Source organism: Protopterus annectens, chromosome 8.part0, assembly GCF_019279795.1.
Source record: "Protopterus annectens isolate FY-2018-M chromosome 8.part0, PAN1.0, whole genome shotgun sequence".
Taxonomy (NCBI): Eukaryota; Metazoa; Chordata; order Ceratodontiformes; family Protopteridae; genus Protopterus; species Protopterus annectens.
In genome coordinates, this window is record NC_056741.1 from 835,472,885 (window position 1) to 835,544,973 (window position 72,089).

The window sequence follows — 72,089 nt, forward strand, 5'->3', positions numbered from 1 at the left end:
AGGGTATTTTCTTATTTATGCTTTGGATGTTAAGGTGTCCTATGAGGAAGTTATTATTGAGGTTAGGTGAGCAGTTTTGGGGAGGTGGTGAGATAGGGCCAGGGTTGGGGTGGATGTCACCATCTTGTAGGGTAGGATTAACTAGTTTAGTTAAGTAGTTGCTCTTTTGAATTGTTAGGGTATATCCTACATTGATTAATTACATTACAGTGTCATGACAAAGGGCATATTATTATCCCAGTAATAAAAACTCAAAGGGGGAGGGGTATTCCAGGCTGATTCTTTGTTACTGCTGTTGTTTTGTTTTGCACTTAATCCATTAAGCTGTTTATTTAACAGATTAGGTCTTAGATGGCTACCGGAAAGCAAACTTGGCTAAAGATTTCTCCTCTACTTTTTTGTAGATGATTTAAAAATGTATAGTTCATCAGATGAGGAGTTGAAATCACAACTGCAAATGGTTAAAATGTTATCAGATGATATAGGAATGACATTTGGTCATGATAAATGTGTGAAAGTAACATTTAAATCAGAAGAAAACTGCTGTACCAAGAAAATACCAGTAGGTCAGGGATGTGATATAAAAGAACTTGAGCAGGAAGAAGTGTATAGATATTTGGGAAATGAGGAAGGCTCACCAATAAAATATGAACAAATGTAAATAAAACTCAGTAAGGAATATGTCAGAAGACTAAAACTAATATTGAAAACAGCCCTGACATCGTGATTTACTGGCCCTAAAAAACATTGGATCAGTTGGAGAGAAAAAGATAAAAGATGCTACAGTCTTATCAAATGATATATAGAAGTCAGTGTATACCAAGATGTTATATCCCTCTCTCTGAAGGAGTTATGGACCTCTGAAATTGATTATATGTATAGATCTGCGATCGTGGGACTGCATACGTATATATACTGAGCTTGTCAGATCCAAACATAGTGAATGTTTTACAACATGAGGATAAGAAGATTAAGCTGACCTCTCTGCTTGGTTTAGCAGAAACATCAGTTGACAAGCATGAAATATAAATCAAACCAGAAGTAGATAAAAATCAGACAGCAACTAAAAAAACAAAGAAAGAATATAAGGAGAGGGATCAGATGAGAAAGAAAGGAATATGGAAAAGCCATAGATATTGTGCCGAGTGTAGAAATATCCTGGACAACCTCATGTAGATAATATTATGTGCAGTGAATTCCCATCCTTCTGTCATAGACTTAAAGCTCTGACCCCCAACACTGCCTCACTGGGACATCTTTATAGCATGGCACAGACTGTCACTGACAACCAGCTGCCTTCAGTCATATTAGGTCACATAACGTTACGAGGTTGGGCCTGCTCCTCTACAATAGCTACTATCTCTTTAAGCACATGTTATGGTCGAACCCACTATATGTACTTACTTTGTGCCTGCTACAGTGCATAGAGCTTGAGCTTACCCTCTTTGATGAACTACTGCAAAATAATAGCAATAGTTTACCTGACAAGATTGAGTTACTCGAGACATTCTGACTGCACTGCATTTATATAGCCTTCCCACAGTCTTTGTAGTTCTTCACCCTGCATTACTTCCTATCAAGCTTCTGACATCCACCAGACCCACAATTCTTTAATATTTTCACTGCCACTAGTAATTTAAAAGGGAAACCTCCCTGCTGTGTTCATTTCCTTATAGCACATCGACTGGAGGGCTGCATTACTTAGAATACATAGTCTCTTACAGGGAACGAATTTACTTTGTTGGCACTTGCATGGTGGTAACAAAATCTGTGGGCATTGCTTGCACCAATATAGAATATAATAAAACAACAAACGTTTGCAGGTCAGCACAAACTAATATTTTTGAGTCATTCTTCATGGTAGAAGTGAAGTCATCACATTTCCATAACTTTTGAAGAGCTTCAGCCTTCTGTCTGTTATCACATGGTTTTTGTCTCTTGGCTCCTACTTCTTTCTGCTTTTCACTACCACATAACACTGTTTGGGTAGTATGCAGGTAGTGACCAGTGGTCATTCTAACTACCTCTAAAGCTGACAAGTTTCTGGCATAATAATGTGTGTGGCATTGTGAAATGTCTAGCAGCTTTTAAATATATTTATTCATCAATCACTGCTTCTGCCCACTGGTTGTGCAGTTCTGCTAATTGTTTTACAAGTTTCAAAACTGTGGAACAATTTGCAGCCCTGCGCTAGAAAGAATTGTGATCTGGTCTGTATGTTTAAAACTACTTGTTATGGGTTTATGACATGGATATCAACATTCACCTCTTGAAGCTTCTCTTTGCACCATTCTTGAGGTGAATTTCTTGACATGTATGTCTTGAACCTGTAATATGTTTGCTATTATTGGAGACACAGTCATAATCCTGTATATTACGAAGTGAAGTCAACAGTAATTGAACTACTCATGCTTGAAATTAAATTTGCCTAAGTCACTTCACTGTCAGCAACTCAAAAGCCTTTACTTGAGTTATTTACATCAGGGAAACCAAATAAGTCAAAAATACAGGTCTGACTAAAGAAAATATACTGTCTGCTTCAATACATATTAATTTAATTTATAAATCAGTTTTTCTCAAGTAGCACGCCATCCTGAAGTGAAGGTTATAGCAGTAGCAGCATAAAACAAACAGATCTGTCCTGCTTGGAGTAGATACAGTGTTGCCAGAATAAACTTCTATCAATGTCAGGCACCCACACCGTGGCAAAAAGAACCACATCTTTAATGGACTGGACTTTGTAGTGGTTGACTTTTTCTGTCGGTATAATAAAATCTGTGTGTCTGACTAAAACAGTAAATACTGGAGATGTACAGTGGTTCTTTAAGTGTAAGGAGTTTGTACTAACTCTGAAGAATGCACTGATAAAGCAATATAAATTGCTATACCTGCCTATAAAGGAAACGCCTCCCTCATACCTCTCAAGTATCCAGATTTTTTCAGAATGCCCAGATTTTTGCTTCATATTTTTGGTCTGTTCCTCATTCAGTTTGCTGTTATCTGGCAAATCATTGAGATCTGAATTGCTAAATAATACTAAATAATGTCAGATATTTGAGTTTCAGACTTCATGTTCTTCAGAAAATGCATAATAATACAATACATGTTATTCTAGCAACTTTCTGAGATTACAGGAGCAATATTTAAAATCTGTCCCTAATTTTGGCCCTTTGTAGCCCACCATTATTTCTGTCTTTGTCCATATTTCTTATGCTGAAAGGTTGTGAGGTATGGCCTACCTACGTCTGTGTCACACACAACAGAAAAAAAGGAGCCACAACTTTTAATGGACTAGTCTGTGGTGGATTCTTTTGAGGGGTAAAATTAAATGTCTGTGTTTGACCAACAATAAATGTCCCTAGTACTGCTGCAAATGCCCAGAAAATTCATTCACAACTCAGTAATTCATGAGGTAAGGCTGATTAAAACAAGCAAAATAAAAACAGTTCAGTTACATCCAAATAGTTTATTTTAAAACAGATAAAACGATAAGTAGCAGCAACATTACAAACCACAAAACTTTGTGAGATCACACAAAGAAGAAGGAGTAATCTGAAAGCTTTGTGGTTTGTAATGTTGCTGCTACTTATCGTTTTATCTGTTTTAAAATAAACTATTTGGACGTAACCAAGATGTTTTATTTTGCTTGTATTGGACTGATTTTGAACGGCAAGTGCATTGCAAGCTTCGTTTTCTTTTTGACTTGGTAAGGCTGACTAAAACTAGGCCTGAAGGACATTGTCACAGCAGTAGCAGAATGGCATAGATCATTAGTTTTTAACCACATGCAAAAACATACAATTATAATACTGCTGCAGCCTGTGCAATGTATATTTTCATTCTTTTTTATCAGTAGCAAGTAACTGTTTCATCATTGTGACCACCTAGTAGCAAACTGGATGAAGCTCAACCACATATATACCCCTAAATTTCTTAACACAGGAATTCTCGGCAACATGAAAAATAATGGCGGGACAAAGTCTCCAAAATAGAGGCAATTTTTAAATATTGCTGTTTTAAACTTATAAAGCTTCTAGAATAACAGGTTTTGCATTAGCATACATTTTTCCAAAGGGTATGAAGTCTGAAACTCAAATATCTGTCATTGTTTAGTGAATTTAATTCTGATTTACCAGAAAACCAAAAATGGCATGAGGAACAGACAAAAATATGAGGCAAAAATCTGGACAGTCTGCAAAAATTTGGACAGTTGAGAGCTAAGACCACATATGATGAATCTCTGCTGAAAATGAATATGAATTGCAGTGCATCTTGGGCAGTTGGCACCGGCCTTGCTGTACCACAAGCATAACATTCACATGCCAGCAATCTTACAATAAAGATAATCAATGAATGGCAGATCTGAATTTTTTTTCTCTGGGAATTCCCTCTGCAGATCCTTCCTTGTAGTTAGCCATCTCAGTTGGCTGCACTGCCTATAGTACATACAGCAAATCAACCCCCCTGCAGCAACTTGACCCCCCACAAAAAAAAAAAAAATGTTTCACAGTACTTGTTCTCTTTTTCAGCTTCTGAATCTCTACCACAAGTGACCTTAATACCACTGTAGGTGACAGTGATGTTCAACAGTGGCACAGCAGTATGGTTATGACTAGATTTTGGTACCACAGTATTTTACACTTGCTACCATGGCATAGTTGTATTTCGGTGCAAGTGAGGGACATTTCTAATGCACCCAGCATTTTCAGATTTGCATAGAGCAGGCTGGACATATTAAATCTGATCCTTGGTCCCTTAGCTTCATAACTACAACCACTTCCTTTCTTATCGCACACTCCCTTCTCATCCCAGCATCCTTTTACCCCTCCCTTTTAAATGATTGAACCATCACTACAGATGCTACCTTTATTTAAAAAATATATATACATAAGGCAGATGAGGTATAGTGTAATTCACAGGAAGATTTAAGTATCATTCTATTAGAACTAATGCCTGTGAAGCCTTTCTCCTAATAATTTTAATATCTACTTAACTCCTCACTTGCCATTTAAGTCAGAAATAGTCTAAAACAAGACTTGTTTATGCACGGGGCATACAGAACAAATCTTCTGCTCTAGAAATGTTGCACATTCTCATCAATTTACACATTTTTTGCATAATCAAATAGTGCTCAAACCCATCTCATTTATATCAAGTAGCATTTCAATCTTTCAGTCCAGCATCCTAGACTTTTTTTTTAGTTGTGGGTTTGACACATAAATTGGGGGTAAGTAATTTTACCGTAATTGTTATTAGTATGGCAGGAAAATCTGTGGTAGCATTGTCACCTTATAGTAAGATGTTGTCCTGTTCGATTCTCAGCTAAAGCGTCTTCTGTGTGGAGACATGCATGAATGTTGTGCATCAGGGCTGGCAACTCGCACGAAAAATCTACTGCCAATCATTAAAAAGATACAACAACAACAACATGGTAGGAAAATCAGTTGCAATTTACTAGCCACCTAGCTCAGCAAAACTTCTAATAAACCCAAACTGGTTACAGCTGAAGCCCTACAAAAAAAAAGAATTAAAAAAATCACACAGTTATGGCCTTTTTACCTCTTTTACCCCATTCAGTCCTCACATATCTAACCTTTCTCTGTTTTTAATTCAGCCAAACCTTCAAAACCTGAGTGACTGAGTGACGAAAAACACTTGTGAGTGTTTGTCAGCATTTTATGGTCTTATTTTACTGTGTTGCCTGCTATTAAACGTATTTTGAACTGTCCGGAATCTCCTGGCCTGGGCATTTTCTTTGGATTAAACCATCAAAACCCCAACAATGGCAAAAATGCATTGCTGGACCATGTCATCTGTAAACACCCCCAGCATTTCATGACATGAATCTGGGTGTGCACTGTACTGCACTGCTGTATGACTATTGCCCTGGATCCACTAATTTAACTTTCAAAAGTGCTAGAAGTCAGAGATCACTCACCTCACCTCATTTGGATCCTTTGTCCCTAATTACCAGTATTCCATTCTGCAAACATTGGCCTTAATAAATTGGTAGCAACAGTCCTTAAGCTAACCTTGATTATGTACAAGGGCACCAGTCATATATTTTGTTCCATTTGAAATATAGACACGCCCACCTGTGATCCATGTGGACTCTTCATTCTTCTAGCTCACTCTGCAGTTATGAAAGTAGTTAAAGCAATGGAACCATGTTTGGCATTTTGTTAAATAAGCATGTTCCAGAAAAAAATGACTAATATTTGTGAAACCTTATTAATAAATATAAAGAATAGTCAGAACTCTTACTTTAAAACAGACAGTCCTTTCCGCTCAGCAGTCTCAGGTCTTTATTAGAGAACTGAATGACTTTGTTAGTCACACTTAAGAGGCCATTACTTCTTACATCTTCATTTTGAATGCCCGGCCTTTCCTATTATTACAAAATCATTCATCTCTCACTTTGTATCATGAATCCAGCCCAAAGCAGCCCTCAAACTACTTTCTCTAATGGTAGAGAAAGCTTAGCTCTGTACTTCTAAATTCAAATTAAAGAAAAAAAAATTTACTTCACCAAAGTTGGCAAACTCATAAGGAAAATCCTGACCCATGGTCATCCTATAGTTAATTACTACTTCCAAAAATTATTGAAGAGCTGAAACATATTTATTGTTAATCTTTCAGAAATGTAGTTAATCTTTTTCCATCCTTAATGACTATTTGCAACCATCTGGAAACCAGGATTTATAATCCCACTGTTAAAAACTAGACCAGACATACTGGCAGCTTGTCTCCCTTCTTCCTTGACTCTTGTATCTTCACAGTTACAAAGCCATGTCATGCCATCTGGACTTGTACATGGTAAATAAATGGCTGTATGGCTGGACATAATACTACCGCTGTCTTATTCAGAAGGACTGGTTAAGGAAAACTTACTAGTCATGTTAATTTGTCTTTCCAAGGCTTTTGACATAATAGGCCACATTTGCATATTTAAGAAATAGATAAGTATGCGATAAATGCAGCCACAGTGCTGTGGCTTACAGCGTTTACCTACTGATAAGAAATCTGAATAAAAATCCACTCTGCATTCTCCTGTATATGCAAGCTGCTATATGAAGTACCACAGGGGATTAGTGTTCAGTCACCCATTTTAACTGTGTTACCACAGGGATTAGTGTTAAGCCACCTGTTTTTAACCTTGTTCATTAACTACTTAACCTTCAACAGCCGTGGCTTTCAACTCTACTTTTATGCAGATGACCTACTGATAATCAAGGCAGATTACACAAGTATACTGCTTCAGTCATTAACTGTTAATAGTATGCTCACCCACTGTAGAATGAACACATTTCCTATTCTAACCAAGAACTGTAAACCAGCTGATTTGTTTTTCATGTACCAAGGGTGGAAAAATCAGTTTATGTCCTTAGTCAAAATAATTTGACCGACAATAGCTGAGGGGGCTAATGACATGCTTCTAATTCTTTAAGTTACTCAGTCTTGAACATTTCTATGGGCTGACCTTCTTGCACTCTTTCTCTGCTGCCATCAGCACCTTGAACTCTGTCCCTTGACCTCTCTGTCTAACTCTTGTCTTCACCCACCATTTGTATTGTGAATGCAGAGGATTTTGTTATAAATGGGCCAAAAACTTAACTGTAGCTGAACTGTAGTCATAATGCTCTTTGTTGAAATAAAAAGCACAGGGTAAACTTGGTTTGAGCAAAGAGTCGTAACTAATTCATCTTGGGTAAGTCCAGTTTCTGGAATTTGTACCATTTAGAGGATATCACACAATAAGAAAAATGGAACTGAAACATCTAACATAACTAATTGATTGTAAGGATTTGTGATTTATGACGACAGGGAGAAAACATTCTGTTAACTCAAGACAAGTAAGACATGTCAGTGTGTGTGTGTGTGTGTGTGTGTGTGAGTGGGACAGTGAATGGGTGGGTGCATGTGCCAATGAGATGCATGGGATGGCAGGCTTAACTACCTATGGAAATTGCAGATTTGAACATATGGTAGTTAAGGGCATTTCAGAAGCATGCAAATTAGCTGATAATGAGGTTTTTATCTTTGTGACTTATGTGCCTCTGAAGCAAAAAATACGGCATTGTGTAAACAGTTCATTTTTACTGCAGCCCTTATTGTGAAGGCTGGAAGTTCTTTCTTAATCTTCTAGTCTGTCTTGCTTCTTTCTTCTTCTTCTTTTGCCTTTTTCTGTTTTTTTCCTAATAAGATGTTTAATAAGGCAACAGAGTAAAAGGGTATTGTTTTGATATGCTGACCATACAAAAAGTACATTTCAATAGAAAATTGATTTAATTCACAAAAAGACAGGCAAAAAATATTTGAAGAGCCAGAATGTTCTAAAATGCAGTTTATTCTAAACCCAAACATAACAGTAAAATGTTTCAAGTTTAATTTTTTATAATTGAAAAGTTGATGTATTTTCATTGAACATGTTACAGAGCTGAAGAAATTAAACTGTAACAGGATTTTTTTAGCAGAGTGATGTATGGAAAAAATCATGGTATTTGATGAAGAGTGTTGAATAATTTAATACTGGAACTGGTTCAGTCAAGGAAAGCATTTCTCAAATATATAAATGATTTGGACATGCAAACACACATGCATACATGTACACGTGCAAATGAAGAAATGCAGAAGTATTGTATAATAATGTATAAACTATGTAGTAGAAGCTAGTTACAATTAAAATATATTATAAATGTAAAACAAATAAACAAACAAAAATCATATAAATGTCCAGTAAATCATCAACATCAGGAATGCAAATTCATTTAAAAATTAAAAAAAATTTAACTACATCATATGGTTATATTAAAAAAATTTTAGAAGAAAAGTTTTCAAAAACAGATTATTAAAAAGCATGTCAAATTGACTGGTCTAGTAGTTTGAACATCCCCATTCCTAGAAATCATGCTGTGTGCCATATGCTGAGTAGCACAAGGGTGAGACCAGTGAAAAATGTTGTATTCACTTCATAGTCCGGATAAAATGGACATTCATAAAGTCATGTTTTATCATGCATATAGTGAAAATAAAATGAATAATGAACATGTTATTTGATGAATAATGCAGAATATGTGAAGTTAGGGAAAGAACCAATTTATGTATAGCATGTTGTTGGATTGTTGGAAGAAACCAGAGCAGATGGATAAAAACACACAGAGAGAAGAGGGATATGTTGACTCCACACAGAAGGAACTACACCCAAGACCTCAACCAAAGAACCAAAAGCTGCGAGATGGGAATGTCAATAATCAGTTGTTTTTGCATATATCCTCCTTAGTCTGTCAAACATAGCCACTTATAGTACATAATACTGATGTTAGACTATAATTGGGAAGCAAAAGACAATATGGCCAATTTGTTGCTCTTAGATTCACTGTAAAAACTCTGCCCTATACACATAAGTCATAGCAATTATTGTTTTATACTGCTTTCAATAAATGCAGTACATTGTATGGCACTACTCATGTTATGTCAGCTCAGTGACTGTTTTTTTAACTGTGTTATAGATATGTTGTATGTTATAGATATGTTACTGTTATCCACAGGCAATCTCCATAGTCATCAATTATAGCTACTTTATTTGCTGTGTACACTTTAGACAACTGTGATTTAAAAATTGGCCACATTAAAGTATTCCAATGTCCTTCACACAAATACACATTGGCCTTAAAAAGTCAAATTAATAACTGTTCAATGTGATCTGAATGATAGAGTCAGTCACTTTCATCCATATAGACATTCCCTGTATCCAGTAGTTATTGCCACTTTTTGACTGTGTAGATCTCAAATGTCAGATTGTGATAAGAAGAATGATACAGTAATGTATTTCAACTGTGTTTCACTCAAGCATACCGTAGTCCTGCCAAGCTCTAGCACCACAACCTAATAATATTCACTCTATAGTCCGGCACACTGATGTCCCTCTCACCAGGCTGAACAAGGAGAAAATTACAGTCAGCTGCCTGTCGGGTGCCAGGATCCGCCACATAACGCATGCACTCAAGTCACTCCACAACAAGTACAACTATGACTCTGTCATTGTCCATGTTGGAGTGAATGACTTGAGGCGTACCTCCCTGGACTACATGAAAAGAGACATGGAAGAGCTCTTGGATCATGTGGCCCAGGCAGGTATGACCCTAGCCCTGAGTAGCATCCTGCCTTTGCCCAGAATGATACCACAATATAAGGACAAAATGATTGACTTCAACAATTGGCTTCTGGTGTCATTCAAAGGGGATCCAGTATCCGTCTGCCTGGGACGACATGATTGACAGACCATGCTGCTTTGCCAGAGATGGTCTGCACCTGTCGCCTCTGGGATTCAGGTTACTGGCTAAGGCTCTTGCCACCCCTATAGTGCCTTTTTTAGGCAAAGTTCAAAGAACAAAACCACCACCGTAACAGGTACAAGCATGCAAAATCTGAAGGTAATGCTACTCAATGCTAGAAGTCTAAACCTCAAAATGCACTCTCTCGAGGCACTCCTAAAAATGGAGAACATCAATATCTGTGCAGTAACTGAGACCTGGTTCAAGGCTCCAGAGAGCAGCCCTGCAATACCAGGCTACAACTCTTACCACACTTTTCGGCCACCAAAGCAGGACCGAAACACTAAAGGTGGAGGCGTGTCAATATTCACCAAGGATATTCACACCACCAGGCTAGTTGCCCAACACAATGCATCTGAAATTCTCCAGGTGCAACTAACACTAGGTAAGACTGCAATCAAAATTGTAGCTTGCTACAGCTCCCCCACCATACCCCAAGATTCTCACTACACCTTTCTAAACATACTGGAAAATATTAAGATAGAACCAAACACCCTAATACTGGTGATTTTAACTACCCTGCCATTAACTGGGAAAGCTACTCATGTACCAACACCTTTGCCCAACGGTTCTTGGAAGTCATAAATTCCAATGCCCTGGATCAACTAATCCATAGTCCCACCAGAGGCTCCAATATCCTAGACCTGGTCATTACCAATATGGGAAATCGATGCTCCACACCTATGGTCACCCCCTCGTTAGTCACGTCTGACCATAAGCTAATCACCCTTAACATCCACATCCCACCCCCACCTCCCAGTAAGGAAACCTCCATAAAAAACTTCTCCAAAGCCAACTTCATGCTACTCAAGTCAGAAGTGACAAACTTCATGACACCCATGCAGACGGGAGCTGAAAGTTCAACTGCTGAATCCTACACAAAGGCAATGTACGAGCACATCCACTCATGCATAAATTGTGCCATCCCAAATAGAACCAAGATGCTCTCATCCAAAAAAAAAGAAGCCAATCTGGTGGTCCCCTGCCATAAACAAACTTTACAACAAATGGAAGAAACTGTTGCAGAAAAGAGGAAAATCCCAGGATGCAAAAAACTTCCTTACCAGCCTCAGTAAGAAACTGAGATCCCTCATAAAATCCTCCAAAGCTAGTTACGAAAATAAAATTGCCAAAGATTCCAAAGACAACAACAAGGCCTTCTATAACTATGTCAATAATCTAAATGGCAATGCTCAGATCTGCTCTGAGCTAAAACAGAGTGGCATTAAATATACTGATCCCAAGGATATTGCCAATATCCTGGCAGATTGATTCAGTGCCAACTTCACCCCCCTCTCACCCCCTAAATGGCCCATCTCAATACCAGAAGATTGCCAAATTCTGGTAATAACGGCCACACAGGTAAAAACTGGCTCTCCAAAGCTAAGAATACAGCATCCATGGGACCAGATGACATCCCGGGCTGTGTACTACATGAACTACAATATGAACTGGCACCTCACCTAAGTGTCATGTTTAATCATAGCCTCACCTCAGGTTTCGTGCCCACTGAGTGGCGCACAGCTACAGTTATCCTACTCCACAAGGGGGGATCCACCTTGCATCCCGGAATCTACCGTCCCATCAGTCTGACAAGCCTTATCTGCAAGGCCATGGAGCGTATTATCATGGAACTTATAAACAAAGACATTGGCAACCTTCAAACACTGGACCCCACCCAGTTTGGGTTCGTGAAGGGCCGATCTTGTCTCCTGAACTTGACTGACTTCTTCAAATTAGTCTCCAGAGCCATGGACAAGGGTAAGGTGGGCCACACAGCCTATCTAGACCTTGCCAAGGCCTTTGACACCATCCCCCACTCTGGAATCATAGATAAACTTACTAAGCTGGGCATTAATCCCTACGTCACTCAATGGGTTGCTAACTGGCTTACTGATAGAACCCACACTGTAAAAGTAGCCGACTCCAAATCCAGCTCCAGACAAGTGACAAGTGGAGTACCTCAGGGTTCAGTCCTGGGACCGCTCTTGTTTGGCATCTACTTCTCTGAAGTACAGGCCAACACTAAGGGACTCTGGATAACAAAGTTTGCAGAGGACTGCAAACTGGGAGCCATTATTGAATCCTCAAATGATGTGGGTACTCTACAAAAGGGCCTTACAGAAACAGATGCTTGGTGCCAGAGCCATGGGCTCAAGCTCAATGCCAAGAAATGTATAGTTATCCCCTTTGGGAAAAAACATGTATCCGTGAATTACCATATAGGTGGCAGTACACTAAACACTGAAAGTTTGATAAGAGACTTAGGGACACAGGTGGACAGTGGTCTCACCTTCGATAACCACATCGCCACAACAGTCAGGAAATCCTTCTATGTGGCACACCTCATCACTAAGGGCTTTTCATCTAGAAAAAAGGAGGTCATTGTCCCACTGTACTCATCCCTCATTAGACCCATTATAGAATACAATGCCCGTTTGGTATGTACCTCTCAAGACATCTACAACAACTGGAAAGGCCACAGAAATACCTCACTAAAAGAATCACAGGCCTAAAGCAGATGCCCTACGCTGACTGCCTTAAAAAACTCCAGCTATACTCTGTCGCATATCGTCTACTCAGAGGCGATCTTTGCTTAACATACAAGGCCATATCAAACCCAGAGCTGTTGGACATGCTACACTTAAAGAAATCCCAATCCCTCAGAGCCACACGCTCCAGGGATCTAAACCTTGTCATCACAATAAATAAAACATGCTGGAGGGATAGGTTCCTGACCCAGAGACTCCCCAGAGTCTGAAATAGATTGCCCATACTTGTCAAGCAGAGTGCCTCTTTGTCCCTCTTCAAAAGGAACCTTGACGATTGGATGGGAGAAAGGAAATTCACCCGGGGATCATGTCAGTCACCCTACTAGACAGGGATCCAGGGAAGTAAATAGTGTGGGAAGAAATAGCCAGGGAATTGTTATGGCTAGGCTTGTATAGGCCCTAGGGCTGATAGCCTAGTACCAATCTATGAACCTATGAATGTATTTTGACTTTAACATATACAGTGGCCATTCTAAGCCTAACACTGCCTAGAGGCAGACATGGTATATTACCAAGTTACAAAATATTTACCTAATTATAATTTTCTTTCTTTGTTCATGTATTCTCCCGTTCCTGCTTTTTCCTTTGTATGATCACAAAAGTGCAAACTTTATCTCAGTACTTTATCCCAAAAATGAAACAAAAGGGAAACCTGTTCAAACTTCAGAACATTTGCATTGCTGTTTCTGAAGGAATTGCAGACTCAAGTGTTTGGAAAAAAGTAGCTTTAGTGTAACTAACCTTTTAACTTTTCTGTCTGTCAATAATTTGTCTCACTGTTGTTTATTGGGAAATAGTGGGACAAATAACTGAGGCTCCAAAGAGGGTCAGGGCTGTGGGAAATTGTCCAGTTTGCCCTCTTAAAACGATCTCCGACATGATGCTTTCCAAAAGCATGCTGGAATATCTGATGAGAGGTGGGCTTGGTGAAAGGAACTGTTACAAAGTTACATGGGAATGGCAATGTGCTTTCAAGGTGCTACAAACCAAGATCTGTCTTTTATATTTTGAAAAGATTTAAACAACAAAATCTAATTAAAAATTCAAAGATGTGCTTGCTGTTTGGACAGTGATACGCATGGCAACTGTAAATTCAACATTACTCACAGACAAAAGTCTGATTTGCAAAAAAATCAAAAAACACTGATTTACACTAAACCTACCAAAGTTTCTACTCTGCTAAATATGGAAATACAACTTAAAAAAATTCTACCTTTCCCAAATACACACAAGAGCAGAAACAAAGCAAAATGGTACCATAAAAAAGTATTTAAATTCAACTGCATGACAGAGCTCCACAAACATCCTCACGTAGGTAGGGAGTATACACTCCTTTGAGTCCTTAAAAAAAAAAGCTTGAAGAAAGTGAAGGTCTACACAGCAGATTACTGGCAGTGAACATGATGAAATGAACAAAACCTTTACATAAAGTGTCCTTTCCTTCAGTCTCATCACACACAGAATATATATACACCAGTGGAATTTTTGCATAAGATAGATTTTACATTAAAACTACAGACCTTTAATCTAGTTCACAGCTAAACAAATTAACAAAACTTTAATGACATTAAACCAGTGATCCTAATGTATTGTGAAAGCATAACCATGTTCATGTCCCATGTATGCAGTGTATATTATAGCAATAACCCACGCCTGGGTGTGGGTAATGCTGGATTTACCCACAGTTGGTGTGGTTTGGTCACAAGGGCGAAGCCTGAGTCGCCAAACAAAGCCAACTATGGGTAAATCCAGCATTACCCACACCCAGAAGTGGTTATTGTACATATACAATGACATTATTTAAGAAAAAAAAAAATACTTTTCTTAAATAATGGCATTGTATAATGCCTCCTTGCTGCCCTTCCGCAGCTGTCTGGTATTCTGCGGCAGTTCTGATGTACTGCGCATGCCGCAGTACATCAGAGCTGTGGGCAAAAGCAACGGAGAAAGCAAGATCGCTGTTGCTTTTTACAAACTGTTTCGCTATGTTAAATGGGTTTAACATAGTGAGACAGCTTTAAAAAAAGCAACAGAGAATCTCCATTGCTTATTTTAAAGCTGTCAAACCCATTTAACATAGCAAGACAGTTTTGAAAAAAGCAACAGAGAAAGCAAGATCTCCGTTGCTTTTTACAAACTGTTTCGCTATGTTAAATGGGTTTAACATAGCGAGACAGTGTTGTAGAGTTATAGTAATGGAAAAAGTCTGCGACGGACCTTTTCCATTACTATAACTCGATTTATTAACGCGCTGACCAATCAGCGTGCATGTTTTTGAATATTAATGGGGGGGGGGGTTGTTGTATATTAGGAAGGTGTTCCCAGTCACTCAAGCCAGAGGGAAGATGCTACAGAAAACAGAGGTTACAATACAAAGCAAATATTTAATAAAGTTAGTGGTTTCTTTTCCTGTTTTTAATAAAGACATTGTATAATAGCAGTAATTTACATCTGGGTGTAGATAATGCTTGCTACTCACACCCAGTCATGGATTATGACTAAAATCTAAAACAAAATTAATTCATGTTTGGGATTCAGAGAAATGGTCCTGCAGTGGCACCAGGTGCCTACTTCAGGTAGGTCAGCTTGCACAATCATGGAAATGAAATTCAGAAGCAAATTTAGTCACTATGAGGAAGAAATCATTATTGACCAGTGTGTATGTCTCTGAATCATTCATTATTACTACTGGTGAAAAAATCACTTTTCTGCAGTACTTAACCTCTAGTGGCCCCATGTATTGTATTGGCACAGGTACTCCCTCCATACACTCTAACACAGATATTCAGGCACACACACACACACACACACACACACACACACACACACACACACATGCACACACACATCGCACATGTAGACATCCATGCACAGACACACACACACACACACACCCGTACACACACACACACACACACACACACACACACACACATACATAGCCCATCAGAAAGAAACTGCTAGCAATTCAGCAATAGAACTGAAGGCTTTTTGGGGGATTGATAAATTATTATAACATGTTGCCAAAACTGCCAACTCTATTAACAACATTGCATATATTGTTGGGTAAAGCTATGGGATTACAGTGGGTCCAAATTAAGACATATTTTTTTTATGTTTTCAAGAAAATTCTTCATTCTTCTGAACTGTGTTATGACCACAAATCATTGGTACTGCTGTATGAAAAATATCTATATTATATTGATATACTGCTTTCACATAACATGACATATTAATTAGGTAAACCTATAGCTTTTGTGTTTAGAATGCTGATAGTGGCAAGAAAAAATACTACTTGCAGTATGGCATGGAAGATCAAGCAGTGATCTGGAGGAATAAGTTTAGCATTTAAACTGGTCATACACCACTCATTTTGTTGTTTAAGAAAATGAAATCTGACAAAAATTCCATGGTGGTTACTGCTGAAAGCATATGAGAATGAAATAATTCACAGTCTCATCAGAAATAGTGATAATGCGTTTTCTTAAAGAGATTTACTACTTTCTGTGTTAGAGTAATAATGTTGTTCCTGCAGAAGAAAAAGTGGTGATGTTGGAGATTTTGGATATTATTCCATTAACAGTTGTATAAATTAAATCATTGACAGCTAGAATATGGGAATATATTATGTCTGGTTTTGCAAACAATAGGCACTAGAATTTTCATCTTTTTATCAGGAAAAGATGAACTCGGTGAACAAGATTGTTATATTTTGTGGGTAGTTAGTGATCCCACTGCAGGCTAGACAAATGATGTTCATAGGTTCGCAGGTCCATGGATATATACCAGGCTAGTGACCATCAGGGCCTTTACAAGTCAAGCTGTGTAACCAAACCGAATTGTGTCTCTTTTTATCATGGGTGTTTATTAGGAGGGGGTATGTTAAGAATTTTCTAGAGATTGTTCGGGGGCTTGTTAGGTTGGGCATTACTGTAATAATTATACAAGTGTCATCTTGGTATTACTCACATGAAATGTTTAAAAATACTTTACATATGGTAGCCAGATATGAGTAGTGATGTCCTGGTTGTCCCCAGTAATACTACATATCCAAACTTAGAAAGCGCCATGTTGCTGCTCTGTCATACCTATGGAAATATATAGAGAAACCACTGAAAAGACTAAACACTGAATGTGCTGGTTGATTTATCAGTAAATTGTTTCTGGTCACTATGAATTCTTATTTGAAGTTGATGGCGCTGACTTTGGGTGCAACATTTTAAACTGTAAAAAACAAGTTTCAGTAATTATGGGACAATAAAAGTCAATGCAGCATCATTAGCAAGTCAGAGGTTCACAGAATTTGTAAGAAAGAATGGAATTATTCACGTACTTTGTTCCATACAACCCTTCTTTGAAAGAACTACCAGAATGAGCAGTACTCATGTTAACAAATAAATGAAAAATCGACAAATGGTTTCACTGGACAAAGAGCAGCTGGAGTCTTATTTACAGAATAATGCCATATTCATCTGCTAGACTGACACTGAGGTGACAATGGGCAGAAAACTTAAAAATTGCTCTCTCTATTTGCTTTGTCTTTATTTCACAAGGAAAGTGCATATAAAACAAGTCATGGAAAATAAATACCACAATAACACAATGAAACTATGTGCTTTTGGAATCTGTGACTTAGCTTATTTGAGAAATTTTGGGAAAATGGATTTCTGGAAGAATAATGGAGATGATTTGTCCTGTGCCCTATACTGAACTAGGTAACTGGAGAGGTGTAAGTAGACATGTTGATCAAATTTTGGAAAGGAATCTAAGACTGGTTACCTCTATGGAAGCATAGTGAGATTCAATAGATAGTGAAGTCAAAATTCCAGATAAAGTGATTTTTCTGCCTGTGGCTGATTGTTGTCCCCATTCCAGGGGAGTAGGATGATGATGGTAAGATTTTTGGTCTGGGCTGTATCCATTGTTCTATTTATGAAACCTGATTGCTCTGTCTAGGCTGGTAGTGACTATATGGTTAAAGCGAACAAAGTATCAACCTTTGGACAATAACTCACCCCAAGGTGGAAAATTTCCTTGCTGTATTAGTTGGTGGTAAGCAGATTTCCAAACTGAACATGTGCCCTACAGACAAAACTGAACAGAAATTTGATGGGAACCAAACTAGCTGTCCCAGCCCTAGCTTGTCATCATTGAGTAAAGATGGTCACCTGTACTAGGCCTTGCTTTTCAACATGAAGTGAAGATGTCTACTTGAATAAGTAGATAATCTACTTTGTCTATCAAAGTGTGAACAAGTTGGTTTAGCTAAGGGAATGATTTTTTGAGCTGTGATACAGAAACAGTATTGCATAGACATAGTAAGGTGTTGCTGAGTTTAATTCTAGTGGCTGCCAAAAAAAAAATTACTACAAAATGGAAATCAAAGTCTAAACCAACCATACTAGAAGTAGTGAATATTTTAACAGGGATAAAAGAGCTGTAAGTGGGATCTTTAGAAAAGGGTAGGAGCAAATTGCATAAAAGTGGGAATTTAACAATACATGCAGAGTAATGTTTTGGAGGGGGGAATAGGGTTTAAAGGAAGGCAGGAACTGAATGAGCTATGCAATGTTTGACTGACAATGACTGTATAGAAGATTATATGTGTTGTATAATATCAATATGGTTTGTTTTTATTCATATAAATGTATGATTGCCCATGTCATAAGTGATAATTCAATTAAGATGTTTCTTATTAAAAAATGAGTATTACAAAAGTTTAGTATTAGCTGAGTCTTACTTAAAGGGGGTTGAATGCAGCAAAGTGTAGTATAAAATCATTATGTCCATTTAAGCCAGTGTTCCTTCCTCTTTTCATCCTGTTCTCTTTCAGGATATGTACTAATGAGAACCAGTTAATGGTCAGAGTCTGTGTTTGTTATATGGGTAAAGGCTGGACTATTTTTATGAAGAGTAAACTATGTACATGTTGCAAATGGTCGCAGTAAATAATCTTAACTTTTGTTAAACTTGTTTATCTCCTTTTTCTGGAACTTGTTCACCAGGGATATTAAACATCTCATCGGTTTTATTGATACATTTTGTTAGAAGTGCTTACTTAATTCAAAGACGGTTACATGCAGTACCATTACTTTCATTATAATGGGATAAGATCACATCTGAATGTAAGGGTCTTCCATCTTTGTACTGTGAAAACAGTCACATCTGTGATGTTCATTTACTATTAATTCTATGCTATGTATTCCATGCCTAAGTATCATCTTATGTAATTTTAAGATGGCAGGAGAAACCATCAACATTACTGTATGTAATGTGGGAACAACTAAAGGAAAGATACGTGAAAACTAAATATTCCTAAACAGAAAAGAACCGAATTCCCATCCATTTGCAATGAATACATAAATGAACAAACAAACACATGAATAAGTAAATAAATAAAATATTTATTGACAAAATTTACATGACTGAAGGCATCTCCAAAATGTACCCGTGGTATTGTGGATGGCTGATTACAGTTCTTGTCAGGTTTGTTTGCTGCCACGTTTGTACCTGCAAGACCCAAACACTGTTTCCAGGGCCATCTTCACAATGGTTTGAAAATTACTGCTTCTCTCCCTTTGGCTGTCCTGCATTTTAAGAAGAAAAGGATGTTTTATTTTATGGACATTATGTTACACCTGTGCACATACTGTGAAATGTTCAGGGTGACATCAACAGAGTCTTCATTTTACTGAGTAAGATACAAAAACATGACATATTCATACTGATGTAAAAGAAAAAAGATATTAATTTGTAAGCACTTATGTCAGAATTATGATGTGTGAACCATTTCTTTAATTATCACTAAGTCAATCTGCCAATGTTAGGTTAGATCACTCATGAGATGTTAAGTTAGATCATTTATCGAGTCTTGATGAAATGTAAGAATATAACTTCAGTACAAATAGACTACATGTATTATTGGAGCAGGCCAGAAGCAGATTGTTGAACAGATGGTGCCACAACTGGACTTCATAAACTTTTGATTGCAGCCTGCCAATATACATATAGTAAAGTCTAAGGAAACTAATGTTATGTTGCTTGCACCCAACAAAACTACAAAAGCACACAAGCAATGCAATCACAGGTCATAAGCACAGGTTCTGGCAACTGTTTCAATATATAAATACCTGGAAATATATGTATACCCATAATTTCTTTCAGCTAACCGTTAGATGCTTCAATCAAGTTGATCTTAAACAAAATGGAGGTCTGATGTACAGTGAGTTTTTTATCTCTTCATTTCTTATGAAACTTCTACAGCCATTGATAAGAACTTAATAATTCCACAGATATGATCCCTCACTTATTACAGCCTCTTTAAGACACTCCAGTACATTACTAACTAACCTGAATAGGATTTCTAGGTTCACAACAATGTCTAGCTATTCTGAACAGTACTGTCAATGAAGAAGTTCACTTTCTGTTTGTGAGCCTCTGTTTCACAAACGATTCCATCTTGCTAACTGCACATTAGCTCAGAATATACAGTCTGAAGATAACAAGTTATTTGGTAAGGCCTCAGTCATACTCCAGGAGAAATGGCATTTTTTTCAGGGTTAAATGCTGTCTCATTAACTGCTCAGTGAAATGAGATGCAACCAAGATAACTGGTTACTTAAAAGCAGCTAGATAAGTTGTTTTAGGAGTGTGCAAAATGTGACTACATTATTATATGATGGTACAGTATTTTAGTATTAGTATATACATATGTTTGCTTTTGAAGTTTTATTTTACTGCACAAGAAATAAAACCTGAATGTATAATTGAGGCTACTTCACAGGAGTGACCCACTTACACATTTGACAGAAAATAAAATAGGTTACTGTTATCAAATATTTGTTCAAAATAATCTGTAAGAGAAAATATGATTAAAGAGTTTGTATAAATGTATATTTTATGGTAAAAATGTGTCTGTTACCAGCCTAATTAGCAATTACAAAATCCTGTCACATCCTTTACAATATGAGAAGTATACATAAAGAAAAGTCTACCATGCCATTAAATTTTATCTCAAAGTCTATCTTCTTAATTGAAACAATTCAGAATCTAAACCGGGGTTGCAGAGGCTTTGCTCTCCATAAAAACAGTTTCTTTATTTTTTTTCATGCTTTTGTGACTCACAGGCTCTCCATCTGGCAATCTGAAATAAAACTCTTCATAACCCTTCATAAAACTATGTAGCTGTTCAGAACTGCTAACTCTTTTAATAAAAATTGAGCCTCCAAGCACTATGATTAGAAATGTGATGCTTATAGATTACGTGTATTGTAAAATGCTTCAGTATTTCAGTGATACATTTAACAAACAAGTTTAAGAAACAGCTTCACAAAACTGTAGTTATGCCCAACTTATGGATTTTTATGATGTATAAATGACTTACTATATGAGGACATATATGAAGTTTATGGTAACCATATATTTAAAAAAAATCTGTTTACATTTTATTTTAGAAAATGCTTAAAAAGAAAAAGTGTGGCTCTACCATACAGCTGAGGACAACTCCTCTAATAAGAGATTAAGTATTCTGAAGACAGAAAGTCACATTTTAACTGCTTTGCTGGGTATGGTAAATCAAGGCATGTTTCTAACTGACTAAAGGAATGTTCCTGAGTACAGAGGAATATAAATATTATACTTATTATGCAATGCAATCTTCTTACACTTCTGCTTTCACAAGCATACTAAGAGGTAACTAGCAAATGGAGTTTGGAAATGTAAAAATGTGATTGGTCAAGCAAAATAAACACTTGGTAATAATACTGTTTAGTAAATGACTCTTATAAATGCAGAAACATGATTGGTTAAACAATAATAACAGTTACTAAATAAAATGACGAGCATTGTTGGTAAAAGTGAGGGAGGTACAACCAAATGTGGAAGATGTAACCAGTGTCAGTATATCATGGGGGCTAGTAGTCTTACATTAGATAATTCTCAGAAAACAAAAGTTAAGTTTTGTAAGGGGAATTGTAGAACTAAAAATGTTATATATTTAGCTAAGTGTTCAACATGTTTATGTTACTACGTGGGGATGATATCCAGATGCCTAAGAAACAGAATCTATGAGCATTATTATAGAATCAAAAGGCAGGATGTGAATAATGCCCTATGGAGACATTGTGAAGCTAATAAAGAATGTAGGACGTTTGAGTTTGGCATTCTTGAACAGGTCCAAGTGAATCCTAGGGGAGGTAATATAAAGAAGAAATTATTAGAAAAAGAGACCCGTTGGCAAATTAAATTAAATGCATCAGAATATCCAGGGCTAAATGAATACATCTCTATAAAACCCATATTAGATAGATAATAGGGTATAAGTCTAATCCTGGAATGTACTTGTCATATAAATAAATACATCAACCTAGACGTGAAGTATGAATAGATTATTTTAAAGTTTTTTAGCATAAAACAAAGCAAGAACATGTGGCAATAAATAAATATGAAACGAAGTTTATAAAATTCAGGTGTATTGCACAGATTTTTAGGAGATTGTGTTATGAAAGCCATTATATGTATATGAAATAAGTATTTTTTAAAGTATTTTTTAAAGTATTTTTTAAAATATTACAATTTTTAACAACAAATAGACAGGTTTATATTGAGGGAATCCAGCACTGTGCACTTTAAATTTTGATGATTTTAATGTAATAATCTTAATCATGTGATTTTTTCAATTATGACATGTTAATTGATGAAAGGAACATTATATAAAAATGGAAGTAACAAAGGTGTAAGTGGTTCTGATGAAATCTACGGCAGTAGATGAAAGCGCTTAACCAGAGATTGTTTTATGTGATTTTACGTGTACAAATTAAAGAGAGGATTTATTGCTACGTGACAGTGCGGTCTTTCATTCATACTGGGACTTTTGCTTTGCCTCTAAGGGGGCTGTTTCTACTTATTTGTTGGACTGACCAGTATCCTTTACTCAGTTACCAATAATAACAGTTAGTTATTAACAGGACCTGCAGTCTGATCTGAAAAAAAAAAGTATTGATACTATGCAGCCAGATAGCATTAAAAATCATTGTGCTTCATGAATATTGGTAAACCTTTGAAAGCAACTTGTGTAAATCTTTAAAATTACACAGTTTTACAGCTGTCAAAAAAAACTTGTATTAGGCATAGCAGTGACTGGCTACCAAAGCGTGTATCTATGTACTTTCTTATTTTTCAGGTAAAAAGCATGTGAAAAGAATATTGTGGATATTGTAGAGACCTAATTTCTACTGTCACTCTACATTTCATAGCAGATGTGCCAACACATTACTTTATTGTATCTGACAGCTGTCAAAATAGCTGTTAGATGTGGCACTTCAAGATTAAATAAATAAAGAAAAAGATCTAAATCTTGCAGATATTGAAGTATTTTATTTTACAAGGGTCAAAACAGATGTTAACCACTTCTAGTTTACTGTGAGCAATTGTTTGTATATATAACTACAGCAATAGTGTTTTGACACCTATTTCTACTACTGTCAGATAAGGCAACCATTGCTCCTTCAAGACACAAAACACCCATAAACTGCCACACACACACACACACACACAAAAACTAAGATTTGCAGTCAGATAAATATATTCACTATTACCTAGCCATTTCTGAAAGCACAATATGGAAACATTACACTACAAAAATGACTATTTTTATTAAAAAAAACAAAACAAAAAAAACTTTACAATTAAGCTTTAAAATTAAAAAACAGACAGTTTTCAAAGCAAAACAGTGCTCTTCATTACTGTATGCTATTTCTCCATTGTTATAAAGTACAATGCAAAATGTCATCACTCCACAAATATCCCCCAATATTACCACTCACAGCTCCAGTCAAAGAACTATGATGTGAGTATTTCATACCAATTAGTACCACAGAACAGTGCTATATTGTTTACATTTGTGTTCCAACTGATAAAATGCAAAGTTGAAAGTGATAGTTCTTGAGCAGTCAGAAAAGTACTACGATGCCAAATATTGCTTTTCATAATTATTTTAAAGTGGTGTCTACTACTTCTCCATTGCTATAAGGTGCAATGCAAAATGTTAAAGCTCCATGTGGATACCTCCACCCCCACCCTCTGTCACATCTCTTGTTAGATAAGAACAATTCAGATATTTCAGAGTGGTGATTATTATCACAGAATAGTGGTTGGATATTATAATGTGTGCGTCATCTCAAAAAATGCAAAGCAAAATGCATACCTTCAGACCATCAGAAAAGTACTGAAATGCCAAATGCCACTCTTCAGAGTTATTTTAAAACTGTATGTTACTTTTCCATTGCTATTAAAGTGCCATGCAAAATATCACAGCTCTGGTTGGGATCCCCTCTCCATATCAACCATTTAAGAATAGCCTTTAAAATGAACAAAAGCTTTACACTACTAACAATGTATGCATTATTTTTTCTAATTCCACAGTACAGTAATAAGTGTTTGTCTTTACATTCTAAAAGGCTTTATATTTTATTTACATGCACTTACATATATACATCTTAATAAAACATTATAATAAATGAGATTTTAAGACATTGTTATTAAATTAAATTAATTTAATTTCTGTAGTGTTCATTAGCAAATCCCTCCAGTGGCCACCCAAAGTAGCTATGCTATGCAATCACAGATGCCATTTGCTACTCCTAAAGGTGGGCATTATATGGAAATAAGAGATCTTCCAGGGGGTGGAAGGCCCTCTGTTTGGGGTGCCATTGGACAGTTTTTTATTTCCTTTAATGACCACCCTGTTGAGCACAACTAATTACCTGTCAGAAAATACGTCAGTTTAGTATCCCCTTTTTGTATACACCGCTCAGATGATTGTGCAGTATATGATAACATAAACATTAAACAGCCAGAAAATATGGAAGAGCAGTGGAACTGCAACATCTATATAGTTGTTTCAGTATCACACTATTTCCTGAGACACAGTGTAGCATAACACTCTCTGTAGTAGTGTCAGTGGTACAGCTGGTGGCACACTCATCATTGGTGCTGGAAAACCAGAGGTCTGTGGGTTCTATTCCCACTCCAGTTGATAAGATTAGTGACACTGCAGTGCAGTGTTAGGGGATGTTGCATTCCAGAGTGTGTCATCCTTTGGATGAGACTTAAAATGAAGTCCCATCTGCCTGAAGTGTTGGTAGCTCAGGTAGATGTAAAAGATACCATGGGACCTATGAAAAAGTATACGGGAATTTCACTGATGCCCTGCCCAGATTTCCCTAGTAGCAGAAATGCTGCCTAAGGTCTCCCCTGAGAAGAAACCACTAACCTAGTGCGACTATCCCCATGAGCAAAGGATGGATGGATGAATAAATTTATAAACACATAAATAAATATAATCGAATGCAGGAAAAAGCATCTCATGTATTATACCTAGACTCCCATGTTATGGGAATGGGGTCTGTATTGTGGGAAAAACTAAAGGATTGGCTACATTTCCTTGTCATTACATAACCCCACTCACATATACACAGCAGATCTGCATGGAACTGAGTGTCTGAGTTCAAAAACCTATGAAATTCATGTACTTAACGTTTTAAAAATGTTGCACCAAGAAGAACAGTTCTTTTTTTTCCTTTGTTTTATTTGCAGGTAGAGCAAGATAATCTGAATCCCTCTACCCCACTTGCTTTGTTATTTTAACTCTGATATTGCTGCACCTCAGAGATGGATTGATCAGATTCCCACAATGAAAATTCTGTTTTTTTCTTTCTCAGTGACAGCATAAGAACAGAGAACACAGATACAACATACACTCAGACACAAGCATATTGCTTCGGCATGGTCTCAGCAGCAATACAAGACCACCTGCTACCTCAGGTTGTAATTAAAAGCAATGGTGATGTGAGCAATCACATATCAAGCAAAAGCACACAAGCCAAACAAAACCATGTCAGTATGGTAATCTCCATCATGGCCATTTTGGGATATAACAAATTAAAACACAACAAGAAACACTCAACAGTGATTCTGATGCATTAGCATTCCACAGAATATTAATACTCCAGAGGTTTTTTGTGGCCCTGCTCTACTGTCAGGAGGAACACTAAGCCTAGCCTAGAGGTACCAACACACCTCTCACCCACTAGCCATTCCTAAGTTTTCCTGACCCTATAAATTTACCTAACACTATGGAGGGACAATTTCCCACAGTTTCTCCAGCCAGCTTGATCAACACGGGCATCCTGAGGCAGTGGAGCAATTGCCTCATGTTCACTGACAACCCTCTACTCCTAGTCCACACAAACTGAACATGTGAGAGATGCAACTATATTAAGAACCTTGAATCCATGCTCTTCACACACCAGCTAGTACATATGGCAATAAGAGGGGCTGTCAGCATGCACACCTCATCTCCTACTCCACCCAAACACATATCACACATACCTACATATACGGAGGTCCACACCAGAAACATACCTAAACACCAGAGACCTCCCAAACACAAACACAAGCACACTATACATAATACTTCCTCTACAGAATGCAATACACATAATAGCTCACACACCAGTGCCTCACCTGTCAAGCCCTTAAGGCAAATGTCCCTCTCACCAGGCTAGATAAGGAAAAGGTCAGGGTCAGCTGTCTGTCAGGTGCTAGGATCCACGATATCACACATGCACTCAAGTCTCTCAACAACAGGAACTGTTATGACTCTATCATAGTCCATGTTGGTGTGAATGACTTGAGATGTACCTCTCTGGACTATATGAAAAAAGACATGACTGAGTTCTTGGATTATGTGTCTCAGGCAGGTATGTCTCTGGCCTTAAGCAGCATTTTACCTTCACCTAGGATGATGCCTGACTACAAACAGAAAATGACTGACTTCAATAATAAGCTTAGTTTCTGGTTTATTTCTAAGGGGATCCAGTATCTGTTAGCCTGGGATGACATGATTGACAGACCTTGATGCTTTGCCAGAGATGGTCTTCATCTGTCACCTCTGGGATTTTGGCTGTTGGCTAAGGCTCTTGTCACCCTCATAGTGCCTTTTGTAGGCAGTGTCTCAGGGACAAAATTCCTGACATAAAAATTCCATCTAAAAACAACCTCAAGGTTATACTGCTAAAAGCTAGGAGCCTTAACACGAAACTGCACTCACTAGAAGCAATCCTCATCTTGGAAGACACAGACATTTGTGCAGTCATGATGACCTGGTTCAAGGCTGGGGAGAGCACCTGAGCCATACCAGGTTAAACCTCCTTCCATACGTTCATACCACAAACTGAAGGTGTGAAAAGTAAAGGAGACAGTGTATCAATATACATTAAAGATAAATACACCTCCAGATTGGTTAAACAGTATGACTCCCTGGAGACACTTCAGGTGCAATTAACAGTTGGTAGGCCACCTACTCAAATCATTGGCAGCTACAGGACCCTGTCCATGAATCAGGACACCCACTCTGCCTATTTAGATCTACTTGAATCTATCAAGATACATCCGAACACCATGGTTTTGGGTGACTAACTACCCATGCATTGACTGAGTAAATTATTCTTGCTCAAACTCACTTGCCCCTTGACTTCATTAACTCCAATGTCTTGGCCAAGCTGGTTGATACCCCCTCAAGGGGTGCCAACATTCTAGATCTGGTGCTTAGCAATATGAGGGATCACTGTAGCACCCCCACTGTGAGGTCTTCCCTGGTGAGATCTGACCACAGATCAGTCTCATTTGAAGTAACCATTGCACCTGAACCCCCTAGCGGCAATTAAATTAAATAACTTCTACAAATCAGATTAGAAGCTCTTACATGATGGTATAAATAGCTTCACTGCATCCCCCCTCAGTTGGAATTGGCAGCTATGCAGAGGTCTACACCAATGCTTTATACAAACACATGTATAACTGCATTGACCTGGCTGTACCTGATAGTACCAAAACAAGCTCCTCAATGAAGAGCAAACCTACCTGGTGGACAACTGCCATTAACAGGCTTTACAACAAGAGGAAGAAATTGCTGTCTAAGAGTAAGACGGAGTGAGCCCTAAACTGGAAACACTCCCTCCTCACCATAAACAAGCAAATAAAACTTCTTATGAAGTCCTCCAAAGCAAACTATGAATACAAATTAGCTTCCTCAACTAAGGAAAACCACAAGGTGTTCTTCAATTACATCCATAAACTAAAAGGAAAGGCCCAGATTTATGCCGAACTGATAGTTAATGATACCACATATACTGAGCCTGTGGACATTGCTAACCTGTTGACTGACAGGTTCTGTGAAAACTTCACTCCCATTTCCCCACCACACTTACCCCATGACATCCCTACCACCTGTCCCCTACCTTGTATCTCTAAAGAGCAGGTCATAAAGGCCCTTTCTAAGGCAAAAAACACAGCATCTATGGGGCCTTTTAACATCCCAGGCTGCATTCTACGTGGGCTCAAACAAGAATTAGCAGCACCACTGGGTACTCCTTTTAGTCATAGTCTAAGCTCCGGGTTCATCCCAGCTGAATGGAAAATGGCCACCATTATTCCCTTGCACAATGGTGGTGCTTCCACTGACCTCGGGAACTATAGACCTATTAACTTGACTAGCCTTATCTGCAAGGCCATGGAGCAAATCATCATGGAACTTATCAACAAAGATCTAGGGTAATCTCCAATCACTCAACCCTACTCAGTTTGGATTCATGCCTATTAAACCTTGTGGACTTCTTTGAGATAGTCACCAAGGTCCTGGATGATGGGAAATCTGTGCATACAGCCTATTTAGACTTAGCCAAGGTATGTGACACTATCCCCGACTCATCATCGACAAACTCACCTAGGTAGGCATTAACACTTACATCATTAGATGGGTTGCTATGTGGCTTAGTGATAGAGCACATATAGTTAAAATAGGGGAATCCACCTCCCACAGCAGACCTGTAACCAGTGGTGTTCCACAGGGATCAGTCCTGGGACCTCTACTTTTTGGAATCTATTTCTCCAAAGTACAAGCAAAAACTAAAGGTTTAAGGCTGACAAAGTTTGCTGATGACTGCAAACTAGGAGCGATCATAGAAATCTCCAAATTATGTCAATATTCTACAAGAGGGTCTTACAAACAAATGATTGGTGCCAAAGTCATGGCCTTAAACTTAATGCAAAAAAATGTATTATTATCCCTTTCAGTAAGAGCGATAAGAAGGGCAGTCTATATCACTCATCTCATACGTAAGGGCAGTAGTTATAACCTCCCTGTACTCTTCCCTCATCAGGCCAATAATTGAGTACAATGCCCCTTTTGGTATGTACTTTTCCAGGCACCTGCAGCAATTGGAGAAACCAGAAAGGTTCCTCACATGGAAAATTCAAGGTCTTCAGTATCTGTCCTATGTGGATTGCCTGAAATCACGGTTACTTTGTTCTGTTTCATACAGACTACTCAGAGACGATCTCTGCCTTGCATATAAGGCAATCTCTGATCCTGATCCTGCTTTATTGGAAATGCTGCATATCTGCAAGTCAAATGGTACATGGGTTACTCACTCTAAAGATATGTGACATTAATAGAACCTGCTGGAGGGACAGATGTGTCTCCCAGAGGTTACCACACCTTTGGAACAGACTCCCACTTGATGTAAAACAGAGCACATCACTGGCCCTCTTCAAACGCAATCTGGATGATTGGATGGGTAATCATAAATTCACCCCGGGGGTTCCACCTGTATCCCTTTCGGAAATGGGCATTAAGTGCTAACCATGGGGACAAGGGTAGAACTTGGCTAGGCTTGTAAGGGCCCCAGGGTCATTAGCCTAGTAACTTCTTATGATGATCCTATGTTTATGTCTATATATGTGTGTGTGTTCTGATGGAGTAATAGTACACAGAATATCAATATTTGTATATGTGTATATGTGTCTATGCTGGGAGGAATAGGTATTGAAGAAGCATCAGGAAAAGCTAGCCTCAGCCTGCCACCTAGAGATGCAAACTAGCATCTTCCTTGCAAACCTGTCATGCTGCAAGCAGAGGAGGGGCCACTAAGTTATTAGGAGTATAACAGCTGAGTACGTGGCAAACTATTGTGGCATGCAGTTGGCCCAGTGCTATGTACCATCCTCCACTTGTGAATCACTTGACACTCAATGTCTGTAAAATTAAAAAAAAAATCATCTGCTCCTGGACACAGTTAACATAAATGCAAATGAGTATGTCTTATCCATATTTATTGATAAATACTGGAGCAATATGGTGGAATACACAGTTCATGTACATGTGGCCATACTAATTACATATGCAGCTCACAATCTTAAAACTTAAAACACAGACAAAATCATAACACCACAATCTTTTTGTTGTGGAAATTAGAAAGATAGCAGAATATCAGATATTGCCAAAATGGATTTACATGATGTAGAGCACATTCATGAAAATACTATTTTAAAACATTTCACAAAATGCATTTTTTGACAAATTGTTTATGGGATTTTCTCACACTTGAGTTGTATCTTCACTCTCCTGACCAAACTACAACAGTGTGAGGAAATCCCAGCATAACCAACTTAATAAAGTTTGTTGCTGTATTATACACCAACAACGGCCCCTAAAGAGGACTTTTTGATTGGCTATACAGAATCTTTTAGAGGGGATAAGCTACAACTGCTACTGCAAGTTCTATCTGACTGAGCAGAAAAAACAGTTGAACTTGCTTCCAGTAAGAGTCTCATGGCAAGTTAAAATTGTTTTTGAAAGTTACATTAAAACTATTCTTAGATGAAAAGTGTCTATACAGAGTTCATTCAACAATTCTGACTCTCAGTAATTTATAAGATTTTGAGCCTGGTTTAATAAAAGCACAAACTGATGTCATTTCAATAAAATGATACGAATGGTATAAAACAAATACCACTAATATATTACATATGTGCCTAATCATAAAATGAATACCCATATCTCCTCTGTATCTCTGGGTCATCTTCACTGAATCAGTTTATTCCAAAATAAATCATGAGGAAAGAGTGCTACTTATACACTGGAGTTATTAAAAAAGGTTAATACATTTTACTTGCATATGGAGATTCTGGTTTACCAACTATTGGTGACATTTAGCGGCTTGGGTTAGATTATCATGAGTAAGCCAGTCCTGTGCCTCATTGTAACTGCTGCTCTAAATCTGTCTTTAGGGCAGGCATTACTGATGGTGTACATTGCTGAAATAATTTATACAGACATTTATGTGCATTTCTAATGTAACACAAATAATACAGTCATTACGTTTGCTTTACTTCAAGAAACAATGTCCTACAATATTGATTAAGCATAAGTCATGGTACCTTCAGAATGTATTGTTAACTTAGCCTGCCATATTTAATGTGTTTTTCTTTGTATACCTTGAAATTAATTGTTCCTAGTATAACAGTAGTAAATGACAGATACCTCCTTGCTTTTTGTTCTCATTTGCTTTCTGGTCATCTTTTTTCGGTTGATCCTTTGGAATCTGCTGCTGGTAAAAACAAGGAAATAAAGAACTGCTTTACAAAAATAAGCATTTATATGTTGACAGTTTAACTATCCATTCTACTTTTTCACAACTCCTTTGTGATACACGGAACTCAAACTGGGGACAACCACTGCGTGTCCATTTTTTCAGCCACTCAAAAGAGGTAGTGCAGCTGAACTGAAGCCATTAGACTTCAGGAAGACTTTAGTTTATGTCCTAACTACTCTTTCAGCCCACCCCCTCTTATTATGTACTTGTCATGACTGAACATCAGTGCAAGAAGTGCTAACACATTACCTTGATGCATCTTGCTGTGGCTGTCGTGTTGGTGGCCTGGAATCTGATTGCCACCTCATCCCAAGAATATCCTCATAAGGTGTACTTGCCTGCATCAAATCTCATCTTATTAAATGCCGGGCTGCATCAAATATTTTACTTAGTGATAACCACAACAGTTATAATACTGTTGTTAAATGAAATACTGACAGTATAAAATATGAAATGGGAAATCAGTATAAATTTCTCCAAAAGTGTTTTTACAGGAAAACAACCTCCTATATCCTCCACACACAGAAATGGCTTCCCCTCAACACCACCAGAACTATTAATTTTTGGGAGCGACTGTTCTCTCCTGTAAAATCTGTAAGATAACATCAATATCTTTATGTCTGGTTTGATATCAGCCAACAGAAATGTACTAATTTTGCTGTACTCCACTTTCAACATACTGAGATCTGTAGACTGGCATTTGAAAAGGTCACATCACATTACACATATTCAGGCTGACCCACTGTTGCAGGAACTGACCCTACCTCTACCTCTAGAAACATGAGATGATCATTGGCCACTCTTGTCTCCTTTCCCTGAGCTAGGCCTCTGGCACCTGAGCTTTTGGTTGAATCTGAATCGCCATCATTGAGGACAGATGCCCTTCTTCTGCAACATCAAAATGCCAAGTATAGTTATTATTAACTTTAACAACAGTCCCCACCCCATTTCATTTTCCATCCTTTTAGTGATAGGTATTTCGCAGAGCCACCCTTCCCATTTAATCACAAAGTCTCATTTACTAGTGCTACTCCCGAGTTAATTGAAGAAGAGGTGCTGTGCTACCATATAGTTATTACTACTGCTTCCTCATAGGTTATTGTTTATGTGTGTGTGTGTATATATATATATATATATATATATATATATATATATATATATATATATATATATATATATAAAGAATATTAGGAACCATTAAAGAGGCTATTATAAGACTACAAAGTACATAACTTGGGATTACATGATTACATCATTGCTCAGTATTACATTGTGAGCTCATTTACAGCTTCCATGTGCTTACATGCTAATGAACTAAATTTCTGCAACATCACTATCACACATGACTTCAGAACATGTATAGTTTTAATATGCATGTTATTTATTGTTTATTTTATGCAGCTTTGTATTTATTCCATTTAAATAAGATCCAAAGTGGAGGCCTTTTATTTCAAATAAGGTCACAAACTTATCTGTGAGGTCATCTTTCAGAGAAGATCAGTAAATATAATAAGCCTCATTCGAAAGTCCAGACCTTTGGTTTTCTTACTAGGACTCAATTAAAATGTAATTATATATTCCAAATACCACTTAAAATAAGATATCTCTTAATTATGATGATGCATCCTTACACTCAGTAATTTTGAAAGTGTCACAGAGATGTCCTTAAGGGGTCATTTGCATATATCCCATTGCCTCTATTACAGGAAGCTTAAGGTATCACACAGTGAAAAACTCCTAGGTTTTTCTTATAGTTTTTTTTGTAAATTCATAGAGTCTTACTAAGCTAACTACCTGGGGGAGCCTTTCTAAGCCTAGCCATGTCTTCCCAAAAGAATAATGATGTCCTGTTTCTGAGTAGGACACTGAGAGCCAATCATTTATAAACTATATCTGTCCATAAGGGGTATTGGTCACAGGTCTGGTGTAGGTTTCCTATTACCCATCCACTGGTCTAGATTACACTTAAACTTGGTAACAGACAAACTCATGTGATAGGAAGCCTATTCCACAGGAGACGCAGTCTCTGGGACACATATCTGTCTCTTTAGCATGTTCTGTTTAAGTCACAGACAAAATTCAGGTCCCTAGACCTTGTATTTCTGGCAAGCTTTGACTTAAGAATATCTAGGAGATTCATAAGTGTGGGGTTTGCAGATGCCTTGTAAGCCAGGCATAGATCACCCCTCAGCAATCTATAAGAGACTGAGTAGAGGGAAAAAGCTTTAAGGCTGTCTGCATAAAGGCAGGTTTGTTACACCTTGTGTTCTTTTTGTAAAGAATGTCTGAGGTCACTCTAATTGCTGCATATGCCTAGCCAGGTACATACCAAAGGGAGCACTGTACTCTATGAATGGTCTGATAAAGGTGGAGTACAGTGGGGATAATGACCTCTTTGGATCTAAATGCTATGCCCTTACTTATAAGTTCCACAAAATAAAAGGAGTTCCTCGGTTTACTATCATATTTTCGAATGTAATTCTGTCGACTGCACTTTTGTCGAACACGGAAAATTGAAAACGGTAATATTGAACTCCAAAAGCCAAACTAGGAATGGGTTTTAACATGGGTCAAAATAGGGGAGAAGTTTATAGTTCAGCAATGGCAGTGAACACCTATCTCAACCCATGTTAAACCCATTCCTAGGTTCGCTTTTGGAGTTCAACATTACCGTTTTTGATTTTCCATGTTCGACAAAAGTGCAGTCGACCAAGTTCCATTCAAAAATATGATAGTAAACCAGTTCCTCACCACTGTGGACACATGGTGGTTGAAGGTAAGGCTACTGTCTCAATGCGTACCCAGATCCCTGACCACTGAGTCAACTCTTAGGGGAGTATTATCAACATGGTAATTAGCCAGGATGGCTGACTTCCCAAAGAGTGAAATTATGTATTTCTTAGCATTGAGTTTAAGACCATGGCTTTAGCACCATTTGTTTGTCAGTGATATACCTTCTTGAAGAACGTTAGTGTCTTCAGGGGAGTCGATGTTAACCCCCAGCTTGAAATCTACTGAAAAGTTAGTCAGCCATTACCTTCAGCATTTGCTTCCATTTCAGAGAAATAGATGTGAAAAAGGAGCAGGCCCTGTAAGGAGCCCTGGGGGACTCCACTAGTAACTGACCTCTTGTTGGAGGTGGTGTCACCTATTTTGACCTCCTGAGATCTTCAGTGAGCCACTTGGCTATCCAGCAGGTGATAAAAGGGTTTATGCCTAAATTAGTGAGGTTGTATATAATGCTCGAGTGGAGTATTGTATCAAAATACTTGGCCAAGTCATGGTAAGCCATGTGCACAGTCTTACCTTTATTCAATGCTTTGGTGACCCTCTCAAAAAAAGGTCCACCAGATTTAATATTCATGAACTTCCCTTAACAAAGCCAAACTGTAATGGATCCATACCTATGTCCTCATTTATCATGTCCACGATGATTCTTTCCATGGCCTTACATATGAATCTGGAAAGACTTATGGGCCTGTAGTTACCTGGATTAGTGGTTGGAACTCCTTTTTGCAGGGGAATGACTGTAGCTATCTTCCTTTTCTTGCTTGGGCACAAAACCTGACTGAAGGTTCCAGTTGAAAAGTGATTCAAGTGGACTAGAGAGGCCATGTTTCATGTTATTTATTAAATATCCCAGTATATTATCAGGGCCCACCAATGCAGTGCTTTTGGCCTTAGAAAGTGTATTGATGACCTGTTCTCTAGTAATTCTTGGGGTGATTGTGGTATGTGGTATTTCCTTTGGAATGTGGGAGGGGAGTGGGGAAGATTTGAGTTGAACTTGCCAGCCAAAAGGTTGGCAATGGCCTCCAGTTCAGTGTGGGTGATGCTATTTACAATAAGTTTTGCACATTGTTGTGTATTTCCCTGAGGTTATGGACATAGCTGTAGAATGCTTTGTGGTTGTCCTTTGCCTGAGAAGCTATTTTTTTCTTCAAATTTAGCCTTTGAAGTATTAATTAACCCTCTTAGCTGCCTGTTTATATTGGTCAGGGAGCTTTTAATATGTATGGTTTTATTCCTCCTACTGTTGGCTAATAGTTTTTTCTTTTGTTGCATAACTGATTGATATTGTCATTCCAGCAAGGTGGCTTGCCTTTTGAGTTTGTCTTATTCTTAATATGAGTGGGCACAGCTAGCTGTATACAGCTATCAATAAGGCTGTACAGAAATTTTCTAAATAGCTCAGTATATGCTATGGTGTTTACTGAGTTTGGGGGTGACTGGAATTTAGCCAAGGCATTGCTTAGTAGAGAGATGCTAGTTTGGAATAGTTCCTAAAGGTTTTTTGTTTCGCTGGATCCCTGGATGAAATTTTTATTTCAAGTAATACTGCCTTATGGTCACATCTGACAAGCAAAGACATTACATTGGGTGAAGAACGCTGGCCCCTCATGTTCATAAGTACAAGGTCAAGGATGTTTGTACTCCTGGTAGGAGAATGGATCAACCGTTCTAGGATGTTAGTATTAACAAAGTTTAGGAATCACTGGGCTTGTGCATTAGAAGTGATTTAGGATTCCCAGTCTACAGAAGGGTAGTTGAGATCCCCCATAAATATTGTATTGGGTTGAATGGTGAGGGACTCTAGTACATTGAGATAGGTAATATGGGTTTCCTGGGACATGGAGGGGGACCTGCAGGTTGCAAGGAAATGGTACAGCACCCTGTTTATGGTGAGAAGTATATGTATGAGCTCCAGTGGTCATACACTTTAACTAGTCTGGATGTGAGGTTGGTTTAATATAAACTGAGACCCCTCCACCTTTAGTTCTCTCCTGTGCAGTAGCTGGTCTAAAGGTGTGAAAGGCATTATAACCTTGCACTGCTGAGGCACCCTCTGTGACTTTTAGCCATGTCTCCATTACTACACAGATGTCTGCAGTGCCCAGAGAGAGGAAGGCTTGCAGGGAGTGGAGTTTCTTATTTAGACTTCTAGCATTGAGCAGTGCCACCTTCAGATATTCCTTCATATATTTAATTAAGTCAGTAGGTTTATCAGTTTGACATTGCCTGAAAAAGGAACTATGGGGGGTGGAAAAGGTCTTTGCCAATATCCAAATGCCTAGAAGGGATAGGTGTATACCATCCCTGGCAAAGCAGCATGGTCTGTCAAGCATGTCTTCCCAGACAGTCAAATATTGTACCCCTTTGACTGACACCAGCAGCTAAGACACGTGTTAAAATCAATCATTTTCTACTGGTAACATGGCATCATCCGTGGAGAAGGTAGTATGCTGCTCAGTGCTAGGCTCTTACCTGCCTGAGACACATAATCAGCAAACTCAATCATGTTTCACTTTATATATAGTCAAGGGAGGTATGTCTTGGGTCATTAACACCCACATGGACTATGACAGATTCATACTGGTACCTGTGGTTCAGTGATCTGAGTGCCTATGTGACTTGACAGATTGTAGCCCCAGAAAGGCAGCTAACTGTGACTCTGTCCTTACATTGGACTGTGCAGTGGTGCAGTGGTGCAGTGGTAGCATTGTTGCCTCACAGTAAGAGGTTCTCCAGTTTGATTCTTGGCTAGGGTGCCATCTGTGCAGAGTCTGCATGTCCTCCCTGCGCTTATGTGGATTTCCTCCAGGTGCTCCTGTTTCCTCCCATGTTGTAAAGACATGCACCTGGAGCATTTCTCCCCGGGCCTCTGCTGAAAATTGCCTTTTTTCCAAGTCGGACTTTCCTGATAAACAAATGTTAAATAAATAAATAAATAAATAAATAAAATAAGTACTCAGTCTGGTTAGGGGGACATTGGTGTGCCTCACTATAGGATCAACAATGACAAGAAAATGTGGCTGTGTACTGGCTTGCTTTAAGGGCTTAGCAGTAAAGGCACTAGATCCAGTGTTACTATGTGTAGCTGTGGGTGGTGTTTTAAAGGAGTGTTTACGTGATGGCTGAGGACCCTTCCTTTGACTGTACTGTGCAGGAGGTCTTAGTGTTTTAGGAAGGTTACCTGTAAGTGCCTTGGCATAAGTAATTTTGTGTGGAGGGTCTTTACCCTGTGCAGTAGGCATGGTGCAAGTGTCACTGACAACCTCTATAGGACTGGTTTTGTTTTTATAAGTGAGATTTCCTCCAGTGTTAAATTGTATTTACACCTCTCGCATACTTTATCTATTTTATTAATAATAAGTGGGTTGTCAGTGTATATGAGGCAATTTTTACAAATGCCCCTGAATGCCCACCTCAAACAGAATGGCCAGAGAGAGAGAGTTGGGAAAAGCATATCCATGGCTATTGGTCTAATAGGGAAGAGTGAGAGAAATTTAAATATTGAATAGGTCAACAGGACAAGAAACATGTTGAGCAAAGCTCAACTATGTGCAGAATACATACTCTAGTAGTTAAAAAAAATCTTTCTAGACAGTAATACAGCAAAAGGGTAGACCACAGACATTCCTAATATAAAATAACTGGTTTGGAGCCCAAGTGCTTAAACCAGAACTAATACACTTTAAGAAGAACAGCCACAATAAGCACTCAACCAGCTTTTCCCAGCTCAGAAGGGCATAGGCCATCCTTTCTTGGTATAAAAGTGTAGACCACAAACATTCCTAATGTAAAACAACTGTTTTGAAGCCTAAGTACTTAAATGAGAACAAAGACACTTAGAATAACAGGCACAATAAGTCTTCACTAGCAAATCCCAGCTCATAAGGATGGTGGCTACCCTCTCCTCCTACAAGAGTGTAGACCACAAAACTTCTTAATGTAAAATAACTGATTTGGAGCCCAAGGGCTTAAACCAGAACTAAAACACTTGTAAAATAACAGACACAATAAGGCTTCAAGCTGTTCCAACTTGGAAGGTGCAAGCTACCCCTCCTGCCACAAGAGTATAGACCACAAGTCTTCCTTATGTAAGATAACTGGTTTGAAGCCCAAGGGCACCAGAACCATAGGGCTGCAAGACCATCTTGTCTAGCCTGGTCCAGTAGTAAGCAAAATAGGCAATTACTAGGTAATTACCTAGGACCCCCATGGCAGCTTCAACAATTAAAAAAAAAATTCCATGGTGGTAGCAGTGTCTTCTTTAAGGAGGACCCATGGGTGCATGCATGACTGCAGATTTAAACACAGTCAACACTTAGGTGTGGAATTTAAACTTCCATTGAGGGAGGTAAGTCTGTGAGCAAGTACCTACCTGATCACATTTGTTGTTGTCCAAGGAGAGAGTTTTTCAGCTTTTAAGGAGAGTGTGTTTCAGGCACAGCTTTTCCCCCAACATACATCCAGGTAAGGAGAGTTTTGTTGTTGTCTGCATATCTGCGCACATATACTGCTGGGTTCATGGTGGTTCATGTTTTCTGCTCACATATTTTTATTGTGTGTGTCTGTGTGTGAAATGCCCCAGTATACCCCAGTTAGGTATACCTGGTGGTTAGTGTTACTCAGGCTCAAACCCTGTACCTTAAGTACAAGAAACAAGAGCCTGAATTCTCTACCCATACCACCACTTGTGATTCAAGGAGTTGCCATAGCTCTCAACTGTCCAGATTTTCACAGAATATTTGGCTCATACTTTTGGTCTGTTCCTCTTAAAATTTGTGTTTTCTGGCAAACCAGTGAGAATTGAATTCACTAAAAATGATAGCCCTTTAAGTTTCAGTCTTCCTTAAATACATGGTAACACAACACACAACACTTTATTTTAGCAACTATTATACAAGCGATGTTTAAAATGTGTCCCTGGTTTTGGGCCTTTGTCCCCCCCCAAAATAAATGTTGGCTTTTTCCAGATTTCATGTGCTGCAAAGTTGAGAGATTTAGATGAGTGTCAAGTGGAATTTATAAGGAGCTGAGAGCTTCAGTGGAAGAGAAGTTTAGTGCTGCTTATGCCAAGTCTGTTTTCATTGTTAGTAGCACAACAGGTAGTATACTTGCTTTTGATGCAGAAGACTCTGGGTTCTACTCCCAAAGCATACAGATGGATTGCTGATACTCTTCAGTGTTGTACTTTAAAGGGAGTGGATGTTGCAGCCCTGTGAATGTCCTCCTCCGGAGGAGTTACCTAGTAACTATGAACCCGTTATCAGTTTGCCTTCCATTCCATATTGCAATATTACTAGCTTATCATATTTTTAATGTAACACAGACAATTTATTCTTCAAAGGCAACAGGCACTTTATTTGTAGATGAAACAATAAAATATAAGGTTGTTTTCTAGCAGCAACCTAGTCATTAGTTACAGATCCCTTTAATGTGGAATTATTTAGATGACTTTTACTTCTGCAGAAGTTTGGCATATTTACTGATATTGGTGGATTGTAATGATAGAAGTTTGAGTGGTCTGTTATCATTAAAACTTTCTGAAATGGGTAGTTTTTCATTGTTTACTAGAAGACTGTTCAAAACTACAGATTTAAAATACATTCTAACAAATGGTGCTGTATTACACAAGAAATATAATTTAATACAATCAGAAAGGTGAATCAAAGAACGCGTACATGTATGCATGGCCCTAAACATGTGTAAGGAGCTTATGGTTTGAAAACAGCCCAGAGGTAAGCTTAGTCCTCCACTGGCCAGATGCAAAATGAATGTGGATTTTCATGCTGTTTCAATGAATGTGAGTTTCAAGGGCAGAGAAGTTTAGTGCTCATGCTAAGTCTATTTTCATTGCAAGACTGTACTGTTTGTTTAGCAAATGGCTCAGCATTTGTGCTATTTTATTTCAATTTCTGTAATCATTGTAGAAGTAAATAAGAAAACAGTATGCACACTGACAGGCTTGAACAGTGTTTATGGTAACTGAGGAGAAATAGCCAAGTAATGGAACACTGGAGTGGATGGAGAGGGGGCTGCTGCTGGAGCCGTAGGGGGTTGCTGCAGGAGGGGCTGCTCTGGGGGAGACCCAATCTATTACCCTGCCTAGGACCCCATTTAACCATGATCCAGCTCTAGTATTTTGCACTGTTTACTATAAATGATCAGTAGCTGGAATGAAACAATGAAGTGCCAGTTGTAAAAAAATAATAAGCACTTTTGTTCTGTGTTTGACATTAAAGGAAAGAAAGTGGTTATTTTTTACAACTGAGACGTTTCATTCCCACTTCTGAGAGTTTATGGTTTTCACTGTTATTTAATAATTAACAATAATTTATAACAGTCATATTGTTGAACACGTCAGTGCAGTTCTGTGGATTGTGGACCTCAGCTGAAGTGGCAGCATCCCACCCCGATACATCCTGGGCAGTCATTTATGAAATAACAGCAGTAAAAATAATGACGATGACAATGATGATAAAATAAGACTTAATGTAGACAAGAAGCTGGAATAACTCTGCTGTTACTGTGTTTTCAAAAGTTAATACAGTTTCTTCCTTGCCTTAGCTCATTTTTTTTTTCATTAATGCAAATTGGCCCCAGTTTTGTTAGATACCAGAAACATTCATTTATTTAAAGCAACAATAAAAAATACTGTGTGATTTTTATTCTGCTTATAAAAGGGTTATTAAAGCTTCTTGCCTGACTTTAAGCTCTCAGTTAGGTTGCTTATTATTATTATTGTATTTTTCAGGTTGCCCAGTTTTTGCTGCACTTCTTTTTTTATTTAATTGAACAAATAAAAAAATGCAACCAGTCGAGCTTGAAAGTGGTTAACAGCTTTGGTCACAGTTCTTATTTAAACTTCAAAACCTCATAGCTCAAGGGATAAAGCCCAAAACTTAATGGGTCGGGATAAAGATCAAAGGTCCAGAATCAGCAACAGATTTTAAATATAACATTATTCTTATATGCTCTGTTGCTAGAATAACAGGTTTTGCAGTAGCCTGCATTTTCTGAAGGATATGAAGTGTAGAAGTCTGAAACTCAAGCGTCTATCACTTTTTAAGTTTTGCAATCCTCATAAATTTGCCAGAAAATCACACACGTGGAACAGACCAAAAATATGACACAAAATCAGAGACAGTCAAACATATACTCTGATCTGAAAAACAACAAAAAATAGGCAGGCAACAGTAATTCTTAAACTTTTATGGTTAGCGCTTTCGTCAAATATTCTTTTACTCAACTTCATCAGACACTAGTTAAAAGAATGGTAGCCATATTTAAAACCAGATTCATAGTCACATGTTCAGTCACCTCACATGACACCATGTCACCTGATACAATTTTCATTTCTATAACACATGTACCTAAAAATTGTATAAACAATTGTGTAAAAAATGTGTATACACTTTCTTATTGACTTAATACTCAAATTCATATGTACATATACAAAGAATACATAAATATACATGTAAAAGTCAGCTAAAACATCCAAAAAACAATATTTGTTATTGTGTACATAAAAATTGTTACTTGTTACTAATCAACCTGAATGAATTTCAGTTGAATTCATAAATGCATGTACTTGTGTATAAGGGGGGGGGGATTTGTGTGTATATAACAAACACAAAGAGTGCCCCAAATTATATGTCTAGTCACCTGAGTATTAGCCTTGTGTTAACGTTTTAAACTCCTCAGTTTCAAGACACATGCCAAAGAGCATACGTCGTTCAACCCTGGTGTCACATAGGCCCTAGTTCTAAGCTGCCAAATCAGCTCCTTCACTTCCAGTTTTAAGCCTAATGGTCGATCACCCTGAATGTGAAGGAATGACCAGGGTTTTCTACCACATGTTTTGGCTTACCTAATGTGGTAAATATGCTCGTACATTCTTTTCCTTAGTTTACGCTCAGTCTTGCCAATGTAAAAACCCATACAAGACTAGCAGGAAGCGAGGTAAACAACCATAGTGGAATTGCAATTAAATCTGCCCTTACAAGCAAATTTTTCATCCAGGATGTTAAATCGGTTACCTGTTTGCATAAACCTGCAATAAGAGCAGGCTTTGCATTTGTACATACCTGGACTACATATCATCTTTGGGGGTGGCAGTTCCAAGAGGATTTTCAAATTGATCCCCCTCCTGTAAACTACATTTGGTGCAGGTCCAAATTTAATAGATTCTTTGTCTATTTGGAAAATATTCCAATTCTTTTGCAAAATCTGTCTAATGTTTTCACCATCTGAACTAAACGTAGTAATGAAGGCATGCCTATAATCGACCCTTAGGTTACTTTCACCTCCAACAGGTACCCTGTCATCAATACTCATCCCCTGATTGCTGTTGTCTAAAATGGCTTTAAAATGGCCATTTGTCCTTTTATTTTGAACTTCCTCAAATAGGTTGCTCAACATGTCTACAGGGTATCCTCTGTTTGTGAACATTTGCAATAACAATCTACACTCCTCCTCAAAATCAATGGCAGTAGTACACATTTTTGTGGCCCTGACCAGTTGTCCCTTTACTATTGACCTTTTCTGATGTTGGGGGTGAGCACTACTGTAATGGAGGAAGGAGTTAAAATAAGTGTATTTTGGCTAAATACTGTTTGTTGGCGTTATCCTTCCTTAATTCTACATCAAGAAAAGCTATTCTTTCAGTATGAAATACGTGGGTGAATACCAAAAAAATACATTGTGTTGTTGCAGTATATCATAAAGTCCTTAAACGTACTTTCTTCTCCCTTAAAGATCAAAACAATATCGTCCAAAAATCTAGTATAGTAAAGAATCTCACCCTTAAATCTATTTATGGTGTTATGTACAAATTGGACCTCCCAAAAGGCCATTACTAAGTTAGCAAAACTGCCTCCCACTGGGGACCCCATTGTCACCCCACTGTTCTGTAAATAAAACTGGCCGTTGAACAAAAAGTTGTTGGACAAAATTATGTCCAACAGTTCTGTTATTAGGCTGATTTCAGGTGCAGGTGCCCCTCTTTTTACTAACAGTAACTCGAGCCATTCAATACCCACATCACGTGGGATGACGGTGTACAAATCTTTGACGTCAATTGTGGCAAAGTTAAAATCAGGGTGAAATACCTGGTTGTTTATTGCTTCCAAAAAGACCAGAAGTCCTTGCAAATAAAGGATTCCCTTGATACATATTTTTTCAACAAACTGTCCACAAATTTTGCCAATGGGTATGTCATTGAATCCCTTCCATCCACAATAGGGTGCATGGGAAGGTCCATCAAGCATTTGTGGATTTACGGAATTCCGACAATCACAGGGGTTTTAGGGGAAACCATAGTTAAGTAATTTACCAAATTTAGATCAATCCTATTCTCTATGACCAAGTTGTTAACAAACACCTTAATACGGTTTTATGCTTGGTTTACCTCGTTTAGAGAAACCTGTGTATACGTAGCCAAATTAAGCATATTTTCCATTCTCTGTATGTAGTTTGTATGATCAAACACCACCAAACCACCACCCTTGTCAGCCTTAACAATTCTTACATCAGCATTCCTCAAGGTGTCTATCAAAACCCATTCATCCCTTGACATGTTAAAGGCTTCACTCCCTGGATTATTATGGGAAGGATTCACGTTACAGTGTCTCGCTAGGGCATTGGTACTACTCGGCTGGAGGAGGTGAGTCTTTATCTCTTACGTTAAAAGAGATTGATCGGAAAATGTTAAAACTAAAAAAGTTACAATTGGAAGTAAATTATTTTGGAGAGTGTAAGAAACAGGGTGTAGTACCAAAAGGTTTGCGATCCTGGCAATACCGTTCGGGGATAGAGGTGGGGACAGTGTTTTACAATGAACTTTTAATGTTGTTTGACAAGCACAGTACTGAATTAATGGACATGATGTGCAAACATTATTCTATTTCTATTGAGGCTTTAACTAACGAAATCACAGTTTTAAACAATGACATTAAAACACACCCTGAGTTCATAAGGTACCATTATGATTATAAAAGGGTGTTTTCTTCTATTGACAAACAATTAATCAAGAACACGGAAGTGAAACTCAAGAAACTGAGAAGGGACATCAGTGACTATAAGAATGGGGTTGCATACCTAAAACCACCACCCTCTCAAGGTAAGGGTATATTTGGTTATGCCCACACACAATGTATAAATGTTGTGAACACAGTCAATGGGAATGATCCTCAGGTACCCAAGAGGGTAGGACCAGGAGTCAGTGATCTAGATCTGTTTGAGGGCAGCTGGAGGGACAACATTGCTGACAAGCATCCTGTTACCAAAGCGGTTGGCAACAACCACTACAACAGTAATGAAATGAATGATTCTTTTTCCAACAGGGGCCAGAACCATCCACGGAGATGCAACACATGGGGCATGAAGGAGAATCACAAATACAACAGATAACTAACGCACCTGTCATTTTGTTGAATGGTAGTGGTGACTTCAACGTGTACAATTTCTCAAGTTACACCGTTTGCCAGGAGTTGTGTGAACTTTTCAGTAAGGGTTTGACTTTCGTACCCGAGGAACATTTTGACTTATCAGGGGTTTTGATTGATTTGAAATTATATATTTGAAAATTGAATTTGTCTGCAATTTTTGGAGGTATGGGTTACATCAATGACCCTTTAAGAGTGGCTAGTACGTACAACCCACCCGTGTGCCCCACTCTATCTTTGTTCGAGCACATGTGTGAGTCAGATTTGAGGTCTTTACGTATGAGTGCTAGAAAAGATGTTATTAAGAACATAACTGAGGATGAAGCTGAAGCTTTGAGATTGGTCAGAGCTTTACCGGTCCGGTTTTTGAAACCGGACAAAGGTGGAGGTTTGGTGATCATGGACAATGATGACTATGACAACAGAATGTTTGACATGTTAGACAGTAAGATCTACGTGAGGTCCAGCCCTAATGAAATGAACATTGCTTATAAAAGAATCTTTTCCTTCCTTAGGGATTTGTTGATAGAAGTGTTGATCAGTGTTGATGTTTATAATTACCTTGTGATTTTGAAGCCAAGAATACCCAATATGGTTGGTTTACCTAAACTACACAAAAACATTGAAAACCCTCCCATGAGGGCTTTGGTGAATGCAAGGTCTTCTATTACATATGCATGCTCTAAGTTTGTGGATGACTTATTAAATAAATATGCAGTGAGGGAGGGACAGATATGCAAAGACTCCTGGGCTTTCTTGAAAAATTTAAATTCCATGACAACATTTTTTTCTTAACAATAGATGTGGTGGACCTTTATTTCTCTATCCCACATGACATAGGGTTAGAATATATCACTAAGAAACTTATTTCTTATGGAGCAGAGAGTGATGAAATACATTTGATTCAAGAATTATTGGATGTGATTTTGAACAACAACTATGTCAGTTTCAATGGCAACATCTACAAGCAAGTGGTAGGGGTATCGATGGGTTCCCCATGTGGGGCAAGTTATGCTAATTTAGTTCTAGCACAGTGAGAACACGAACACATATTTAGTGAAGACATTCATAAGAAAGTAAAGCTTTACAATAGGTTTTTGGACGATATTTTCATCGTGTTTCAAGGGAGTGCAGATAACGCATGTAGCTTTGTGGAGGCATTAAACAACAGTACTTCTTTCTTAAGATTCACACACACATACAAAGAGGACACTATCAGTTATTTAGATGTGAAATTGGTAAGGGACACTGTACGTAAAGGCTATTTAGCTAAAAATTTCAGCACATTGTTGCATTTTTCCAGTTGTCACCCGTTCCATCAGAAGAAATCTGTCCTAAAGGGACAGTTGGTAAGAGCAGCTCGAATGACATCTGAAGACATGTCATTTGACGATGAATCTATCTTGTTGAAGCACATGTTTATGAGTCGTGGTTACCCAGAGTCATTAGTTGATGAGGTGGTAAGAGAGGTTTGTAGTAAGCGACTGTCGGGTATCTTTAATCCCATCCTTACTGTAAAAGAAGGAGATTTAGTTTTGGATGTGGAAGAAGAATTGAGTGTGTGGGTGCCTGGTACAAGTTCACCACCAGTAGTTGTGGGCTCCACAGGTACAGACTTGGTTTGTTACAAGAAGAGTTTTATTACCCGTTTTACTTTGGAAGCAAAGTTCATTAGTAACATCCTTAGAAGAAATTGGCACTTACCGACCTTTGAGAAGCATTTAGTAAAGAAATTAGGTGACAAACCCGTTATTATTTTTAGAAAAGGTAGAAATCTAAAAAGTATCATGGAAAGTACAATTATGAAACCCACTAGAACAGAGGGCACATACAAATGTGAGGCATGTAATTATTGTAAATTCATTTCTACAGGGTCTAGTTTCACAGTGAATCAACACATGTTTAAAGCCAGATGCCGGTACAGTTGTAGTTCTAAATCAGTGATTTACTTGGCTTCCTGTCAGTCATGTCCAGCTTTTTATATCGGCAAAACTGACAGGAAATTAAAAGAAAGGATTTATGAACACATATCATATAAGGAACAAGAGTAGTACCAATGCCCTAGCGAGACACTGTAACGTGAATCTTTCCCATGCTTTTTTGTTTAAAGTGATAGATCAGGTAGTGGTTGATGAAAAAGGTGGACCACATCAGTTACTGCTAGAGAAACGTGAACTTGTCTGGCAGCTTAGGCTGAATTCCTACCCCCCCCCAGGTTTAAACGAGGTCACATCTTTGACTTGTAATTTGAATTTGAGAAGCCTATTGAGGTGACACACACAGTATTTCATTTCATATCACAAAAGGTAGCAACTGTTGTAGTTTATTCCCATTTTTCATCTTGAGTTCCTTTGTACATTTTTATAGTCTAGTATTAAAAATTTGTTTTAAAATTTTTTTTTACATTTTTAGAACACAGATCCTCTAAGATCTTAGAACACAGATTACCGTATGTATTTGTACTTTTAGGTATTTGACACCCTGTCCATAGTTATTGACATTTTTTGCTTCAGACACTGTCACCTCTTGGTGTTGTGATAGTAGTCTGTTGTTATATTTGTACTCATTTTATACTTATTATTATTATTTTCCTTTCTTCTTTTACACTCCAAGCATATACTTAAAATTATGTTTTCTTACATTTATGCTTTTCATTCAGTATTTCTGTACTTTATGTTAGAGTACAGTTTTGCATTTTGTTTTTTCTATAATGAAAGTTTTAAACAGAAGTTTTGAATGAATGATCTTATTTTGCTGACATGAGCTTTTTTAACACAAGAAAAAGGTTTTTGATTCAGAACACTTTTAACTTTTAATTATTTAACTCAGTATTTAATTAGTTAATTGAATGGCGGCTGAATTCAATTACTGTGCTTTGCTTTGGCGCCTTTTTCATTTTAAAACTGTGTATGAAGTTTTTTTCTTTTGTCTAATGAAGTCTTCCAAAGGTGGAAGACGAAAAGCGCTTCACATTAAATGTTTTTGGAGTTATTCTAGCCAGATCGGAGCCTGTGTTTTTTTTTGTTTTGGAGAGTTTGTTGTTCCAGTTATTTTCAATCCTTTGAGAAGTCATCTACCATCAAATTGACAATACCCCTGAGAAGTGACCCAGTTGTTTGGCATTTGGGAACTTGTGTGTACAGTGACTTAACTTTTGACCAACATGTGCCCAGAGTCATAAAGTCTTTGTATATTGCACAGCTTATCAACAAACTGATTGTGACTAGATCTAGAGATGTTATTGCCCCCCTTTAGAAAGCCATCTTAGGTCAATCATTTTGTATAATGCCCATTTTGGCATGTATCTGTCCAGACCCATGCAACAACTGGAATACCCGCAGAGACATCTTACTAAAAGGATAAAAGTCCTAAACAATAGGTCTTGCATGGACCACCTCAAAGATTTATCACTAAACTCAATATCCTACAGAGTGCTTAGAGGTGACCTGAGTCTGGTATACAAGGCATCCTCCGACCTAATACTGACGGACCTATTGAAAACCAGCAAGTCAAATGGCATCAGAAATACTCAGTCCAGGCATCTAAACTGAATGTTGTGGAGAGATGGATCTGTATCACAGAGGCTACCATTATTCCAGAACACACTACCCATTCAAGTAAAACAAAACTCATTCCTCTCCATATTCCATTATTCCAGAACACACTACCCATTCAAGTAAAACAAAACCCATTCCTCTCCATATTCCATTATTCCAGAACACACTACCCATTCAAGTAAAACAAAACCCATTCCTCTCCATATTCCATTATTCCAGAACACACTACCCATTCAAGTAAAACAAAACTCATTCCTCTCCATATTCCATTATTCCACACACTACCCATTCAAGTAAAACAAAACCCATTCCTCTCCATATTCCATTATTCCAGAACACACTACCCATTCAAGTAAAACAAAACTCATTCCTCTCCATATTCCATTATTCCAGAACACACTACCCATTCAAGTAAAACAAAACTCATTCCTCTCCATATTCCATTATTCCAGAACACACTACCCATTCAAGTAAAACAAAACTCATTCCTCTCCATATTCCATTATTCCAGAACACACTACCCATTCAAGTAAAACAAAACTCATTCCTCTCCATATTCCATTATTCCAGAACACACTACCCATTCAAGTAAAACAAAACTCATTCCTCTCCATATTCCATTATTCCAGAACACACTACCCATTCAAGTAAAACAAAACTCATTCCTCTCCATATTCCATTATTCCAGAACACACTACCCATTCAAGTAAAACAAAACCCATTCCTCTCCATATTCCATTATTCCAGAACACACTACCCATTCAAGTAAAACAAAACTCATTCCTCTCCATATTCCATTATTCCAGAACACACTACCCATTCAAGTAAAACAAAACTCATTCCTCTCCATATTCCATTATTCCAGAACACACTACCCATTCAAGTAAAACAAAACTCATTCCTCTCCATATTCCATTATTCCAGAACACACTACCCATTCAAGTAAAACAAAACTCATTCCTCTCCATATTCCATTATTCCAGAACACACTACCCATTCAAGTAAAACAAAACTCATTCCTCTCCATATTCCATTATTCCAGAACACACTACCCATTCAAGTAAAACAAAACTCATTCCTCTCCATATTCCATTATTCCAGAACACACTACCCATTCAAGTAAAGCAAAACTCATTCCTCTCCATATTCAGATGCAACTTGGGTCTAAGGATGGGTAATAGAAAATGTACTTCAGGATTGCCCCTCATGCCATTAATGGACACAGGTAGCTCCTAAATGCGGCATCCCTTACATGGGTCCCTTCAAATAATCTATGGTATGATCACAGTTATTCTCACTAGGGCTAACGTACAATTATCAGCCATGAGAGAGGTAAGACCAATCAGGAAATGTTAATTCAAGCACCAAAATGGAATTTGGCTAAGCTTAAAATATCCTCCAAGTGAACCTGTGTTATGGTAGTAAATAGGTTTAAAAAATTGCCTTTTTAGATCACTAAGTACTCCCCCCCCCCAAGCCTTCAACAGCTTCCGGCACCTCTGTTTGAAGCCCAAGTGCTTAAATCAAAACTAAGAGGTCTAGAATAACAGTTACAATGTAATCAGGCTACTAACAAGCAGTAATAAGTGCAGCAGATTAAATGCATCTGAACACTATAAAGATGCACAGCAAAAAGCTAAATAAAGTAGGAAGAAGCACTAATATTGTAAAAGCAGCTGAACAAAGTGTGATTTTTTTTAAGTAAGTGGGAAGGGAAGAAACAGAAGATAATACAAGTTTAAGAGACTAAGGGGGGGCCTTCCTACCCAATCTCTCAGTGCTCAGTAGAATGACATGATTAGATGGGATTGGGAGGAGTTTCCAAAATCAGATTTATACTAGGGCGACTCAAAAGCCGCCACGTTCAATAGTACAACAGCAGAAACGCAGGTGGGTAGGACAGATCAAATGCAGACAGAGATCAGCAACAGTCAGGCAGAGAACAAAAAGTCACACAAGCACTAGAACAGGCAGTAATTAACTTTATTTTCACAATCTGCCCTAATCAGGACAACTATGTTCTTAGGACAAAGAAGGAAATGATAACACACACTAAAAATTCAGTCAAACAATATTTAAACTTTTTAACAATGCAGAAAAGTAGGGCATTGTTGCTAAAGCATCCTAATCAAAAGAAAGTAAAAAAATGCTCTATACATATGCGACTTAAGTTTGATAGTGAAATGAAAGCAATTTGTTTGGACTCACCAAGGCATGGACTACCTTGCAAATGTCATGTTTTAGGGAAAAAATATCCCTCCAATACAGCTTTATGACAGAGTTTTCAAGAGCTGATTTTTTTTTGTTGGAAGACATCTACCAATAAATATGTATAGTTTTGCTGTTATATAGATTAGAAGAACTTTTGCCTTTGCAAACAAAAGTCACAGTTCTGTCAGTAAAAGGAAAGCAACCCTTCAGTCCTTCGTAAGATGATGCAACAGTCATAATGCAAAGCTCTTACTGTGTCAGTTCGATGTATATTTTTGTCTCCCAGTCCTATCTACTTTCCTTATTGGTTCCATTCCACTTATTTCCAATCAGTTGCTGGTTCTGTATTCAGTGTTAAATGAATATATGGACTGCTCACCTCTTCAAAGGTGAACAAATGTTACTCCCTGGAGCCCAGCAGAGAGTAATAATATCTCAGGTAACTCAGTTCTGTTTAGAAATGACTGCCTTGTAGTATGCTTGTAACTATAGACAGATGTCTTTACACATCTCTCCTAGCAGTATTACTAGAAATATTTCTGTTTAAATTGCTGTATCTGAAATGGAGCAATATTGATATATTATTGGAAATGCTTTAATTTTAAATGATTATGTTTTTGAGAGATTTATTTGATATGATAGGATGATGTAAATAGCAAGTTGCAAAAAAGTCTTTAGGGGATTATATTGCTTTTAGGGGTACTTGAAGCAGTATGTGCAAAACCCAGTCCCAGATATAAAAGATAAACATTTACTCATTCACTTAATTTCTTTTCTTAGTTCCACAGGGTATAACAGAGGGATAATTTTTAAGGGTGACACTGAGGTCTGTACAGAATGCTGTTAGAGTTGGAGAAATGCAAGATCTGCGACTTTCTGTAATTTTTTTTCTTTTGGGGGAGGTGATACAAATTGTATTCATATTGATGGCTTTGACTGCCCCTTTATCCATATCTGTTTATAACCAACTGCTGCATTTTCTCCATTGTTAATAGACAAATGTGTGAAATCAGCATTTATAAATGTATTCTGTAGTTCTTGTATGGTGGGCCTAAGATTAAGTGAGAGATTGTTAGTTAAACTGGGTCTTAATGTATAACCACTTTACACAGTCAATAATCATAATGTTATCAAGTAATATGAACTGACTTTTGTTAGAGGCTTGTATATCGGTGCTTAATCTTACTGCCTCCTAATGCTTGGTTCTGTGGTTTGGCTCCCAGCTGTAGTGCCTTTTGTGTGTGGCATCTACATAAGCTTCATGCTGTCTGCATGGGTTTTCATGGGGAATTGCAATATTCTTTTACACCTCTGGAAGATATGCTGTTAGGTTAATTAACAAACCTCTAAATTACAGGTATGTGTGTGTCTGCATCCTGTGATGGAGTCCCATTCAGGACAGGTTCTCTGACTTACCCTTCTGAGTACTTGATATTGTCCACTTCCCTTGTGTAGAATAAAGTAGGGATTGGGAAAGTAACAATTTTGTTATAAAAGGAAATCTGGCCAGGAAAGTGAAGGAAAACAAATTATTTCTCTTGCATAAAGTGGCATGGCATTTTTACTTTTCCTTGGTATCTACTAGGACCATAAAAAAGTTAGACAGAAAGAACTCCATTTAAAATCTCATCTGAAACATCAAACACTGTAAGATGTCCTTTAGAGCTATATAAAGATGCTAGCCAACCATCAGTGTTGGTACATTTAGAACTGCATAAAGTTGCTCCATAAATGCAATTCCTCTTAACAACCAATTAAGATGTTTCTTAAATTGTGCTTCTGTGGGCAACACTAAAGTTATTTTTTATCTTAATCATCTAAGAGCCAAGCAATAAAAATAGCATACACACTTAATCAAGAATAGCATATTATGGGGGGCGGAGCCTAATGGCTAACTGAAAGCAGCTTAAATTTGAGCTCTTCAAACTCTTACTAGAAAATACAGGAAAAACTAAAAATATTTAAAAAATTTTGGGTAATTATTGAAGAAGAAGTAACATACAATAAAAATACCAACTTTGAAGAAAAAATTCTGAAATTTTCCTGTCAAATACTTCAGAGGACACCACAAGCTGTTGAAAATGAGTAACTCAAAGAACTCACACTCAGATTCTATACTGAAAAAAGAGATGCAACAGATATCTGCTACTTTACTGGACTTGTCGTTAAAGATGGAAAGATTTTCTGAGAACTTAGAAAGTCTTAAAGATAACTGTCAAAAACAAACTGAAATTTTTAAAGAAATATTACAACAGCAACAAACAAAAATTTCAGACATTGAGACTTCCTTAAGTGATGTTGATGGGAGATTAAAAGAAGAAGAACTACAAACCCAATTTTTGTTACAACAAAATACATGGTTAATAAATAAAATGGATGATATTGAAAATAGAGAGAGAAGAACAAACATAAGGATTTTTGGTCTTCCAGAGAAAACTGAAGGGGATGACATTATCTCATTTTTGAACTCCTGGCTGCCTGAAGTTCTAGGATTAAAAGAAGGATTATCTTATGGAATAGAAAGAGCACGCAAAGCTATTGGTAAGCCACTTTCTATTTCTTCTAAGTCTGCTCCAAGATCCATAGTGATTAATTTTTTATCTTTTATGGACAAAGAACTAATACTGAGATCAGCATGGAGGAAAAATCCTGTTATGTATAAACAGTCATTATTAAGATTTGATAATGATTATTCCACAAGAATTCTGGATTTAAGGAAGAAAGCATGGCCATTAGTAAAACTTCTAAAGCAGCATAAAATCAAGACACAGCTCTCTTATCCTGCCAAAATAAGAATTCAATACAATAATGACATGAGATCTTTTAATAACATAGAGGAAGCCACAACCTTCATAAAAAACAACAACATAATTCCACTTCCTGATGAAATGGACTGGGCAAATTCATCTTCCCTAAAAAGAGCTTCAGGAAAAAATATCTGGTCAGAGGTGAGGGAAAAAAAGAAGCAGAAGACTGACATGAAGAATTCGGAAGATACTATTTCTCTCAAAGTATCAACCAAGGTATGACTACATTATCTAAAAGTTAATTCCCTTAATATATGACTCAAAGCAGTTTTTCTGCCCTTCATTAGCCTATTATAATAATATTTTATTTAGTACTTAAAAATTGATTCACTAAGGAACTGAAATGCATAATTGCTTTTTTTATGTTGTCACATGAATATAAAATCAAGACAGTTTATTAGATGCTTATTAACATTGTTCTAGAAGTCCTTATAATAGTTTATCTTTTAGACTATTTCTCCTAGAAAAGCATTTCATAGCTAAAATAAGTTACTAGCAACTGTCTGAATAAATTCCTTTATATTTTATAATAGTATGTTATGTTATTAAAGTGCACATTTTATACTTATCAACCAAAATTTAGAGATAAATATGTTAAAAATAGAAATGTTTCTAAATGCATCAGTTGTTCTTAGAACATCATTGAACCATTTAAAAGTAAATAGCATTCACCAACCTACTGCTTGGCTATTTTTAGATTTTTACACAGAAAGTTGTTCACCATCTCTTTCACAGCACGAGATATACTGAAGCATGCATACTTGTAGTTACAATTACTGACCAGAAGATGGCGTGCAAGTACACACTATCACATATCCCTTTTCTAAACTCGGCTGTTCTGTTTGCTTGAAATGAAAGCGTTTAGCTTTCAGTTAATTTTACACATCATATATTCTCCTTTTATCCCCTGCTATAGCATTATTTCCTATTGCTAACTTCAGTTAAAAGTATACTTAAGAATAGTGCTAAAATAACTTTGAATAAAGCACTATATATATGCTTTACAAACACATTAAATTATCATTGCTACTAGTGGAGAATAGAATTGGAAAAGTCTAATGATTGTATTTCTTAAATTAAATTGGATGTTATCATCATTTTAATAAATTATTTAAGTATGAGCAGCAGTCATGAACTTTCTGTTTTAGATTTATTTAGCTTTCTGTTAAGGAAAGTAGCTTGTCTTTACACATTTAACAAGTGAAATGCTGAAATGCATACAGCTGTAATTGCAGCTACCCAGAAGATGGTGCTCAAACACAACATTGCAAAGTTTTTTTTTCTCTTTGCACATTATTATTCAATACATTGAATGTGAAATGTTTACTTTTAAATTATTTCTAATTTCCCAAGTGCTTTCATTATTTCCCATTATTTAAAAAAAGAAGGGAGGAAAAGGGGAAAGAAAAAAGAACGAAATAATAAAAAAAAGAAGAAGAAGGAGAGTAAGGAAAAAAGAAAGTAATAGTGTTGTTAGTTGCTGTTAAATTTTACCAGTGTTATATCCAAATATAGTGATACCTGCGCTTTGAAGAAGGTGCTACATAAACTGACTGGGATAGAATGAACCATTTAAATACTGCTGTGATCTGGTGATTAATGTCTTGTATATATACGATGTACATGCTCTCCAAACTCATGTAATTGTTAATGTGTTAGATGGATTAGTTTCATTTGTTGACTTAAAGTGACATGAAAGAAACTTCCAACTACTAGTTTAAAAGGTATTTCAGATGCTTATTTATTTAATAACTTGTTCTATTAAACAAGTTAACATACAAAAAGAAGCTTTATAAAAGGAGAAAAAGAAAGGAAAAAAACAATCATTATAAATAGTTGTATATGATACAACTGTGACTTCTTAGCATTATCATTGTAACTTACATTCATAGGCATAATGCTAGTTTATTGTTTACAGCCTACTTTAAATATGAGACTTTTATCAGTTATTAAATACTCATTACATTTGTGTTTACAGATGATTAACTCTGTTATGTGTGGCTTTTACCTGGAACTAAATAGAGAAAATCTTCTGAATAATAGCTAATTAGTCACAGAGTTATAAAAGGTCACATATAAATAATGCAAGAGTTTAACTTTTCACACAAATTAATAATTTTTCTTTACTTTATTATATAGACAACAGAATTATAAAAGTCGTGACATCTTGACCAGGTTTGATAAGTTATATTGTTCAAGTAGATGTAATCTAATATGTAGTAATTCTTATTGTTAATTATTAATATAGCCATTTATTTTAGAAGATTGTAATAATAATCAAATAATATGATATGTCTCATACAGTTTTGGAAAGAAATTATAAGAGTTTTAGTAACAATGTACCAATTCTAATAATGCAAATTCATAGCACAACTATTAATTCTATTTCTAATAGCACAGTTATAATCCCTTATAGATAGTTTAATATTGTTGTTTGTAAATGAATACCATTACTACAATGTATGGAAAATAACTATATAAATGACTAATTAATTGAAGCATTGCACTCTATGGGTACAATATTACCTATACCAAGGCATGAAATAATAACAAAATGACTAGCTATTTATTAATTAATCTATACTATGTTGATGGAATGCATTCATGTAGTAACAAGATTTTACAGTCAAGATTTAAATATATACATGCATGAAAGTATTTGATGTTCTCTGGTTTTAGTTTTGTTTTCCTTATTGAAGAGCTCAAGCTAGAGTAATATTTCTTCTTTAATGCTAATGTTTATCTTGAAGGTAAATCTGTTTGAACTTTTAAGTTCAAACAGATTTGAGGTGTTAAGACACTTCATGTTTGAGACTTGGTGTGGTTGAAACACTATTTGTTTGTTTAAAATATGTTAATACAATGTTTTTCAATTTTTTTGTTTCTCAGTGGTCCAAATGGAAGATTTTTTTTAAACACATATAGAAATAGTTATACTTGTTTTGTAATAACTTCTAAAAGAAAAGAGGATATAACTAATATACTAAATACCATAGGCCCTAAGACAAAGCAAACGTCTAATAAAACAATCAACCTGAAAGCACATGATAAATATTTATAAAAATGACTGACACAACTTTGTTATCTATAAACATTAATGGTTTAAATAACCCTATAAAAAGGTCAAACTTTCTAAAATATCTGAAATTACAAAAAGTACAAATTATATTTATACAAGAATCCCATCTAAAATTAGAGGAAGATTTCATGTGGAAACCCAATGACTATCTAATCCTCTCTCATTCCCAGTATAAAAAAAAACAAGAGGAGTTATAATCTTATGGAAAAGAAGTACCATTATTCCACAGATCATTTACAAACATGAAGATAAAGAAGGGTTATTATCAATTGTAATAATAAAATATCAAAATAGAATTTGGACTTTAATAAATATTTATTGGATTCCTGGAGTTGGACTATCTACTGTTAAAAAACACATAGAATTGATTTACAAAGTATATAAAGGTATGATAATATTGGGGGGAGATTTTAATTGTATTCTGGATAGCTCTGAAACAACTAATAAAAGAAATTTACGTCTTTCACCCGTAGGTAAATATTTCAAGAGGCGGATAGAAAACTTAAATTTGATAGATGCATTTAAGTTTAAAGAATCTAACTCACTAAACTATTCACACAGTGATTATCGCTTTAATACTCAAATAAGAATAGATAAAATACTTATATCTTCTGACTTAAACAACAGAATAGTAACATTTTCTATTATTCCATGTCCTCTTTCAGATCATAACGCCTTAATCATTAAAGTACAAATGGATTTTAAAAGATTAAATCTAGTAACAAGAATACCAGCCTACATTTTTAAATTAAAGGAATTTAAACCTTGGCTAGATATAGAAATTAAATATTTTTTAGAAACAAACCTGATTAAAGATACAAACAATACAATAACACGGGACATATTAAAGGTCTTTTTATATGGCAAAATTGTTATATGGTTTAAAAATAAAACAAAAGAATGGCAATCTGAACTACATAATATTCAAAAACGAATAATAGAATTAAATATAAGCTATTATGATGTATCAGAAGATCAGAAAAATAAAGGAGAAGAAGTTAAAGATTTAAACAAGAAATATAATGAAATTCTTACCCATAAGACAAATCTAGCTTTGGAAAAACTAAAATTTGCCTCAATATCAACATCCCCAAAACACCTCCATAACTTAGCTATGATAATTAAGAGGCAGAATTCTGAAAATAATATCATAAATATAATACATGAAGGGAAAGGGAAAAAGAAGGTATCTGAAGTAAATGATATTCTTGAAGCCTTTAAGTATTATTATGCTCATCATTATGGAAATAAGGCTAGCAATACTACTTCTTTAGAGCTGGAATTTAACTGTCCTTTATTAAATACATTATCTGCACAACTAAAAATAGACCTGGATAAACATATCTCCATAAAGGAAATAAGAGATATAATCAAAGTAAGTAAGAATAACAAATCACCAGGAATGGATGAAATCATAATGGAATTATATAAAATTCTCCCAAATGCAGCAATTTCTTTTTTCCATAATATGCTAAATGAAATTCAAACACAACATATAATCCCACCATCCTGGAAATACTCACTAGTTACTCCTATAAAAAAAAAAGATTTATCCCAGTGTAGCTCATATAGACCAATCTTTCTGCTTAACAATGATTATAAAATTTTTATGTCTATCTTAGTGAATAGAATTAAAAAATCCTTGACTCACGTTATAAATGAAGACCAAACAGGCTTTATATTTGGTAGACACACGTATGATAACATTCAGAGAATATTAACTATTATTGAAGCTTTGAACAGAGATAACTTAGAAGCCCTTATAATTATACTTGATATAGAGAAAGCATTTGATTCAGTAAATTGGGATTACTTATTTAAAATTCTGGTATTTTTTGATTTTCCATCAAACTTTATAAATTTACTAAAGAACATATACAAAGATAATCTAGCTTATGTAAAGCTAGGTCCATTTATTTCAGAGGCTTTTAAAATAACTAAAGGCTCTAAGCAAGACTGTCCTATGTCTCCCATACTATTTGTCTTAGTGATAGAACTATTTGCTTCTACAATACGAAGTGAACTAAAAATAGAAGGAATTATTTTTTATAATCAATATAATTCCAAAATCATGCTATTTGCTGATGACATCTTGTTGACTTTAAAACCAAAAGAAGAGACCATACAAGCATTAGAGGAAAAATTAAAAGAGTTTTCCTCCATTGCAGGTCTTTATTTCAACAAAGCAAAATCAAAACATATACTCTCGAATAGAGATGATGTTTATCATCTGAGTGAGTATCAAATTATTGGAGAAAGAGTTTCATCACTCGAATACCTAGGAATTCTTATAGCTGACAATATAAATACTACTATAACTTTAAATTATAATAAAATTCAAAACTTAATTCAAAAACAAATTGATACCTGGAATAAATTAACGTTAAAATTTGAAGATAGATTACAGATAATAAAAATGATATTATTACCCCAAATAAACTATATAGCATTAGCAATTCCTATCTTACCAAACAAAAAAATTATAAAAAAAATTCAGAAACTCATGATGGGCTTTCTATGGTATCAAAAAAAATAGAATTGCTTTCACACACCATATTAGACCCTGGGACTTGGGAGGAATTAAATTTCCAGATATAGAGACATACATTAAAGCTTCCATCTTTAAACTTGTACTACAATGGATAAACCCAAACTACTCATCTAGGTGGAAAACTTTGCATACAACTTTTTTCTTAAATGAAAATAAAACATTAAAAACTATAGACTTGAAGAATCATAACAACATATTTTGGCACTTATTAAGTAGCAATCTACAAAACAATACAACAAAACCTACCAATTTATCATACTTAAATAACATATATAATCTATTTAGAAATTTCTTAAAAACAAATTCTGATATAAAACTATGGTTTGAACTTTTGATACCTTTTAATACAACAAAGAATTTTAAAGAAAAAATTCAAGAAAAAAAATGTATTAAATGGGAAACTAATAATTTTATTTGTTGGTTCCAATGCTTAAACAATTCTAGCACGTTAAACATCCAACAAGTATTAGATGAATTTAAAATACTTGATAAAGATAGAGAAGATCTCCAAAAAGTATTGCATCAAGCAAAAAGTTTTGTGGGAGGTTATTAATAATTCAAGTTTTAATTCTAAGCCAAAACTCATAAATTATATACAAGAAATAATTTATGATAAGCATAACAAGTTAATTTCTATATCTAAAATATATAAAATATTAATAGTGTATAAAACCAAAATAACTCAAAACACATGGAATACTATAACAAAAGATCTGACTGATTTTCTGCAATCAGTTAAATTAACCTCTAACTTTCAGATATGGAAAATCTTCACATGGAAATTTTTGCATAGAGCTTTTTATACCCCAAACAAAATTGCTAAATTTAATCCTAATCAGAAAGCTACTTGTTGGAGATGTACTCTAAATTGTGAAGCAGATTGGTTACATATATTTTACGATTGTATTAAAAAGTTTTGGGATGACATTAATAAATTTCTTCAAGCCATTTATAATGATACATTTGTTTTAACAAAATCATTAATTTTTGTGAATGTTGATGCCTTAATAACTGTTAATAAAAGAGATCAACTTCTTTTATGAACTATTCTGGCTGTGGACAGAAAATGTATAACAAGAAGATGGAAATCCACAATCTCTCCAAGTTATGAAGACTTCATTTCTCTTTTAAGGGAATCTGCACTAAAAGAAATAAAAGTTAAAGAAGAACGAATTTTTCCCAGACGTTGGATTAACAACCCTTGGAAAAGAGTCTTAATACTCATAGACACAATACAAAAAGACACAACTTTCTCTTCATGAATTTAAAAGGGACATGGAATAATGTGAACTTAAAGGAATATATAATTATAAATGTCATATGTGTTTTTTTTCTCTGTTTCCTTTCATTGGACCATTTGTAAATATTGTACATATTGTTATGATTATTAACTACTTCTGTTAACTTGATCTGTAATTAATAGTGACTGTATCACAATTTACTCATAAACATAAAAAAAAATAAAAATCTGTTGAGTAAAAAAAAAGAATAGCATATTACCTTAGAAGATGCTTTCTTGTCAGTCTTATTACCTGCAAGATAAAAAGCATGAATCAGTCCCATTCTGATGCCATTTTGATATATTTAAAAAAAAGAGTTATCTTGTTTACACTATAGAAATACCTTCCCACCATTCTTGAATGAGATACTTGAAGAGCAGACAAAAGGAAAATATGAAAATTTGCCCAGACTCAGTTGCAGAAAATGACAACTAGGGATAAAGCAGCACCTCAGATCCCTAGACTAATTTTACACTCTTTGAAAATTATACCATACTCCTGGACAGACCAGGAGAATCAGCTTTTCATTTAAATCCCAACAGAAAATGTTGATTTTATTGCAGACATAATGAACTTTTTCATCTTTACAAATTAATGATTAACCTAAGTTTATTTGTGAGTCCATTATTCAGAGCATCTATTGAAAATTAAACGTCTAAACAGAATTCATAACAATTAATTTTACTGACAGAAGTCAAACCAACAAACAATAGAAACATAAACATGAGAACACGACATTTCAGTGTAAATACCACAAAGAGCATTTTTGTAAGGGGCAAAAAGATTGCATGCAACCCAAACTAAGTCAAACATCAAGCAGTCTTGAGGTTAAAGGGACATCTCCCTACCCCTGAATTGCTGCAAGTTTACTAAACCAGAATTTCATCAAGAAATCCCATTCTGGGTAAATTGTGAAAGAAATGCATTCTAGATTCAAACCACTGTTTTACCCTTGTGGCCTATAATGTGGCAATACATTTTTTTTAGAAATGTAGAGTTTTTAGCCTCTAAGTTGATATCCTGTAAAGCTCTCTAGTCTGCATTTTTGAGAATGATTCACAGGTTATTTTGCACATTTTTTTGCACATTTTTTAACAGTGTTGTATTTTCATTAGCTCATGATCTACCTTTCTTCACTCCCATAAGTTTCAACTTTTGGACAATTTATTTGTTTTTGTTGTTACTTTCTTTGTGATAGAATACCTTCTAATCTCCCCTTGTTTACCATCCTCTCAGTGCCAGGTAGCACATCTATACTATGATTTCTTTCACATGTCTGTTAAATTCCCTGTTTAGAACTGTCATGTGACTGAATCATTGTTACTTATTTCTGTATCACATTCAGGTTCTTCATCTTCTTCTAAAATAGCTACATCCCACCAATAGTATTTTAATAACCTCCCAACACCATCTCCAGACTAGTAGCAATTCATTTTTTTCTACTTTAATAGTAAAACTGTCAGTTCTTTTCTGGAGAAGATGAAGTGCATCTATAACTACAAATTCCACAATCTACATCCAACATTCTTACAAATGGGTAGTATATTATTATATAACCCCCTCACTTATATTTATAATCTCAGTCTTAGTACTGGTTCTAGTCCCAGTAGCTTCAAACACGATAAACCCCTCACTTATATTTATAATCTCAGTCTTAGTACTGTTATTTTCCCAGTAGCTTCAAACATGTAGCAATTAGCCTATTTCCCAAAGTTAACTGTCTCTCATCTGCAAACAGCTTTCAAGCAGTAGCATATATTTCCCTCTAGTAAAAATGTTGGAAAAAATTGTATATGGCCTGATTCTACAATATATTAATATACATGACATCCTCACACAGAAGCAGTACCATACCTGGGTGAAATGCTGTACAATTATTTATGTGTATGTCTTAACAAATAAATGATAGCTCTGGTGGTATAGAAGGATAAAGCCCTCACTATGACCCAAGTGACTGAAGTTTGCTTAGTGGCTTCGGCACTTCTCAGAGCTGGCAGAGAGGATGATCATGCCCATCCTGGAAAGGAGTTAACAGAGCCACTTCATCAGTGGACAGAGAAGGATCCGTGACATGGGGTCATGTGTGTGGCATACCAAGCCACTGATTGATGGTAGCCTTCACTGAGAAGTGTATAAAAGTGTGCACTTGCATGGATATGTGTCACATGTTCTCATACCCAGGAGAGAGGTTAGGACAAAAAAGTCCTCTTTACTGGGATGCCAGTGAGGGTACAAGCAACCCTCATGGCTATCTTAATAATGGTCTCTTCTCTAGGATTGCTGTTAGATGAGCTCTTGTCTAATTGGTGAGGCTCAGTGGTAGGCAGGCAGGGGGTAGGCAAAAGCAATAAAGATAATGAAATACTGAATTCTGTGAAACGCATTCTACTAATAGTTGATGTAGTTCTAGATCTAGAGAGAGAACATTTGAAAGTACTAATCATATATGCCTTATCCAAAGACTTTCAGAATGAGGGTTCTCCCAAGATGCCATAGAAATGTTTAAACTGTTTTTTCAGCTACATCACAAACCGAACTTTTCAAGTTGTCTCTAATGATATTATATAAGCTCTCAGTTCTTTCATTAGGATATTCCACGTGGCTGAGTACTAGAGCCATTACTGTTCTCTTTATCAACAACCATTGTTGGTAATTAACTTTTATTAAAAGCATTTTATGCAGATGATGTAGCAATATTAGGTGCTCACAATGCTTCTGACCTTTAAAAAGATAAATCTTTAGAAGGATTTCTGCTAGATCTGGAAATGAACTATTAATTATTATAGGACAACAGTAATGGTCCTTGGCACTGTCCAAAGGCTCAGCTTTGCCCAAAAGATTTTAATTAATGACCTATTACAAAACCCTGTACTCTTAGTCACAGGAAACATACCCTAGCCTGCTTTTAAAGCAGTAACTTTCTTCCAACAGCATACAAAAGTCCAGGTTGACGTAAATTCTTGTAGAAGATAGCACATTTTCTCAGGGCTACAACTAGGGCAGATTGAAGGGGATGGCTGCCGGGTGGTATGACTGATGGGTGCAGAGAGTGTGGTAGTGCTATATCAACACTGATAATGAATGCCAATACTGCATTTACAGCTCTGGTGAAATGCTGAAGAGCTTAACATGAGGTAAGTGTGTGCTGCAGTAACTGGAACAAGCTGCTTCAGTTGTTTGTTTTGGTTTCTTTTCAACTTTAAAGAGAGCAGTTTTGGTCCCCAACGTTACGTTTCAAGTTTCAAGGGGTCCAGTTTGGAGGTATGTACAGGGTGCTACAAGAGCTAGATGCTTTGGAATTCTGTTGTGAAAATGACATATCCCAAGATTAGAATATGTACTATTCATTGTCACATTAAATTCTTATCAAAACCAAAATATAAGACACTGTTGAGGTGCAGGAACCAAACAAACACCAACAAAGAAACACTTGAATAAAACTTTAATGGAACCACAAATATTATAACATAAAACGCGTATCTTAATCACCACATTAAGTTTAAGCATTTTATGTTATAATATTTGTGGTTTAATTGAAGTTTTATTTGAGTATTTCTTTGTTGGTGTTTTTTTGGTTCCTGCACCTACACAGTATCTTATATTTTGGTGTGGAGTAGCTGTGACTAGCGTTTTACACACTGGTTTCCTCTTGTTCAATTTTGAGAAATTCTTAGCAAAATACTTCACTAATATTACAAAAAAAAAAAAAAGCAAATAGTCATTTTTATTCTCCCCCTGCATAATAGTGATAACCAGTGCCTTTCCATGAACAAAGTTAGCTGGTTATCTTATGTAGCAATAACTGCATTACTTTTAAACTTGTTAGCATTCAAACTAATCAATGAGTCATGCTATCCTCGACTAGCTAACAAACTAAAAATTCAAAACTCGTAATTTCTGTACAGAACCAATGAAGCACTCTCCTATTAACACTTGCTTAAAAGCTTCAGTCAGGTGAAAACGCATTTGCAAAAAATGTCATTACTTTCTTGGAATCCCATCCCTCAAAATAACAGAAAAATGAATAATTAAGTTTTATTTAGAATGCAATTAAAGGAACATTTACAAGAAGAATATCAGTATACTTGCTTCAAGGATCATGATTAACCTCACAAAATTAAATGTTTGTTTATGTTGACTTATAGTAAGCTCATTTAAACAAAGAAAACTAGCACAAGACCAGGACTTAACATTTTATTACAACCATAAACCAATATTAAAACCAACCGATTAAGCACTTTTGTCCTAATCTACTAGGACTTCATCAGAGTCTACCTACAAAGTCAGCCCAATTGGGCAGTATTCTAAACACTGTTTGGGACAAAATGTTTTACATGGAACTTAAACAAAGACTGGGTGATAAACACAACGTGGTTTATAGTAGAGGTAGAAATATAAAGGAAGCCCTAGAGGTAAAAAGGATTGACAAAGGCAACAGGCATGTCTCTAGAATGTACAAGTGTGGTTCTTGTAACTACTGTAAATTCATTAATGATGGGCCGTATGTGGCGGTGGATGGTTATCCTCGCACACTGGAGTGCCCTGGTAGGGGAACCTGTACAACAATGAATGTGGTCTACACAGCAACCTGTATTACATGCTCAGCATTCTATGTTGGGAAAACTATACGTAAATTGAGGGACCGAATTGCTGAGCATGTAAGAGATATTGGGAACAGGAAGACCAGTAGTGCCCTTTATCAGCATTCGGCTGTACGCCATAATTTTAAGAGATTTTTGTTTTTTATTATTGATAAAGTGGAAAAAAGTAATAGGGGTGGCAACATTAGAGTTGCTTTGGAATTAAATGAAATAAAATGACAACTAAGATTAAACGCAATGATTTTTCCTGGTATCAATGACAACATATCTATAGCCCCTCTTTTAAAATGGAAATCTATAAACATATAATCTTGCACAGGGGCTGTTTTATAGTTTTATAGTGTTATAGTTTTATAGTTTCATGGTTTTAATTGTTTTTATGGTTTTATTGTTTCTTATACTTCAATGGTTTAATGTACTGGCACAATACTGAATATGAAGTTATTTCGTTATTTAGCTAGATGTTTTTCAGTCGTTATGTGATTTTTTTTCATACTGAATTGTTACATTATATTTTATGAATGAATTAGTTCTAACTCAGTAAGTTTGATGTCATGAGACTTTTTGTATAAATAGGAAGTGATGTAAATTTTCTGTGACTCTGATGAAGCCTAAGATTGAGAGGTGAAAGCGCTTAGTCACAAATAAAGCTTTGATGCTCGCTCCAGTACAGTGCGGTTATTTCCATACTTTTGTTGTTTTTGGTGTGTTATATTTGTGTTATCAGAGCTGAACATAACAGTACTGGGGTATTGAAACTATCTGCCAAGTAATGCTTCAAATGTGCAGGCAGACATGCATGGAAAATAGATATTCTACTCAAAAGTACTTGATAAGTAATATAGATGCAGTATGCATACATGGGGTAATCTGGAATGTAATTCCATTTACTAATATGTACCCATGAGCACATGATTGGATCAAGGGGCATCTGAGATTCAGAACCAAGCTACTGAGTATTGTATGGTACCATAGCAGCATTACAGTATCACTGGGAAACAGGGATTCAACTCCGCTTTCCTTATCATCTCAAATTCCATATCCAACAGCAATCTGCGCATGTATTCTCCAGAGCATAGCAGCACCTTACATACTTTCTGTCACCATCAGTTTACCTCTAGGAATCCTTTCTGTAGCTTTCCTGGATGGGGTCTGAGAGGGAGCAGTAAACAAAGATCTTTTTCTTAGAGCTCAGCTCCCTGCTTTATTACCAAAGACTGTCTCAGCACCCACAAGACTACTGCTACAGTCCCAATTGACTTTTCACTCCAAACTTCTCTTTGTAATCACTCATGAACAAGAATCCACTGAGATGAAGGTCTTCTACTAAAGGCAGATGCTTAATTCCCAAGCTAAACAGCACACTCCACTCTTTTTTGGCGACCACCATGGTCTTAGATTTGTATTCCCATTCTAGAATATCATTATTCAAACTGCAAATAGCTCAACTTTAATCAGAAATCAAGTTAGATGAAGCCAAAAAAATAACATAATTAGAGAACAACAGGATGCCATATCTAGTCTCATCACAGCATTTCCACACTCAAGCAGCAAATAGCTCATCTTTGTGTCAGAGATCATGTCAGATGACACCAAATGGACAACAATCATCTGCAAGCAACAGGATGCCAAATCTAGGTCCCCAGACAGAACTCCCTCCTTACCAACTATTATCTGAACAAACCACTTAGAACCCTTTCTAAAACAAGAGGACCACCATGCATGTTTGCAGTTCCAGAGATACCCTCTCTGACTTCCATGCAACACTGAAGAGGCAGGTTAACTACCCTAACTTGACTGGTTAGCCATCTGTGAGTGCCTTAATCATTTTTGCCTAGATCTCATACACAATCGCACCCTTTCTACAATAGGTGCCTTGGACTACCAATGATTCTAGCTGCAATGGTGGACCTTAAGCAGCCAAAGATTTTTAGGTCTTCCCTGTTAATAACAGGACATGTCCACTGGGCTGAGTTCATCAGAATGTTCCTACTACTTCCTTCATTAGTGGTTGGCACTTCCCTGCACATGCATAGCACTGTCTCAGTGAGGTCCCACATTCCTCTTCTGATACACTGAATGGCTTTCCACATCATATTTAAGGTAATTTTAAATATTTCATGACCCCCTGAACTTGTCACATGCTCTAGCTTTTGTCTTGGCAGATACAGTCAATGTGGTCTTCCTTACCTGCTGATACCTGTCAGGTAAATCATATCTCAGGGTATTCATTGCCTTGGTAGGCAGGTCCCTTCTGCCTGACAACATTCTTAACCAAAGATGGTCACCAATTTATCACTAAAATTATCACCATGACAGGAAGTGAGCACATAGTCTGGTCACAGATTCTTGCTGCTGCAACAAAAAATGAGGTTTTGAAAAGGTCCATTCAGACTTCATGTCACTACCCTAACTTAATATAAACTTGAAGTATTTTTTGGAGGTAGGACAGAACTCTTATGAAATGGAAGCCTCTGTCGGATGTTCTTTAGTGATTTTTCAGTTATCCCCAGTGATAAAGCTCTCTTTTTCCCAGTCAAATATTGCTGAGAGTTATTAGCTATATATTTAAGTTATTTGATTATATTATATGCCCATCTTCATTACTTTAACATGCAGAACCATTTTCTTTTAACCTTTTGCAATTTGGTAAACTGGATATTTCTTTGCCAAGCTAAATTTCTTTTCCCTGAATATTGTAAAATTTTTACTGTTTTTCTTATAATGTGGGTACTATATTTTTGGTACTCTAGCACTAATAAGTATTTTAATACAATATAAACATCTAGTTATTTCCAGAGTTTGTTGTTCATATTGCTATTTGAAAGTAAATGTATGATCAGGCATCTCTCCCACTTGCTTATAAGCATGCTCTATCAGAACAACACTATCCTTAGTTGCAGTGTGGAACCCTTTGCATTATTGGAAGCCAGCAGAACACGCTCATTGGTGCATAACAGTATTAGCCTTGTTTTATATGATTCTTTACTTAAGGAACCGCTGGATGAGATGTTACAACATTTGTATCTTCTCCCTCACTAAGGTAAGCTATGAAAAAATTGTTTCATGAATAATATACTTCTGATACACTGCATTCAGTATTTATAGGCCATGAAAAGTATGGTCTAGACTCCCTGAGATATTAAAGCACCTGATGGGAAGACTTAAACAGTAACTTCTTGCAAAAGGTTTGTGATAATGCTTTGAATGAACTATCATTTGAGGTTTTTGGTTACAGACACACACTGTTAAATTCTTTGTTGGAACTCATGACAACCTGAATTATTGTCATACAAAGCTTCTAAAGAAATGTATAAATATAGAATATCTGCAACAGGTTAACTGCCTATTAAAAAGTACTAATAATGGCATGTTTAATGCATACATAAGTTTAAAACTGCAATGGTTTAACAAAGAGAACTATGTAGCAATTAAGTTTAGAACTTCACTTATCTAGTACTGGCATAAATTACTGTAACATACTTCAAAACGCATCTGCTATTACTTCTGTTACTACTAGTCTCAATGCACCAGGAAAGACATGGCATTTGGTCCTTTGCAAGGAATGACTGAAATCCTGAAGCAAGAACAGAATATTTGGAATATTTCATAATGCACATTTCTGATGAACTAAAAATGCATCAGACTCAATCAAGAAGCCTCCATTAATGACCAGTAAAATGCACAGTTTACCTTTCACTCCTGGCATCCTGAGTTTGTAGTTGTTATAGTTGTGTAGAAAGTGAAAAAAAATGATAAAACAGCACTGAATTTATTTATGTCCGGCATGAATGAAATATATGACATCAAGTGGGTATGTGCTAGTGGTGAACACTGGATGAAAAGGAAATCTAGAAGCAAACTGCTGCATAGCTTGTTTATTTATTTTTGTTTATTCCAGAAAGGGAAGTAAGACTCAAAATGCAATGTCAGCTGAGAGCTAAACACTATAGTTTGCTGTTGTTGTAATTCTAATTGTAAGAAGTTAATCCCCTTTGTATTTCTTGAATGCAGGGCGTAGGCAGTACTATTCACCAATTAAGCTACAATGCAGTAGCTTCAGAGAGTAAAGAAACAGAACTTTGATTTTTGTTTCAGTGTTTGATACACACACACACACACACACACACATATATATATATATATATATATATATATATATATAAAATATAAATTTGTAAAATGCCATTGTCAAGTAACACAAATGTAAAGAGCATATGAGCATATACAACAGTAATATATACTATCTGACAATAAATAAAGGCAAATCTCATGTAGAAAGTGAGGTGTCTGTGTAACAATTATACCTAAGTGGGAATTATAGGATAGTTGAGTGGAGTGAAGGATGTCAGAGTTTGTGAGTAGTTAGAAGCAGAAGTTATGTGAGTGAGAAGTGTAGACTGGTGCAGCAGAACATGCCGTATGTAGATTGGTATAGTAGAACATGCCATATGTAGACTGGTATAGTAGAACATGCTGTATGTAGACTGGTATAGTAGAACATGCCATATGTAGACTGATATAGTAGAATATGCCATATGTAGAATGGTGTAGTAGAACATTCCGTATGTAGACTGGTATAGTAGAACATGCTGTATATAGACTGGTATTGTAGAACATGCCATATGTAGACTGGTATAGTAGAACATGCTGTATGTAGATGGTATAGTAGAACATGCCGTATGTAGATTAGTATAGTAGAACATGCTGTATGTAGATTGGTATAGTAGAACATGACGTATGTAGACTGGTGTTGTAGAACATGCCATATGTAGACTGGTATAGCACAACATGCCATATATAGACTGGTAAAGCAGAACATGCCGTATGTAGATTGGTATAGTAAAACATGCTGTATGTAGACTGGTGTTGTAGAACATGCTGTATGTAGACTGGTATAGCAGAACATGCTGTATGTAGACTGGTATAGCAGAACAGGCTGCATGTAGACTGTATGTAGACTGGTATAGTAGAACATGCAGTATGTATACTGGTATAGTAGAACATGCCATATGTAGAGTGATATAGCAGAACATGCCGTATGTAGATTGGTATAGTAAAACATGCCGTATGTAGACTGGCATAGTAGAACATGCCATATGTAGACTGGTGTAGTAGAACATGCTGTATGTAGACTGGTATTGTAGAACATGCCCTATGTAGACTGGTATAGTAGAACATGTATGTAGACCAGTATAGCAGAACATGTTGTATGTAGACTGGTATAGTAGAACATGCCGTATGTAGACTGGTGTAGTAGAACACGCCGTATGTAGACTGGTGTAGTAGAACACGCCGTATGTAGACTGGTGTAGTAGAACATGGGGACAGTATGAGTACTACTTGTAGTGTAGCTCAAGTTATATGCTTGGATGAGAGGCAATGATATTTAGCAGATAAAAGAATGTGGGTTTTAGCTGAGTCCCAAACTTTGGGTAAGATGAGGTACCTTTTATTTGTGGGGGAATACTTTGCAGAGTTTAAGACCTAGTATAAAGAATCAGTAATTTCTGCAATGGAGTTTACTTTTGGGGAATTGCTGTGTGGGGACAGAGTGGTTATGGCTTCTGAGGCTGTAAGAGAATGGTTATTCAGTTAGATTAGCTGCCAGGGGAGAGAAGGTCTGGCTGACCAAGAGTTTGATTATTTGGTATCCTAGGAGAAGGTAAAGCGTTGGTTTGAATAGGGAGTCATTTTGCATTTTTTCAATGTTTTACAGTGTTGTGTATAACAGTAAATAGAAGCAATATGATTTGCAGATTGATGTGTCTGGGTATCTACAAATTTTATTGATTATTGTTTGAATGTGTCAAGTTTGTTTTAAAACTGAGGCTATGCAGAGGGAGACCATATTCATGTCTGAAGAGTAGAATGCCATTGCCTGTGGTTGTTTTTGGAATTTTTAGTAAGAAAGGGGGAAATTTAATTGGCCCATAATAGGAGAGGTTAACTTTTTCATTGAGTAGTTGGGGTGGAGGGAGAAGCTAAATAAGGGGTTAACCCAAATGCTACTTTATTTAAAACAGGTAGTGTTTTTCATGGAAGTGCTTGGTCTTTTATATGGGAATGTTGTTGTGGTCATAGATACGCAAAGTTTTTTTTTTTATAAGTTTCTATTTGATGACAAAAAACTTAGAGCTGAGAAAGCTTTTATCACAGCTAAGAAAAATACATGCCAGTTTGTCTGGAGGTTGGGTAGTGAGTTGTTTGGTTTAAATAGTACCTTTTAATCTCCATAGAAAAGTTAATGGAGATGAGGTAGATAAATGAGAAGTTTATTTATAAATATGACGAATAGTAGTGACTGCGGTGGTGGTGCTGCGGTAGCGTTGTCACCTCACAGTGAGACGCTGTCCTGTTTGATTCTCAGCTAAAGCATCTTCTGCGTGGAGACATGCGTGAATGGGCGTACCTTCGTTGAAGGTTGTGCGTCAGAGCTGGCAACTCGGTACGTAAAAATCTACTTCCAATCATTAGCGGACCGGAGTTCCGTTGTGGCAACCCCTAACCGGGAAAAGCCAAAAGACACAACAACAAATAGAGGTAGTGTACCTTTCTGAAGTATGACTGGAAATGAATTTTGACAAAGAAGTAATGATTGGTGAGGAAGTTTTAAAACCAAATTAGGGAATCCAGACTTATGCCAGTTTGTAGTAGTTGACAGAGGAAGATGTCATGGTCAAAGAGGTTGAAGGATTTTGTAAGACCATTACAGATGGTTCCAATGAGGTGGCCTCTGTCCACAGCTGCTAGTGTTTCAATAGTTAGGGTACATAGGGATGTGAGTGTGAGACAACTGGACCAGGATACACATTGTTGGAGATAAGGCTGTAGTTAGGGATGTTTGGGTGAGTTTAATATAAATCATTTTTTAAGCAGTTTGCCTAGAATGGGAAGGACAGAGCTGGCCTGTATTGAGAAGTTTTGGTAGGGTTAGATTGCTTTAGAATTGGACCGATAATAACTATTTCTAATATATTTAGCATAATGTTTTGTGTCAGGCAGAAACTGGAGATGTGCTGCAGGGGGACTATGAGGAAGTCTCTGCTGTGCTATATGAACCAGGGAAAGAGGCTCTTTGCACCTGTGGGGCTGTCAGTTTTGTATTTGTTGCAGGACAGGTTATAAGTCTCTTGTTTTTACTTGTTTAAAGTAAAATTAAGGTATGCTATGAGGTGGTTCTACCAAGATGGGAACTTTGAGTGTAAAGGGAGGGTAAGTTGGACAATTAAGACAGGAAGTCAGAGGGTGAGAACGTAGGTGCTGCTTTGGGTGGATTTTTTGAATATCTCATCCTTTGAGTTGATTTATTTCTTCTTTCCACAAATGTTTTGGTGATTTAGCTACGTTTTTTTTTAAATGTTTTCATATGTTGCTTTTGTGCCTTTGTA

General features: G+C 36.5%; 1 long non-coding RNA gene across 2 annotated transcripts; it reads right to left on the reverse strand.

Moving 5' to 3' along the window:
* Positions 1-19,317: 19,317 nt before the first annotated feature.
* On the reverse strand, positions 19,318-60,360 carry LOC122808049. Of its 2 annotated transcripts, none has more exons than XR_006365772.1 (3): positions 60,318-60,360; positions 31,269-31,332; positions 19,318-19,473 (listed from the first exon to the last, which is right to left on the reverse strand). It is a non-coding gene; the product is annotated as an uncharacterized LOC122808049 (long non-coding RNA). The 2 variants fall into 2 exon arrangements; XR_006365773.1 differs by having other exon boundaries at positions 31,269-31,335; positions 60,318-60,353.
* Positions 60,361-72,089: the final 11,729 nt, after the last annotated feature.